Source organism: Anopheles coustani, chromosome 2 (genome assembly GCF_943734705.1).
Source record: "Anopheles coustani chromosome 2, idAnoCousDA_361_x.2, whole genome shotgun sequence".
Taxonomy (NCBI): domain Eukaryota; kingdom Metazoa; phylum Arthropoda; class Insecta; order Diptera; family Culicidae; genus Anopheles; species Anopheles coustani.
The window spans coordinates 10,499,023-10,556,867 of NC_071289.1; the positions used below are offsets into that span (position 1 = coordinate 10,499,023).

General features: G+C 47.9%; 1 protein-coding gene across 2 annotated transcripts; it reads right to left on the minus strand.

Annotated features, from left to right (window-relative positions):
• Positions 1–5,517: 5,517 nt before the first annotated feature.
• On the minus strand, positions 5,518–38,596 carry LOC131266376 (epidermal growth factor receptor). 2 transcript variants are annotated; one of them, XM_058268871.1, is made up of 8 exons: positions 38,362–38,596; positions 9,485–10,205; positions 8,905–9,412; positions 8,658–8,829; positions 8,450–8,582; positions 8,069–8,376; positions 6,067–7,988; positions 5,518–5,658 (listed from the first exon to the last, which is right to left on the minus strand). In XM_058268871.1, the coding sequence occupies exons 1-8, from the start codon at positions 38,588–38,590 to the stop codon at positions 5,518–5,520; spliced, it is 4,134 nt and encodes a 1,377-aa protein (XP_058124854.1). In that variant the 5' UTR covers positions 38,591–38,596. The 2 variants fall into 2 exon arrangements, with proteins under 2 accessions (XP_058124854.1, XP_058124853.1); XM_058268870.1 differs by having other exon boundaries at positions 5,518–7,988.
• Positions 38,597–57,845: the final 19,249 nt, after the last annotated feature.

A 57,845-nucleotide genomic window follows, 5' to 3' on the forward strand; every position in this document is an offset into this window, starting at 1 on the left:
ACAGATTTTTTTGAAAAATTATACCAGAGTTGTGTGCTATGTTGCACGCGAGTGAAATATCGCATACAATTTACTGACGTCCTGCATGCAACAAGCTATAATTTTATTAAACTTTCTACAAACTTACGTGTGTTTTAAAAATACGAAATATTTACTTGTCTCAAGAAAATCATTTATTTAATTAGTTCCTTATCAAAAACGTGCCAAAAAGTTATTCATAAAATTTATTTATTTATAGACCACATATTTCTTAACAAGTATAGATGTTTAAAGTGTGATGAGTAATTTTACATAGAAAGTTTTTAATATATGCTACTGTAATGATTTTACATTGAAATACTTTAACCTTTGACGTAGATGTTCTAAAACAAGGTGTTCCATTACTAGCTCACCATGCCCTGCTTCTATTGAAACTGTTCACTGACCTATAAATGATTTCGTAGTACTGACCCAAAATCAATCAACATGTGACACACATGACAACATGATACGAAATAAAATGTTGTACCCTGAGGGCAACAAACTGGAACTTCTTAAGGTTGGCCGACGCTAGACTAGACACTGCTCACTGGAAGCTGTCATATAAAATCGGTGATGATACCTTCTTAGGTTTAGAATCTAGACGATCTTCATGCTGCACAATCGTTCTCTTGGATACTTCCAAAGTGTGCGACATTGAGTTTTAAAATGACGTTGCTTGTGTTAAGTTGTTCGTTGTTAGTGCTGATTGCCGTCACCAATGGTGTCTCAGGAGTTGAAAGGGCAACATCGTTAGATGTTCCATCGCAAGACGCGCAGATTGTACGGTTGACCGATTTAAACGTTCTGCATAATCTGAGAAACGATGCAAGAGCTGGACGAGAAAAACGACACGCATTTCACGGAGGGTAAGTGGGTTGTTGGGAGTGGAAATCGTTCACCTAAAGCAGTTGTAATATTTATTTTCGGTTGCAGTTTTCATCGAAGACGCGGAGGTCGCCGAGGATTGAACAGACTGCCTAGATTTCAACGATTGAGAAAATTCATAGGAAGACTGCGTCGACGCCAATTATGGAGATAATTTTGTTTAGAAGTCGAATATGAAATGGTCGCACGTCTAACAACCGCGTCTGGCAATTCACTCCAAACATGCCCAACCCCTCTTACGCAACGAAAACCATGCGAGTATTTGGGGATTGATATCTGAACGACGAGCATAATTGTCCTTCACAGTTTAATAAAAAGAAGAAAGATAAACTTGTAGTGTAACCTCGAAGAATCCAATCTTTCTCACTTTTGCGTTGGATATCGCGATAACGATAGCACTTTCACTAACACAAGTCACACGTATGCTTCCTGTACTTTCTCGCCTTTTAAAAGCGGACGTACTTTAACAAGCCTCAGTCGTCTTCGATCTTTCGTGTAGATTGTTTCTCCCAAGTGTCGAAAAGTTCTTCCAAGTCATGCATTGCTTGTGGTTCGTGCTGTTATGTTCTACAGTGATTTGGACAGATCGGCCCACATTGGCCATGAATGGATTCGAAATGGAACTGCTTATGACTAAACTCGACTACCTACAGGATAAACTTCAAGAGGTGGAGCAGACGTTCACAGCTCACATGGAAAATAAAATCGAACGTTCAATGAAGGTGAGATGATGCAGTTTCTTGCAAAGCGTGAATTCGAAAACAGTATTACGAAAAGTGTTGTCCTTTTGCAGCGCCTAGAGAGCAAGATAAACAATGTAGAGCAGAACCTGATCGATCAAAAAACGTCTTGCCAAGATATGATGCGAAACGAGTTAAAAAATTTAACGAAGGTCATGCTCTACTCCTTTCCTATGAGTTCCTGTCGGCAAGCTCCCGCGAAACTGTCAGGAAAATATGTAATAAAAGCGGGGGAAAACAGATTCTATGTTCTGTGCGAGCAAACCAGTTTTGGCGGAGGTTGGACTGTTTTCCAGCACCGGATGGACGGTTCTATCGACTTCTATCGCAACTGGACTGAATATCGGAATGGGTTCGGCAATTTAGATCGCGAATTTTGGTTAGGATTAGAGTATTTGTATCAAATAACTAAAAATCGACCGCATGAGCTGATAGTGGAACTGAAAGATTTCGAAGGAAACTACAGGTATGCAAGGTACGGAGAGTTTGAAATTGGCGGTGACTCCGAGGCATATGCCTTGAAAAAATTGGGAAAATATTCAGGTACTGCGGGGAATTCATTTAATAAGAGTCTAGGTAGGAAGTTTTCCACGTACGACCGTGTCCATTCCTCACAAAGATGTGCTGTGAAGCAGCCCAGCGGTTGGTGGCATGCCACTTGCAGTAACACCAATTTAAACGGTCGTTATGAGAAAAAAGATGGGGATATGGGTTCGATGATTTGGTTTGAATTCAAAGGTGGCAACCATGGTTTAGCCTTTTCGAGAATGATGATTCGCGAATACTTTTTGTAAGCAGAGAAAATAAAACACATATTGTTGACAGCATAAAAAATAACTGTTTTTCATGTGTCTTACATTTTAAAGGAGTACGACATTTTTAAGGCTACACATAGATAATGACAGATAAGTATGTTTGAACAATGTTTCCCACAGAGATAGAAAAGCGTGTAAATTATATTAACACGAATTACATGTACTACACAATAATTTAGCAAAGCCAAAGAGAAACCTAATCAGTGTTCCATACAGGTGCTAGAATGCAGTTTATGTGTTTGAAGTGATGTAATTCTTCCAATCGTGTTCATTTAATTAGCAGAACAGCAAAACTAGCATAATTTTTTGACTTTATGATAATGAGTCGTAATTATGATTATGAGTCCGCGACAGCCGAGCGGTAGCGCCGGTTAGAAAATCGGCCCATGAGCGCCGGGGCTCACCACCTCGACGGCGTGGGTTCGCATCCCAACCGAGACCGGAGCCTCCCCTGTACGAGAGGACTGACTATCCACGTACAACAGGGAAACAAGTCTTGTAAGCCCTTAATGGGCAGGCATGACCAATAGGTCGTTACGCCAAGAATAAGAAGATAAGAGTTGCCAAATGTGGAATATTTCGCAACAGAATCTAATATTTGCAAGATGATAACGCTTGTAAAAAAGTAAACATATTTACCCCTGGCCAATCGGTTTGAAAAAAGAATCCTATGTTTGGGGATATCAGAAAGACGTGCGTAACAGTGAGGGGATGTTATAAAAAACAATATACTCATCGATTGCATTCACTAATACATGTTTAAGCAACATTTCGTGTACATTTTTGCTTTCGAATGAGGGCGAACTTTAATTAGCCTCATTCTTCTTCGAACATTCGTTAGGATTATGTATGTCTTCTAGTTTGGAAAATATTTCCTAAAGTCATGCGTTTTGGTATCTTTTACGCGTTGCAAGAGCAAAGATTGCTATAAAAATATGGTTAAAACAGAATACAAGCTTTCCAACGAAAGGTTCCGTCGGAGTTTCAGTTTCTTTCATCGACGTACAAGAAAACAATATACACAGTTTCTATTATTTTAAAATACATATAATTTAAAATTTCAACAAGTAAGGTTCCCTTTCTGCTACAGTTTCGCCTTAAAAGAAAACACTATCTATTGCGCATGCAAGAAACTACTCTCGCCGTGCTATAGTAGGGGGGTGGATTTTTCCATGCCATGTTGCATCGCTGCATCGAGCAGTCGGTTAAGTCGGTTCCATGTGTTTCCTTCGCCTGCCGCTATTACCTCCTAACCCTTTAGCGAACGCACGTGTTCGACGCAAACTTTACAATGGCACGAATTCGTTATAGTATGTGGTTATCGTTGGAACGTTTCGTTGAGTTTATATGCTGTTTTCATTGACCAAAGTTGATTTTGAAATACTTTCAGATGCCTTTTGCATTTATATAGTTGGGGATATTTTACTTTTACTATTGCCTTAGGGAGGTGATGAGGTCGCCGTTCGTTCGACCCTTACACGGCATATTGAACACCTCCTACACCGAACTTAGCTATCTAGGTTTCCGACAATATTGACTGCTATTCACTAAAACCCTCCACTTAACTTTATTGGCGTGAAGCTCTGCCCGAGCTCCCTCCTTAAAATGGAGCTCTTCTATAAACTACCAGCGATACGCCTAGCCCTCTACAGATTATTCATTAGCTTGCTACAGAGTGTTTGCTTGATGGCTATTCCCATCGATGATATATATACAATGTCTGTTATCTTCGTATAACCATCTCCTCATCACCTATTATCGAAAACTACTAATAGTACGCAGCCGGATGTTGTATCATTTTTTCAATTTTTGTTCCAACTATTGCTATCGAGGAGTACACAGGAATCGTTCTTTTAGTGATTAAAGAAAAAAACAGTAAAGTACGTTACGAAAAAGTACACGACCCGACCGGTGTCCCGGAAAAGCTGGTGAACCGAACTTCTTCAGCCTTCACGCGGTTCCGATCCGGGTCTATTTGTTAAGTAGTCTTATGCAGGCAAGTTTCGGGTGGGTTTCTTTTTCTGGTGCAAGAACAATTTGCTGCTCAGATAAGTGCCTATATGCGTTTGTTCACTAAATCTGAAAAGTGCTATTCCTATTTATTAAAAGTGGTTTCTTCTCTTCTACTCACAGAATGCTTCGCGCATCGTGCGGGAAGTGCCTCGAGAAATCTGATTGTTTGTGGTTAGATCAAGTGTCCTTCACCCTGGGCGTCTGTTGTTTCCAGTCAGCCCCTCTAGGGTGGACCTTCCGTTACTAAAAACATTCTCGTAAAACATACAAATTTAAAAGTAGTATCACAGGTATTCCAATGAAATATTTATCTTTCTGTACGCACTCGCTCCCTCTATCGTCCTATGTCGGTTTTCCCAAGCACGTGCCTCATCCATTACTTATAAACATTGCCGTTTGTATGACTGGCAGCAAGCGGAATACGGTGTATAGGTTGAAATGTAGTCACTGCCTACTATTCCTATCATTCTACCAGTACTTCCAAGCGTCCGTGCAATGAAGACGTCGGGAAAGGATTCCAAGTCAAAGGCAAGGCGTTGCATCCCTAGTGACCTTCTTCTACAAGACGTTAAGTTTTGCACAAGAAAGCCACCGCTTCAATCTGATTGTACTGAGTTCATACTAATGAATGTATACACGGTTGATATCACCGATGGATATCTCAGCCATTTTAAGTACCATACTTGATGACCCTTCCATAGACTCCGTAGCTATAAACTAATATGCTGTTTTGTTTGTTCGTTTTTTTATGTACAATATGATGATCCTCTCGAAGGACCTCCTCGCTGGGAACTCTAAATGCTAAATCATTCTCATTCACACGCATTACTTGCTGCTAAAGGCACATTCTGTCGCTAGGTTCTACAACTTAAAATCAAATAACTTTGCATATAAAACCGACCATTCGAGCTACCCGGCTGGTGCGGGAAGCCTTCCTCTTCGCTCGAGGGCCTTCCGTTTGCCTGATAGTCGATGTTTCTCCAGTGTATCAGTACTTTGTGGCAAGCGTTAGATTTTCGTTTCTTGGTCTCCACTCGCGGAGCTCAGACAGTCGTTTCGTTGCGATGCAGCGGAATCAACTCCCGCTGCAGATCGTTGTAGTACTCGTGCTCGGAGGAGGTGGCCTCGGTTTCCGTCGGGGAGAGTGGGATGCCGATCGTTTGCGTGGGAGGTCCTTGTTGTTGCTGTTGCTGCTGCTGTTGTTGTTGTTGCTGCTGCAACTGCATGATCGCCTCCGGATTCTTCAGCCCGATGCTGCTTGCGTTACTCAGCGAAGGCGTGTGACTGATGGATGATCCATTGCTTCCGTTCGGGAGATGGCCACCGGGGATGATGTTGCTGGAGGAGGACGAATGGTGTGACGATTGGGAAGGTTGGTGTTGGTGGTGATGGTGGTGGTTGTGGTGCTGCTGCTGTTGATGCTGTTGGTGTTGGAGTTGCTGTTGATATTGATGGTGCTGCTGTTGGAGGACTTGCAGCGGCTGCTGGATGGGTTGCGTTTGGATTTGCTGTGTCTGCTGGTTGGCGGAAGGAGAATTAGGTGGGGGTGTGTGCGGTGGGCCCATCCCGGGCACACCATGGATCGCCTGAGCCGACCCCATCAGGTACTCGGGATTGTCGACACTGGCAGGCACACCGATCAGGTCCATGTAGCCCGGTGTGGACTGGGCCTGGCTTTGGCAAGTGGGCATCAGGTAGTCGTCCTCGTCCAGCGGTAAATTCAGTCGGATGCCCCCTACCCCAACCTCCTTCCCGTTGCCGTCCGTCTCGTCGTCCGTCTTCAGAGGGTCCTTGCAGTAGCGAAGCGACTTTGGCATCTCATCCGACGGTTCGACAACGGCCGACGGTCCGGGCAGCATGATGGAAGGACGTGTCTTTGGCTGCAGGTATTCATCCGCCTCGGCGATCGTGCTCGGTACGTCGACGCTGGAAGCCCCAGCTGCCGCCGCCGCTGCCGCGGTGGCCATCGCGACCGGCGCCAGCGTACGAATGAGATCCTTCTCGTCCTGGTTGGTGTACGAAGGTAAGCGCATAAATTTGTCGCCCGGGATCATCAGGTAGCGACCCGGATCGCGAGCTTTCTCAGCGAATGTTTCCGCCAGCTGCTTGAAGGTGGGTCGGGCGTCTGCGTCCAGCACCCAACAGGAAAGAAGGATGCAGTACACATCGAGCGAACAGATGTCCGGCTGCGGAAGCTTGTGACCGATTTCGATCAACTCCGGTACGTCCTTTGCTGGCACATTTTCGTAAGGGCGCGCTCCGTACGTCAGCAACTCCCAAATAGTAATACCGAAGGCCCAGACATCACTCTTGCTCGTAAACACCCGATGTCTGATGCACTCCAGCGCGAGCCATTTGATAGGCATCTTGCCACCGGCCGCACGATATTCGTCCGAGTCATAATCCAACAGCTTAGCCAGACCAAAGTCCGTGATCTTCACGCACGAAGGAGTTTGAACCAGCACGTTTCGCGCGGCCAAATCTCGATGTACCAACCGACGTTCCTCTAAATACGCCATACCACGAGCAATCTGTGTCGACCAGTTGAGTAGCGCCTTCGAGCCAATCTTGTCCCGGTTGTTACGTACGTAGTCCAGCAGACATCCGAGAGGCATCAGTTGCGTGATCAGCATCATCTGCGAGGTCATGCACACGGCCAGAAGCTTCAATAAGTTCGGATGTTCCACCGAAGCCATGATGTACGCCTCCTCGAGGAACTCCTTGCTCGACTCCGATCCAGACATCTCCATCAGTACCTTGATCGCGACTGGGATCTTCACGCTCTCGCCTTCCGGCATCCAGACGCCCTTGAACACACGTCCGAAAGCACCCATTCCCAGCACACCACCACGACGAATCTCTGCCTCCTTGATGATACGCAGCTTCGTTAGATTCGGACCGACATTAGACGGTCGCAACGGTTCCGAGTCCTCACAGCCAGCCAGCGCCATCGTCATCTTAACCGCTTCCTTCTTGTTCTTCTGTCGACTGAACAGCACATAAAGGATCACCAGCACGATCACGACCACAGTCACGAACCCTCCGTAGATCAGCACACGGATCTGCGTTTGTGCCTCCAGTCGTTGTCCAGTTTGCGGTGGCTCCGCTGAGCAGAATGGATTGCCAGCCTCCTGTGGGTATCGCTTGTACGGATGCGACGGTGGACAAACCGAGGTGCAGTTGAACGCCGTCGAGTTATCGTACGGATCACCATCGAAGAGTTTCAGATTGCGGCAGTCATCGCACTGATCTGGACCGATGCCGTGGCATCCACGACACTCCTTGTGACACGGGTGGCACACGCGTGTTTCTTCGTTTGCGTAGTGCTCGAAGGGACACTCGTCGGCGCACTGTTCACCACTCTTGTAGCCGGCACATTCCTGGCAGAACTGCTCGTGGAACCCGTAGCCGGTGCACTTTCTGCACCGAGGGTGACACTTGCGGCATACGGCCTTCCCGGTCAGTTGCTTCAAAGGACCCTCCTCCGTTTGGACGTAATCACTGTAGTAACCATCTGAGAAAGGATGAGAAATTAAGTGTCATAATTCACACAATTTCATTTCTATTTCGCCGTATGGGAAGACATCCCCTTACCTGGACAAGGTTCATCCTTCATCAGACACCGTTCAATGGTCGCATCGCTGCCAATGATTGCCCTCTCACACGATATACAACCATCGGGAGCGATAGTATCCCTCGGACCACGGCATCCAACGCAAGTCTTGTGGCAGTTGACACACGTTCCGTTCAGCGCGTACTTCATGATCGGACACTCCGACACACAGAACCGTCCATCCTTTACGTTTACGCACGAGCCACAATTGTCCGGAGCTGGACCGAAGCAGAAGTCTTTGCACTCTGGATGGCAGTCTTCGCAGGTTTTAGAGTTCACTTGGTATATCCTAACAGGAGTTAAAGGAAAATAGTTTGGTTAGAAAATCATTGTCGAATGGTGAAACTCGCTTTGAAACTAACCTTGGTAAACTCTTGCAGCTATCCAAACACTTGCCCTCGTAGATAAAGTTCTTACACTCCAAACATTGCTCCAGGCCTTTGCCCCAACATCCGGCGCTGGTGCACTGCTCGGAACATTGCATTCCCGCAGCATCTGTAGAAGGAAACGTAGTTGTTAGCGAACCGACTCCTCACCCTGGTTTAGTCTTTACAAAACAACAACACTTACGACACTCGGTAGAGTTCCGATTCTTGTGGATCATCGTTTCATGGTCAGTGCTTTTCTTGACTTTACTCCAATCGATCTCATCCGCAAAGCATAGGTTGCTGTTCTCCAATATCACGATCGACCCCGAGTTCACCCGTTTCAGTGACTTCAACTCCAACGATCTCAGGGATGTCTGTAGAAAGAAATATCAAATGATTACGATGAAAAATAGATCAAAGCAACCTTAATGTGGTTTCCTGAAACATACCTTTACGATGTACACCGAGGCAAAAAAGTTCTCCTTCAGCTGACGGCCACCGACCACCTCTAGGTTGCGGAAGTACGAAAGGTTGGTAAATTCTGGATGATCACCCTGGATGTTGATGTATCCGGTAATCTCCTTGACGGTGGAGAACACTTCCAACCGGTCCGGGTGGATCTTGATGTATCGCGGTCCGAACGAGAAGTTCGCAAACACCTGCTGATAGCCGGCGAACGTCTGATCGAGGATCTCCAGCGAACCCTCGATGATGGTGCAGTCTTTGTACTTGCCGATGTTGTCCGAATGCACCACGCCCTCGCCGGGACATGTTTTCGGACAGGCTCCATTGCATGGTACACATTCTCCGTTCTGTGGCATCTTGTTCGGTGGACAGGTTCGAACGCAGGCTCCGTTATCACGCAGTAGATGTTCCGGACAGTTTCGAACACAAGTCGCACCGTACGCATACTTGCCATCGGGATTCGGTTCCCAGAGGTAGTTTGTTGGGTTATAGCTGGAGGAGAGAAAAATGACGTTGGGGTTAGTATTTCCTGATCGACGTTTGATTAATCCTCAGTCTACTTACATCTGCATCGGAGGACACTCCTGCTTACACACACCGTCATCGTAGAAGTTCTTGCACGCCAGACAATCCTGTTGGGTCGGACCGGTACAACCACCGGCGCAGAACAGATGGCAACACTCGCGCGGCTTCGACCCAAAGCAGCGACCCTGCGAGCACTGAGGCGAACAGTTGAGCTTGCTGAACTTCTGACAGTTGTGGGCACCTTCGCCCCAGCAACCCGCCTCACACGAGTGATGGCACGGCGGACACTCCCGCTCCGGTGATGTGAAGTTAAACGTGTATCGTATGTTACCCTGCGGATCCGACAGTATCTCATCCCAGTTGATCGTCTTCACGTGGCACAGGTTGTAGTTGTTGAAGATCCCCGCCGAGCCGCTAAGGATGTCACGCAACGCCGGCAGCTCGAGCGTGTTCATCTGCGAGAAGGACACGAACAGTCCGAACTCGTCGTCCCATTTGTTCAGCTTGAACATCGTTCGCCCGCGGATAATCTGAAGCCGCGGCAGGATCACCTGCGGGATGTCGACGTGGCTGATCAGCACGTACCCGGTCACCTCGCGAATGTGCTGCAGAAAGCTGATGTCGTTGCTCCCATTCTGGATCCAGGTGATCTCCAGGTTGCCATCCACGTACGTACAGTTGGTGTAGCGATCGCGCAGATTCTTGTAGTGGTACTCGCGGTTCGACGGCACCGACATGCGTCCGTTCGTACCGATGCATACTGCGGGAGAAAGGGAAACAAGGTGATTGTTAGTGATTGCGCAAAAACACAAACAGTGAATGGCGGTGCGTCTATGCTCCGTCTTTCTAATCAATATTTATGACACCTTTCCAACCGGTCTGCACGTGCCCAGGAGATGTACTGGGATTCAATTTTATTGATTCTTATCATAAACTCGCGACGCTTGACAGATCGAGATCGTACGCCCTGCGAAACTTTAATTAGTTAGCCACCGAGCAGTCTAACATATCTAATCTCAAACTGCACAAAAGTTGCCATTTGGCACGCGCAAACACGACCCTGGCGATGACTTAGACGGGTTAGATTCCTCGGGCCATATTTTATCTCCCTCCGTTGTGATGTTTTATTTATCATTTCTGACGCTCTGCAAACAGAGAGCCAAAGTTTGCCAATCAATCGCTACGGCGCAAACTCGGCCGACTTCCTGCCAGCTGCCTCCGGTCAAGCGATATCATAAACCACCGCCCCGATCTTCCCCGGTTCTACCTTCATGTCTTCGTCTACCCTTTCCGCGCGTGAAATACGACGCTTTTTTCTCTTGCGATAACTTCCACCAAGTCGCAATTCTCGCAAGCGGTTTGCAACGGACACGCGACGACGACAACGACGTTCGGATGACATTGCTGAACCCCGAGTGGCCTCTCCGGGTCGACCACCGGTGTATATACCTTTGGACACAAACCATACCACCGTGCGAACGCCTCCGACGCTCTGGTACGTCGCGCACGTTCGCTCTATGAATAAGTAATGAACCGTGGTGTGGCCACGCGGTTTTAGACACGCCGTTTTATTGACCCTTTTTTTAACTCCGTTCTGTCTTCTCCGCTTCTTTCTCGACCCCAAAAACGTTCTTGCGCCACGTACCAACCCCAGATTCCTGACCGTTGTTCGCTCGTTTATGGACGGACGGTGTACCTTTTTGCTTTCTGCTTCGGTTTTCTTCGTGCTCCACCCGTGTTCGCTGCGTTGAAATGTTCAAACCGTTGCCGAGCCTTCACCGTTAACATATCTGGACCACGACCGGGACAACATTCAGCTAATCCCTGGACAAACCTGGACACCGCGAGAAGGAGGAAGACCTTCGTGACACGGCACGGTGTTTGCGCACCGTCCCGTTGGAAACGAAAAAGGGATTCGTGGAGCTAGTTTCGGTTTCCCGCCTGAAGCGATTGAAAACTAAACTAAAGCAGGCGGCCACACTTAAGTGTTTGCCATGTACGCGTGGCCAGCCTGAAGCGGGTTCCAGTGGAGTGGAGATCATGTTTGCGTTAGATTTACTTTTTAATTCCTTCAAGGGGACACATACACACACACAAACCGGGTGAGTGAAAAATTTCATCACAGTTTATAGCCTTTCAAACATTGTCCACACGTGAGCCGATTTTCCCCGATTCCGGAGCAAAGGGCTTCATCAAGGGGGAGCCCGCGGGCCGCATGACCAAGTGGCATGTTTTTCTAGCACATGTGTGTGTGTGTATGTGTATGTTTACTGCCACCATCGAAGTGCCTTGGGTCAGGGCACATAAGGGAGAGGCTTTGTTGGACTCTGGGTTGTTTGACCAACTGCGTGAAAAGTCGAGCTTCGCTTCGGGGAGACTTAAGCCCATCATTCATTCCCACCCCAAAGGGACATCGAGGGGTGTGTGTGTGTGTTTTTACATACGACATGAAACTTTGCCTAAGTCGCGGTCAAAGGCGTCCACAAGAAGTTCGTCTTTCGCTAGGTCGTCGGAGGAGTAGAAAGAAGAACAAATCTTATACCGCCTCCAGATCGAACCGAATCGATGGACAATGGGTTCCGAGTGTCCCGAAGAGTGCCTTCTCTCCAATATTTTCGTATGCGCGAACCAACTCTATGCTACTATGGGTGGGCGACCCCAACAAGATGTTGCTTTTCAAATTAAAATTAATCCACACTCTCGCTTTTCGGTTCGGCCCCCGAAGCGGGTTTCCATCCTCCAAATATATACAACCGTGTCTATATAATATGAGTGTTTCCAGTTTACTTCCTTCTCGCTCCCATTCCCCCGTGTATCGCTCTCTGTGTTCCTTTTCTGCCCGTTGGCCATTTTTAGGAGTTTTTAAAAGCTTTTCAATATCAATCTATCTTGCAACGGACCGATCGATCTCGAGCGCGTTCGTTGAGGACACGTTGGTGGTGGGTCGACGTCTTCTCAGCCGAAGCAATCGATACGCGAACCGAGGATACCCACAACAATGGTCTCCGATTACCCGTTAATCGGATTAGTAGTTTATTTATTGTTGGTTAATTTAAAGTGCTTCACCGGAGTACGACGTAGAGGACGGAGAAAGAGCACGCCGTTAGGGGAAGGCATAACAAGCAGGATCGTTAAGGTGAGCTCGCAATCGGGGACTCCAAAATGGACATTCGTTTCTCTAAAGGCGATAAAATTGATTTAATGCAATTGTGCAGCCGTTTAGTCCGCGGAAAAAAAGGTTGACACTTGGTTCGGGGGTGCGTTGGCACGTTGTTGTTTTGCGTTGTTGTGGCCGGCCGTCGGTCATAAACAATCACGTTTCGGTCGTAATGTTCCCGCGCTCGGTTCCCACCGCCAGGGAGTTGGGAAGTTGGGAGAATTTAGTTGCCTCGGGAAGAAGGAAGTTTTATGGTAATGTAATCGCTTTCCGAAACCGAATCTTCTCGGGCTGCAAAGCTGTTGATAAGACGTACGAGCAGAGGACCCGGGTTGGTGTTTATGGAATGACTGAAAGAAATGGCCAATAAGGTGAAGAGCCACAGTTTTGGGGAATGGGCCCCTCTCCACGACCACCCAAGGAATGCCACTAGAAGATCGTGTTTGTTTCGGTATGCGAATGAAGTATTTGTTTAATTTCTCTAGTTCGGATGAAATGTTCACGATCCCACGATTTGAGCAGAGGTAACACGAAATGAAAAACGTCTCACCACATCCGAAAATCGCCTCTCCACGGTCAAAGCGTGTTGGTGAGACATTTCACATCGTTTGCAAAAACACACACTTTCACTTTACATAACGCCATTTTCGTTGCGATCGCGCTGTCGTTTTGCAACGTTCCCTGGAGAGGTTTTCCTTCAACTCCAACGATGTGCGCAAATTTTTCGTCGAAATAGAAGAAATAAAATAGTTAATCGGCCCGCGAAACGACACGACTGGACAAGATCACGATCTTCTTCCTTCGAAAGTTCGATCCGAGTGGAAAGCCATTCGATGTTATTCGATTCCAAAGCGACCGATTCGATCGTGACGCCAAACGGGACGGCCCTTTTTCGGGCCCGAGAGAAAGAAGACGTTTCCCTCCCAGCGGGGGAACGCCGCCCGGCTTTGCTTCGATGGTGGTCCAAACGCTCGTAAAACTGTTACATTGACGATGTAAAAATCGGGGTCCCGCCGAGAGTGATTGGTGATTATTCATCCCAGAGTGCTGCGGCCACGACCACGGGCGAGATGTTTTCCGATTGAACAAGAAATTCAAGGGACGGCATGAGTATGTTTCTTTTTATTGCAGCCCTTAACATCTGGATTTAAGGTTTTTTTTTTTTTGGTAAGCCGTAGCCGGATTTATTGTTGAATAGCGAATGATTGAAACTTTTATGTCCCCAACCCTGGCTGGCCCCCAAAAGTTCCGATTTTAATTGTGGCCCCATTCAAATGCTTCCGATTCCGTTCCGATTTATTACGATTGGCAGGGGGGGGAAAAGGGTGCTTTAAACCCAACCCTCCCGGGATCTAAGTGATAAATTTACGATCGCCATTATGGCGGAAAGGACCAGAAAGACGTGCGTAATGCGAACGAATAATTGTCGATTGACGGTGGAGGAAAAACACTTTGCGATTATAAATTAACGGCGGGAATGTAGCCCATTTTCCCCCAGCAACCAACCCGACAAGGAAGCAGGAGGCAACAAATAAGCCGGGATAAGAAAAACGCCGCACACATGTCAACCGCCGTCGGCTGTCAGCTTCTCGGAAGATCAATAATTAACGATACGAGTCGAATGTCGTCCATTGATTGGCCGTGCGTGCGTGCCCGGGAAAGCCAACGGCAAGGGCGCCCCAGGAAAATGCACATTCCGCACACACACACACACACAGTGGTCCGTGCCGTTCGTGCCGCACTTGCAATTATCTTTCGCCGTTCGCTGACAAAATCGCTTGACGGCGCGTGCCCGATTTCGACGATTCGCTTCGCTGGCCATCGGATGCCGGGATGTCATCGGTGCAGGTGATTTTTCTTCCCTTCCTTCTCTCCCTCTCTCTTCGTCTCTCTCTTACTCGATCGAAGGGACCCCGCGTTCGTAAGGTACGCAATCCGCGTCCTCGTTGTTGCAGCGGCGAGTGATTTAATTTTTATAAATTTCTGATAAATTGGATTTTCTACGCAACGCGTGCGAGCCCCCGGGACCCACCTCGCCTCTTCGCCCCCTGGCCACCGATGCATTATGATAATGGCGATCGGGAAGGGTGCCGAAAGGAGGGGGGGAACTCCCGGTCGCCATTCCAATCCGACACAACCGACTGACAGACCGAGATCTCGGTGAGTTTTTCTGCTGCCGTTCGCTTCATTTGAAATATCTCGCTCGGTGATTACATAAATTAATATTAATCACACGTCAAACAAACCGGAGCCCCGGCCACCAACCTGTTCACTACTGGGGAGACATTTTTTTCCACCCCACCCAGCTCCTTTCCTTCTCCCTAGAGTTAGCTTCCCTTTCTATTCCTTTTATTTTTCCTTAAAGGCGCTGCCAAACTCTGATCTAGGTTTGTGGTGCAATGAAACGGTAAAATTGTCCGTGCGGGTTATCTTCAGTTGATCGTTATCGGTTCCTGGTTTTCCTCCTGCCCGTGCAACAAAAATGTCACCCGGATGAGGACAAGTGAATCAAAGCTAAACGAGCGAAACGTCAAATAAACGTAGTTTAAAGTTGTTCATCCTCCGGCGACGATCGGTCGATCGGATTCCATTAGATCGAAACAAAGATGAAGCCGGGAAGGAGCAAAACAAAAACAACGAAAAAAAAGAATACACGTGAATACTAATAAGTTGCGGTAAAAGGTGGTAAAAGCGCCCGAAATTCAAGCATCAAAATCGATAGAGAGAGGGAGAGGGAGAGGAAAAAATGGCCCACGCAAACTCACAAACGGTCGTGTGTCGGATCCGGTGGGTGGGATGGAAAGTGGGATTTTGGTGCTTTTTGGCTGCCCCCGCATAACATCGTCGCGCCCACACACCGGCCCACCGTGGCCTAGCATGCACTCACGCACGCACGCATCGTCATCGGTGCCACGCGACCTGGCCTGCTCGTTTGGTGAAGTGAGAAAAGCTCCATCCCACCATCCAGGGGAAAAAAATAAATAAAATGATCATCAACAAGTCAACTGGCACTGGGGAAACCTTCGAAAAATGGGACTCCCTTCTTGACTACGGTGCGACATCGTCCGGACGCAAGGTTGTGCAAGCCGAAAAGCATCTTCGTCACGCTGGCGTCAACAGCAATTGCGGTCCGATGGTCAATATTTGGAGCCACTTCCTGTGGGTGGACGGATCGTCGTCAACATCGGCGGGTCCGAGGGGTTTTGGGCCACTCCTCGCGAGGTTTGAGAAGGAGAAGTACCAAACCCCTTTGGCAATTGCCCAGTGGTCAAAGTTGCGCCCGTTTGAAGCGTTGGACGTCACGTTTTAATTAGCGAAGCCCACGGGAAGTTTCTTTTTCTAATTTAGTTTTTTTTTCTACAGGCGTGCCCTTACGTCAAGTCTTTAGGGACACAATGTAAAACTGTTTTGAAGGATATCACCCACTCCAGCGAACCCACTACCAATACGCTCCAACGTTCCTTTAACTACTCCGGTGATCGTGGGTTTTAATGAACCAAAAACCTCGAACGGCTTACTTTTAATCGCCAACCGCTTTGTACGTTCGATGGGAAGTGTTTTTTTTTTCTTCAAACCTCCCCAAAAACCCGAGGAAGTTCCACTAGTTTGTAGCGTTTCACACTTTCCTCGAAACTATTTCTCACCCGGACGGACCAAGGAAAAAAAAACATGGTGTGCGCTATTTTTATGACTTGTTCAAAGCTTAACAAGCTACGGTTAAATGGTGAGGTGGAAGGTACACAACCGGAGGGAAAAAAACAACAACAACAACAGCAAGACGAATAAACACAGTTAGATCATTCAACCGAAAAGTTGCCTTGTGACTACGGGAAGACGTACCAACACGATGCGAGATCGAGATGCGAGAAAAATGCGTTGGTAACGTTCCCGGATCGGCTCGAGGTTAGTTCTTGCGCCCTTCTTTTCGAACCAGCAGGCCTAATCGCACACACACACACACACACGCGCGTGACCAAAAAGAACACCCCAAAATGGTGCTTTTTGGTGGTAGCAGCAGCCAAAACCGTTCATCAACGATCGCGGATGGGGGGAGGAAGGATGGTAAACCATCGCTAAACGTTTTCACGTCATTTGTGGTCAAGGAGCTAAGGGTTCCGACGCGGGAGGAACGGGTTGAAAGAAGAGCGAACGAGGAAGGTGGAAAGAAAAACTTAGAAAAGAAGGCTTCAGGTCCGCGTCTGACGAGGGAAGAAATCATCGTTAATGTTTCTTTGCTGCGGCGTCCGAACGAAATGGATGGGAGAAGCCAGCGTTCCCCGAAGATGGATGGAGCAAATATCTTCTTCTCTTCTGGGGCCGCGCGCCAAATGATGGATGGCATATGGTTGGTGGTTTTTTTTGGGGTGGTGGAAGCTTCGCTGGAATATGCTGCGGCGGAATTCCTCACCCGCGTCCGTGTCGAACGCGGATGACGGACTCAACCAGAAACCTCGTCAGCATCCTTTTTGCGTCTTCCAAACGCCGTGGAATTTGTGTGCGTGCGTGTGTGTGTGTGCGTGGATATGATAAAATAAAAGACGGAACGAGGCAAAACTCATAACCATCGCCAACCGTCACTCGATTCGCTGCCGACGCCAAAGTGCGGGCGATCCAAGACCCGGAGCCGCAGCGTTTACAAATTAATGACCTCCGAAAGACCGGATCGTGATTTCGGGTTTTATTGCCCGTTCTGCGAGCAACCTGCGCGAGCGAGTGTGCGGACGCTTCTGTGCGGACGAGGTTCGCCTTGATGCTGCGCCCGGTTGGTTATGCGCGCCATTCCGCGGTGACCCAAAAGAACCCCCCCTCCCCTTTGGGTATGTGTTTGCTTTTTTACGAAAACAATCTCCAAATTTCGAACGTTTTGGTGACTAATTATTCACGCACGCTGTGTGACATCGTGTTTCACCCGGATCGGGTGGCCATCTTTTGGGCAGCGAGTTGCACAAGTTTCCGTTCCGTTTCGAGCGAGAAAGGTGCGCGGTTTCCCACAAAAGCCATCGGTTTCTTGTTGCAGCACTGAAAAATCAATATTCGCTTAGAATAAAGTTCACTTTTGTTTTTCTTGCACGCGACGTCCACGTCCGACCAATTTCACAACGGACGGCACCGATTTTCGAGACCTATTGCGACAAGACGGCAGAGACGTTTCATCTTCTTGCCCTGAGAACTGTTTATGACCATGTTTGCCAGCGCACGTCGGTTGGCGAAGCGCACTGTCCTCCGAATAACGCGGTGTTAAATTGTAACTAGTGATGAGAAGAAGGAATAGCTTCTTACGATCCGATCTGCTCTCTAGTTTATTTGATCCGATCCGATCCAAAAATATGAGAGCAAATGCTCCATTATGATCCTAGTGACGCCATTATCCATTGCGGTATGGCATTGGAGTATGATTATGCTCTTCTGATCTGATCCGTTCATTGGCTGAGAGCAAATGATCTGATCTGCGTTCTGATGGTTGAAATCTGTTTGAATCCGGTACGAATCAGGTTGAATCCAGTTGAATCCTGTTGAATCCAGACGCCTCAGGTCGATTTCCGATTGCTCCTATCCATTATGGTACCAATGAATGCTTCCGTGCAACACTTTTGAATACAGAACACGAGCGATGCATCAAGCAAAGCTGGAGGATAATGAATCAAAAGGGAACTTGTCGATCCATTCGATTTTAGCCTGCGCACTCGCGTCGAATCCAGTATTCTTTCAGCATCGGATGCGGTTTTAGGGAGTTGGAGTCCGATTCGCGAATCCATCCGAAGTTCTCATCACTAATTTCGACACGAACGTGCCGATGGCCGGACCATTTGGTCGTTAAAAATATTGTCTTCCTCAGGGAAAAAAACAGCGTTGAATACCGCCTGGAAGAACATAAAATAACCCGTTCTCCAGTTGCCATATATCCATATCAAATTTGGACAAGCGAGCTGCGGTTCTTAAGATTTTTAGTTTCCATCCGTGTGTTCCCGTGGACGAAAAATTCTTCCCTGGATGCGGGGAAAGGGAGGCCCGTGGAGGCTGGAAAAGAGTTAACTAATTAAAAGCGTTTATTTTATGGACCTTCCCGAGGCCTCAGCGTTTGATGACTATTTTCCAGCATCGCCTTGCCCCTGCCATGCGTCACACGGTGTTTCTAATGGTGATGGGATGGGATAGCGATAGAGATGAAATTTAACCACCCCGCGATGCTAAGACGATCAACGAAACCTGTGGCTTGATGATCGTTCCGCAAATGAGGAACCAACCGAAACGAATAGAGCGAGAAAAAGAACTAAACACATTCCACACTAGAACCGAAATCAAAAGATGTCGCCATAAATACCATCAAGGACCTGCGACGCGATGATTACGCTCATTTGTATAAAGATTATATGCCATAGGGCTTCTTCTTGGGGCTCCCCGAAGGGGGGTTTAACTATAATTAATTCTCTTCTGGTGTTGATTTTTAGCTGCACCATTTTGCCTTTCAACAAACGGACTGGTTATGATTTGTCGCGTTTATTTTTTGTTTGATTATTCCTGGGTTGTGTCGAACCGGTTTCGTTTCACTCGAATGCCCGATAACACCCGGAATCAACGCTTCGTCCTTCAAGGGCAAACTCTAACACGTGTAACTTACCGACGTTCACTCGATTGAACTGCGTCAATTATATACCAAGGCACGCAGGTTGATCGATGCCGATCGTGAAGGAATGTTCTGTTCTACAAAATGTTTAAGAAACGAAAATAAAACAACCACCCGCACACAAATTCGGGAGGCCTTCGCAAATTCCACTCCGAAATCTGTTCCCATTCTGTGGCGATGCGCGTTATTTAAATGCAAACGATTAATCACGCTCCTGGCGTTCCGCGATTATGTGACGATTGGGACAAATTATCGCTCGTGAGACGCGTGAGCGTGAGGCGCACACACTTATTCGTCTTTTTTTTTTTTGGGCTGCTGCTTCTTGCACCTGCCTGCGGTTGAGTTGCGTGGTGGAATAAGAAAGATTGGAAACTCGCACCAGAAGAAAAGGACTCGAACAAGGTACCAAATGAAGCAATTCATTTATTCAAATGTACTCCCCGCCCCCTGCAAACCACGAAAGTTAAGTGTGATGGTGGAGAATGTGTTTTTTAATCAAAGCCCGAAAAACGAAAAACGAACCAAGAACCGTTAAGAATATGGAAGGAATGGCGTAGACGGGTAGGAATGCCAAACATGGTCAAACCACGGACTAAACACACCCGGCCAGACGCTAATGTCTTCGGCGATCGTAGCCCCGGAGGTGGAGCCGCGGAGGAGGTTCCATTTTGCATCCGGCTGGCTGGTTTGGATGTCGCGCCACGTCACATTTTTTTTTGTTTTTCGTTCCCTCACGCTCTCGATTTTTCTAGGCCGATTTGCTTCGGTTCGTCATCGCTTTGGCGGTCGGAAGGTGGAAACAAAATAAAGCCGTACGAGGACGCTTTTAACCACGAGGGTGGTGTTTTCGCATAAAAATAAAAGCAAATCCCAAACTGGGCAGCCAATCTGTCAACCGATTGTCAGCGGAACCCGCTGCCTCTGGGGTGCATAAAAGCTGTCAAAAGTATTATTTGCGTACCCGCTTTGCACGCGGGGTGGCATAAAACATCTCATCTTTGCGTGCGTCCTGCAAGAAGCGTTATTTTCGCCGTTTTTTGATGGGTTTTGTTTGTTTTCTCCTCAACGCAACCACCGAAACGAGCAAGCGCCATCGGAAAGGAACGCCCGGAATGGGTTCGCCGAAAATGGTGGAAAAATATTGTTTGCGTCACGTTGATTTACGAGCTTGGCTGGAAGGGCGGGCGAGCAAGATGACGACGGCATAAAAGGTTTAAAGCGAAATGTATAAATAACGCGGCTATCGGCCCAGCAGCTCCAAGTCGCCGAACCGGGTGAGTAAACGCGTGTAAATGTGCGGTCGACACTCACCCGATCCCCGAAACCAAAACGGCCAGCGGCATTTGTTTGGCACGACAGGCGTGAATTTTAGCGAGAAGGTTTGTTTTTCGTTTTTCTTTTGGGCTGCCCGTTAGCAAGAGTAACACTCGAAAGACATCAACGCAACGCATTCAGCGACGAACCCGGTTGGAGTATTTCTCGGAGCGAGCGGTGCGGGAGGGAAAAATTAATGATGAAGGTTTTTTTTCTCCTGGCTTCTTCATTATCCCCGATATCGGTATGCGATTATTGACATTCGGCGGGGAAGGGAGGACCCAAGCAAGGGGAGGTTGCATAATGGCACGCACACAATGTAAAAATTGAATACTTTCCACCCCTTTTGTGGACTGGACTTTGCTTTAATGGATGCCGCACGCCATCGTTCTTCCGCCGCCCCTGGGGCAAACCGCAGGGCAGCAACCTTTTCGATGGGATTTTCTCCCTGTATGCCCAACGCCAAAGATCGATCATCGATCGGCATCGATGGCTGCCGATCGTAAGCGGGGCGCGCTCCCGAAAGCTTTGGAAAGCCTATCGATCCGCGGGTGAGGTGTCCGGGAAGATTAATGAATACGAGCGGCCGTAAAAGGGATCTGGCGAGAGAGATTCAGTGAACTGTGGAAAATTCGCAATTCTTCCCGCGATCTTACGGAGTCTTTCAGCAGTCGATCTGGGAAGAACATATTTGCTCGTTTGACCCGCAAGAATCGTTCCATTTTGACCTTTACCTTCCGCTACGAACATTGTTGCTGCGAGCTTGAAAGAGTCTGCGAAGGTATGCGTGACGTTTTGCATAATTATTTGACCATTGTGGTGAATGTAAGCCAATCATGGCGTAAACAAAACTTCTTTTAAAACATGCCACACATGAGGAAGCGTAGAGAAAAAGAGCAAAGCAAACTTGTTGCCTCCGGCCAATTCCAACAGTCCAACCGCCATTTCTGAAGCAACCAAAATCGCTCGCAGCAATTTTCATTTGTGCGCGGTTGCAGCAATTACAGCGAAGCATTACCTCCGCAGGTCCTAAACTTCCAAACTTGCCAAAAACTAAACCGCTTGGTCCGGGCGAAACGAAAACAACAACGTTGAAAATAATAATTTCACCTCAGTTCGAGCGCAAAATCCATGCACCGTCTGCAATTAGCATGGGAGTACGATTTGGCCAGCGGCCAACGGGCTAAACCCGAAGCAAGGGGAATGGCAAAACTCCGGGGTTGAATTTCGGTGGATTCAAACTGACGCTGGGCCGGCTTCAATCTGCGCTTCGCTTTTGGTGATACTTCCAAAATCTCGATCGATCGAACGAACGTTAAAATCAATCTTGGACATTCGAGCCTCTAAAGAAGGTCAAATTATAGAGCTAACGCATCACTCACTCGCCTCGCCGGACGCTAAAAGGAATCCAAGGTGAACCGTGTTCCCTGTTTCCGAAGGAAAAAGTAAACCGAACTCGTCCTCCCCAAAGTGATCCTCGCGGTAGCCAGCATTATACACGGCTGTGTGTGTGTGTGTGAGTGTGTGATAAAAGCCGGCACAATAATCTTAGAAATAGGATCGAAAGCGAAAAGTGGCCACCGTTAGATAGGTCAAAGCCGTTCCAACGCCGGTTCGAGGTGAAATGCCAGCGAACCCTATCATTATCGGCTAGCGCTCGGGTTTAGGATCGTGTTCGGAAAACGTGTAATTAAATTAAACATATTTTGGGCCCCGTTCTTAGGTCGTGGAGTGGATCAGCAGATTTCTTCCCGAGAAGTCGAGAAGCGGTGCGGTAGCGACGATCTCTTTGAACGACTTTCGATTACCCAAACGATCTTCGGGGATGGATGTTTTGATACGTCTAAAACGCTGGGAAGATTTACGATGTGAAACGTCTTTTTGTTTGTCTTTCTGAGGGAGCGAAGAGTTCTCTGAAGTTTATAAAATCTTTTTGACTCATTCTCCAACGTTGATCCCGAGAAACTCTCGGTGACGCCATATGTCTAAAGTGCATCGTGGGTTTTTACAACGCGTAAACCGTTGTGAGTAGCACAATATGAATTACAGTTGACCATAACGGACGAAGGTAAGCTCACCCACGCTCAGAGATTGCTCAGAGCAATCAAAAGCATTTTTATTACTCTGGAAAGAAGTACCCAAACAAGAATGTTGTTCCAAGGAAAGCAAGGTTAATGTTTGCGATAACCTTCAACTTTGGTATTCCAACATTCTTACCTTCCTCAATGGAATGGTTTCTTATGGTTTTTTATCTGGAGTAAGTGACACCGGAAGTCAGACTGCGCGACCAAAGACCGGGAGTCGATCAAAAATTCGTCTCGACGTCCCATAAAACATGCGCCACTTTCTTCGTCAACACCGTCGCCCCCTTGTCGCTATCGGGCAGGGGACGTCGGGTCCCCGTCAGGAATTCGACGATCGATGGACGATAAAATCAATTGTCAAACCATCTTCGCCCTTCGCCGAGGTTAAAACCGGTCATTCCGGGACCCGGGCCAAAAGCATAACAAAGCTGCTCGAGCAGAAACCAGAAGAAGGTTGGGTAGAAAAAAACAACAACCGGAGACGACCGGACCCTATAATAAAACAACCGATGGCGATGGCGGAAGCGGAAAACGGAACACATCCTTTCGGTGCTGCCCTGCTGCTGCTGTGGGCAACTGATAGGGCACATTAAAGGTGAAGGAGGGCAAAAAACAACCACCGTCTCGGATGTGCTTTGGTGGTGGTGGACACACTCTCTCTCCATGAGGAAAAGAAAGGTACAGGAAAAAGTGTGGACATTCCGCAGGGTCGGCTCCACGACACAGGCGACACCGGTGCAGGAACAGCCGCATCCGGTCGTGGGTACTAATGAGTGCGTATGAAAGAAAATGAAGATAAAACAGGGGGGAAAAACACAACACAGTGGAAACCGGGCAACATAAGTGCATGCTGCACCGCACCCTTACCAGTCCCGGGTGAGTGCGCGTGTGCGGAAGCCAGCTAGCGCCAGCGGTATCACTACACTGATTGCAGGTATCAGCAATCAGGCCACAATTGCACGTGCCTTGTGCTCCATCTGGCATGTGGTGTTTTTTTTGGACCTCTTCAGTGGATTATTAATCTGGAAATGACGCGCTTCACTGCCGTTTTACCAAAGTACAAGGGTACAACTACCAATTGATCGAAATCAAGCAGATGCAGTTGCGTTTTTAAATCATGTGCTTGTTTTTTCTCATATAAGACAGGTGCAAAAGCTTTCTGAACTGTTAATAGTAACCATTTCCGGGCAATTTTAATTCCCATTTCCCTCCAAAATTGATTTCAATCTTTTTGGGGATAACTTCAAGGTGATTTTATCTAAACTTGTACACAAGCGAAGGAATGCGAGTTGAGGGCTTGAACAAATTCCAACAGATTACATTATTTTCTCAATTATCGATGCATATTTTTGCCACTGAATCATTGCCGGTGCCCCGGTTGCTCGTTTTAATGCATGCCAACTTCCATGCACTAACGATCGATTGCATCAACCGTCATCGTCTCAGAGCTGACATGGAGAGGAACAGAAAATAAAATCCAGTGACAGTGGCGGTGACTAGAAAAACAGGGTTAATTATTTGCCTCCACAGCGTCGTACGATTGACTTATTATTTTAATACATGCCACCACCACCACAAATTGGCGCGCGCTCGTGTGGAATGTGTGGAAAAAGGCACTGCAACGCCGAGGGTGCAATTTCGGGTAGCACAAAACGCAACCTCATTGCAACGCTGCACTTCGCTTGGGACGTCTTTGCAATGAATATCGGTTAGTTTTCCTTTTTGCTACCTAAACCTACGACGACCACCTTATCGTTATGATTGAACGTTTTCTGCCTTCCCGGAACGTTTTTCCTTCGGTGTGTTGGATCACTTCTCTTATTACCAGCTACCTGTTGGCCCCTTCCATGCACCGTACAATTATCATCTCGCAATAGTCATTTCCTCTCGCGCGCGGCAGTTACGTTACTCGATCCGTCGGGTCAATATGGCACTTGTTGGCATGCAGGCGATGCGATTCCGGACGACCTTCGCCTGTATGTTTCTTTTTTTTATCAAAGCCGATTGCAAACGGAATATATCCACTATCAATCAGGTGAACGGGAAATTCCTGGCCGATGTGACGACGTGCGCCGAGGAATGCAGCAGATCGTCACAAACAAGGCGAATGTGTGTCTCGAGATTATTGTTTTGCACTTATCTCATTTACATAGCTCGCAAGGCTTCAAGGTCTTCGAAGGCGCATCGACAATCGACCAGACATCGCTTGCAACGATGCTCGTCGAAGAGGTTTTATTCCTTCATCTTAAGCCATTTGGAAACCAATGTTTTTGTCTGTCTTCAACCACTGATCGTAAAACCTTCTCGTTGTGGCTTTCAAAACAGACGTCCGTTAGTCTCGAGAAGTCCTCTCGAGAAAACGGCATTAAGCCACACGGTGATTCTCTCACCACTCGAGAGGGATGAAAAAAAGGCCATTTGAAGTACCATCTTTAAATTAGAACGAATCACTCGATTTTTTTCCCACTCCGAAGAACAGCGTGAACATCGCTTTCTCTTTGTCGCTGTAAGAGTACTGCACGCGATAAATGAGGAAAAAATAATAAATAAAGTAAAACAACTTGAGTTTAAACCCTCCCTGCCCCCCGTCAACATTAAGCTGCGCTTTTAACACACGTGTCTCTCCACTTTATCGCTTCTTGCGACACTTCTGTAAAACTGCCCCGGCCCGGAGTGGGCGACATTGTCGTGCATTGTTGTGCGCTTCGCGCTTGTCAATTACCCACTCGTTTTACTTACGCCCCTTCTATTCATCTGTGTGCGTGTGTGTGTGTTTGGGTGACTCTTTGTCTGAGGCTCGCTGTTTCTCCGAACGACAATTAGGTACTTACACTGAGGCTTACAGTTTCTCGGAAGGTAAAAGTGGAAACAGTGCACTTTCCAACTTGGGGTGGTTAGATGCCACGAGATGTAGTTCAGTTTGTGTCGATCTTGTAAGATGTCGTGGTGGAAAAAAGTTCAAGTAACTGTAGGATTTTATTTTTTAGATAGTAAAACAAAATCACAAACACCCAAGGCAAGCCCTTCCCGAGAGGAAAACATGCTGTTTCGACACGAGTTTCCCTTTCGCAGCTCTCTGCAGAGCTGCATTGTTTCTGACAAGGCATCACAGCGTGATCGTCGGTTGGAAGAGATGGAAATAAATAATAAAAAAAAAGCACAAAGTCTACAACAATCACAAGTCACGGCTGGAGCCCGCGAACAACGCCCCAACCAACCCGCCTGGGAAGGGCGTGAAAAGCGAAATTATACGACCACCTACGACCACCGATCGATGCACGGCCGTGCGTACCATATGCCGAACCGATCGGGGTTCCCATGGCCAACGCCGTGGCTTAAGAGCCGATTGTTGTGTTCGACACGATCTCACGAAAAAAGCATGCACGCCAAAGTTGCAACGAGAGTTGTGGAGCATTGAAATCTTTCTACAAACGTTTCTAAACTCGTGGCGGTTTGTCGGAGATGTTTGAATAAGTTTGATAAACGACTTCGCGCGAGAATCGATGCAGAACCCCGCGGTTTTCGGGGTTGAACCGCACTGAAATCGCTAAATGCACCCCACGATGCGCGCCATGTAAAAAAAAAAACACGCACCGAAGACGGGGGAGGGTAAATGGTAATTGGAAGCACACCCGGTGAGGATGATTCAACACACACAAAATCATAATCATCGGGCAAACCATAACAAAACGAACCGGTTCGCGGGAATCGACGTGAAAAGTGTTGGATGTAGTTTTTTTCTCCCTCGTTTGTAAATTTCTTCTTCTTTCCCGTTCTACCGCACGCTTCGGAGAGAAGCTCCTGCACGACGAGTACGAGATTTCTAATTTCCATAACACACGCTCCCTCGATTTGCATCCACCCTCCGGCTGAACCGTTTGGGGGCGGTTGGCGGTACTCGTAGACGTTTTTCCCGCTTGGTGCGGCGTTCAAGTCGCCTCTTCGAGCTCTCGCCACCATCAACCCCGTGTCGATCGCCTTCGAAGCGTGGGAGTTTCCCATGGGCGCGGGATCGTGTTGTGTTGTGCTGCTTCCCCCTCCTCTCCGAAAGCAGCTTTTCGAGTGATAGTGGAAGAAGTTGTGGCCAATATAGTAGTTAAGAAGGTGATGGAGCTGATGGCAGTAGTAGTACCCGCCGTAGTGGCTTATATATTATGGTAATCAGCAACCCCTTACAAGGCTCGGTAATCGGCGTTTCATTTTCATTTCAGCTTTTGTGTGTTTTGACTTGATGTAGATGTTTTTTTCGTGGATTGGAAGCGCATCGATCGTTTTGATGGCAGGTTTGCGATGGCCTGGGGGTGACACATGGCGACGACGACTCCAGAGGATCGATCGATCCTCGCCAGCTCGACTCAGCGCCCCGCGTGGCGTTATAAATCGTTCCCGGTGGCATATGGCGGTAGTTCTTTGTTTCGAGTTCGCGAAGGCGATAAATTTGCTCAATTATCGGTGGATTATAATAATGTGCGGCGGATGGTTATTAGCTGGTGGCTACTTTGGCCGCGGGTCGGACGATTCGACACGCGCCCACCTTCCGAAATGGAGCCGCGGGAACGGCTCTGAAGGCTGGTGGAGGTGTGTGGGCAATTTATTTCCCTCCCGGTAGTGCTTTGCCCATCGATCAGTACGCGCGCCCGATGACAAATCGAAAGCGAGACACTATAATTGAACAATGCATCATGCAAGCACTCCCTTAAATCATTCAAGTTGCATGATATACGATACAGTTTACTGTAAACAAAAGGACCTGAGCAGTGCTTCTTGAAACGAAGAGGAAAACAAAAGCACATACAAACCAATTTCAACTCCTAAGGCTCTTAACTGGACACGCTTTATCGGGAGGACAGTTTAAAAGCCCAAAAAACATGCCACAAAGACGCTAATAAGCTCGACCCATGTCGTACAAATTCCCGAACCCATCGAACCCAAAGGATCAGCAAACTGCCAAAAGGCAAAAATACCAAACCGTACCCAAAAGCCAACAGGAAAAAGGGCCTAATTAGCGAGCAACGGTGCAACGACAGGGTATTACGCTCGAAAAATACCCAAAAACATCGATCGGTAATATTCCAATAATTTCCTCCAAATTCACAACCGATGGAACGGAAAATGTCACCGGCGTGAATGTGTGCATCCGTTCGGGTGTGTTTCTTCGTTTCCTTTCGTTCGTCTCTTCGATCGATATGTGTTTTTGGGTTTTATTTTCTCCTTATGTCCCTTCAAAGTAGACCCCTTCCCACCCTGGCCCTTCCTTGCGGCCGGTGTAATCGGAGAACGCAACATACTTTTGGGCCGGTGGATTCCAGATTCCTTCCCTTTTATGGACGACTGGATGGGTGGGGTGGGGAGGGGGACGCTTGTTCACTTTTCCTTCCGATCCGTTCCGGCAGGCGGTTTTCCGATCCTTTCGACCTTTCCGCGGGGCGGGGACTTTTGATTTTCTGTTCGTTTTTTTTTACTTCGTTGCTGAGGTTGCATCCACTTTTGGGCCTCTCGCTTGAGAAGTGGAGAGCGAGTCGACGCGTTCCGGAATTGTTGTCGTGGAGTCGTTCGAACAAAAATGATATTAATTGGAAAACCGATACCAATCGCGGCACCGGGGAGTGGACTCCGGCGAAGAAGGTGACATTGCTTGCGGCAACGGCGAAGACGGAGACTTCACCACACACCGAACCGAAAGCTCGAATTTCTCGAACGCTGGAACGGTTCAACATATTTCCCTCTTAAGCTCCCCCATCGCCACGATCGAATACAGCGATCGTGGCGTACGTGTTTGTCCTCCACCCTCAACCCACCCACTCTTGATTCCACCAGTGTATCCAGGGAAGGAAATTTAAAACCTTTCCTAAGCTACCTGGACATCGAGTGGTCAGCAGAAAAATGCCTCTCACAACATGCAAAAAAACAACACACAAGCACTTCAATCCCATCTTATGCACAAAAAAGAGAAGAAATGCGGGATCCAAACGAACGCGGGAATTCAATCGATTCGAAAATATCCCGCCCCGGGCCGCGAGCGAGAGTGAGATTCGCCCAAATGGCAATGGGATTCGAACGGAACGGAACAGAATCCGAAACCGATTAACATCATTTAAACATTGCTGAGATAAGTGGCCGCGGCCGCCTTCGGTCGGCAATGTTAGCCTCTTTTTTTTCTACTTTTCTTTCTGCGGACAGCATTTTGCGACCAACCAACCAGCACCCCTGTGTTCCCGTCGACGAGAGGAACCCAGAAGAACGGAGAGACAACGAACAGCGTGATCCAAAAGGGATGCCGCAGCGGGAGGAAGTCAATGGACCGCATTTTGCAGACACCGATCGATGAGTTTGCAAACGCATGCCGTGGCTCCGTGGTGCGTCACTGAACAAGTCGGAACCAATCGGTCGAAATCGGAATCCGGAATGTGTGTGTGTGTGTGTGTCCAGCTTCGAGCGTCACCGAAAGTAATGACCGTAATGGCCGAAAAAATTCGAGTACGACTCGCAAAACAAAAAAATAAAATGGCATCAAACGAAAACGTCGCACGCCTTGGAATGCTGTACGCCGGGTTGATGCCTTTCACTACCTGCCGTTTTTGCTGCAGCCAACTTTTCGTCCATCTTTATGCAGTGCACGAAGAGTGAACCCTTCTTCGCAGGACGCAGTTTCTAGAACGGTCCCTTCAGAACCACTTCTGGATCGCTGCACTTCTTTCTTTGTGACTTCTTTTCCCGCGTTTGTTTGTTTCTAGCTCCAATCCACGAAAGACGAACAATAATTTTCACAGACGAGCTCGAAAACTCAAACTGTATCGCTAAAACGTGCCGGTGACTTGTGCCAGGGAGACGACGAACCCCCGTCCAATACCGAAACGCCATAACCAAACATCACGCTTCGGAGGTCATTCTCGTGACGGTGCAACTCGGCTCCAACCGTCGTGTCTAGCTGCTGGGGCAACATCATGCCCCCAAACGGCACCACCGACGGCCGGAGCCAACTCCCAGAGGCTCGGAGCTATCGTGATTTATCGATCACCCAGTCGGATCATGGCGGCGAAGAGCTAGAAGTGCTGCCTTTATATTTCTGCTTTCATTCTTTCCTGCTCTCTATTTAATACTTCTTTCTAACCGTGCACTCATTTTACAACTCCTCCGGCCGGGATGACCCCATCGGGGGGGGGGAAGATTACAACTTTTTGCTTCATTCTCCCCCTTCTCGCGCTAAATCGCTTTTCCAATGAACAAGTAAACAACGATCATCTTTTGCCCGCCCGTCGTGCTGTTTGTACTTATTTTTTCTTCCCTTCGGTGTTCTTCTTCCATTTTTCCAACCCCCTTCCAATGTATCTAGGATTGAGCGGTACTAGTTCTCGGTTTGGTTTTTCTTTTTCCCTTCAGCCACGGAACCGGGTACCAGAATAAAAACCGAACGTCACGTTCCTTGGGGAGCAGTTGGAGTACTTTGGAACGTGCCCGGCCCTCGGCCCTGATCTTTGTCCGTGCTCCGAAAGCCGTCTTTGGCGAGTTGCCGTCTTGGCGCCGACTGGCAAGAGTGATAATAAAAGTGTATCACGTCCGATAACCGCGGTCGATGGTGTGTGTGTGAGTGTATGTGTGCTTTTTTTTTCAATACCCTGGCTTTCCGCTCACCGTCACGAAAGGCACATGAAGCAATTGGCAGCGGACGGTGGGGCGTTCATACTCGGACCGAGTGACTGCAACGGGACAGCAAGCGCCAAACCCGTTCCTGGCGCCTGGATCCGCACAATTAAACGCTGAATTGATTAAACCTTTTTTTTCGAGCGGCGGATCGTACGATGGTCGCTTGGGTTTGTCTTTGGCTTTTTACCTCATCGTTTTCCTTTCTCGTTTTGCTAAGACTTTCTCGATTTTAAACCCCTGGTGGTTGCAGATTTTCACCCTTTTTGCGACACCCAGAATGTTGGATGCGGGATTCAGCAGGAACAGGTCAATTAAGGTTCGGGGAAAAAAGGAACCGTTCGGTAATTAGCACCGAGTAGCGTCCGATAAACATACGGACACGAAAAGTGTCATGCCCCGAAACCCGAATCGTCCCGATTTTTCGGAACCCGGCCCCGGTACGCCGAAGTTTTTCTTACACGGATTAAGTATCGTGACACCACGGAGCCTTCATTTTCGGGCTCGTAATGCAAAGAGCCGTAAATCTTGAAGCCTCTCCTCCGATCCTCGCTGGGATCGCGAGCGAAGGTAAACCAGAAGAGGTCCGGTTTGTGTTTTGCTTCGTGCCTGTGCCACGGAACCCTTTTTGCTCCTTGCGTCTCAAGCCCGTGTCGCTGGAAGGGACCTCGAGCGTGCGCAGGGTTGCACCTTTGGGCCTCCTTCGCTTCTTCGTCACCGACCAGGGTCCAACGCTATCGTTCGCTGTTATCTGGAATCTCTCCACGAACCGCAGCTCCGTTTGGCCGGGGTTCGTCGTGCGCTCACGAACTTTTATCGTGATCCCGAGGCGGGCGACTACGCCAGGCTCGAACCCTCTCGCACTGGCCGCGGCTCGAGAAGTGCATTCGGTGCGATGGAAATTTGACCCACGGCCAGAGATTTATAGTGCTACTCTAATTTACGACCTTCGGACAGCACACCACACGCGAGCAATCGCGACGCTCCGAGGTTGAAGCGATCCAAATTGGATAGACTCCTCTGAGGGGGCACATTTCATTCCGTGACTTTCTTCGCCCCGCAGCCTCCCCCTCGAAGGGATCGTACCGTTTGATTGAGCTTCGAGCATCGTTTTCTCGGGTTGTGGTTTTTTTTTCAAGCCAGCTGGAACTTACCTGCGAGAGAGAAAAGAAAACGAAGGAAAACATATTTTGATTAGTCACACAGGCGAGCCGTTTTATTCTGATCGTTTTGAGACGGAGATCGTAAACGTTGATGATCTGATGAAAAAAGATATCATATCCAGCAATGAGCGTTGGGATGGAAACAAAAGCCTCCTTGGGACTCGAAGCCATTGAGTGGCCCTTTCGGAGGTGTTTCAACATCATAAATAACATAAATTGGAACTTTACTTTTATTGCCCAGCATAGTGTTGACGATATCTAAACGACTTGTCAAGGGAACATTTAAAAAAATGAGTTCATAACTTTATACAAAAGGTGGTTCAAAGCTAGTATCGGATGTTCGCAGCGAGTGACATTCTTACCGTCATAAATGTACCCCCTGGAAGCTGATACAACCCTTCAATCAACATCGCTTAGACCGAACTCTAGCAAACCCCCAAGTCATTGCACTCTAGCGTTCGTTCATTTCGTGGCATCCTCAGCTCACCCTAAACTATCGGGAAGCATCTTCCAGAAACCTAGTCCCTCCTCGGGGGACCTCTTGCCAACCACAAAAATTCAAATCAAATCATTTTTCCCGCCTTCTATTCCTTGCCAGCTCCGCGTGCTCTTTGCGCGCTCGCGTTGGTCGCTTAATCAAGTCGAAAGTCTCTTACCTCAACCGCTTTTGCGGTGCACCAAGGGAAGGTGGGTGCCCCTTCGTTAAAGGAGAACGGGCAACAACCGGTGCTAGGCGAATAGAAATGTACAATCACGGCTGCCCCAAACCGCACAAATGAACGTGCCCGTACCACAAGCCAGAAGATGATGGGATCCCCACGAGCGCGTTCGATTAATCGAAGTCCAGAATATGAGTGGTCCGTTGCGCAGCCGAGGATCGCCCCCAAACGACTTCGGACAGGTCTCTCAAGTGTATTCGAAGGTTCTTCTACTCATTTTCCTCCCCTTCCCTGGCACTCTGGTCAGCCCGTCCCCGCCCCTCGCAACCGATTCTAAACGCTCTCAAAAGGCATAACTATAATGTTGAAAATATTAAAATCATTTCTGATGATCATTTTTATCCGATTTCTGCACCATCATTCACTCCGTTCTGTGCGCGTCCGAGGGAAGATCGATCGTGGAGGATGCTGGATGCTGCCACGGGGGAGGGGTTGGGAGAGAGGGCTCATCGTAGCATCGGATGATCGCGTTGGATCATCGCGTCGGATCAGGGCCCCTACGTCAAATGCCACACCGTGCGCCGTCGATCAAGCCATCCATCCGAAAGCCTTCCTCCCAAGAACCAGCAGACAAAGGTGACCCGGTCCCGTACCAACACAGCCGTACAAAAAGTGCTTTCATCATAGGCAAGTCAACCACATCCACACGCACACACACACGTACGCAAATATTCATAAGAAAACCGCGAGAAGCGTCTCAGGTACCTCACCGCAGGTAGAAGGAAGCAAGAAGAAATCTCTTCAGCTGATCTTCCAGCAACTAGAGAAGCGCAACGGTGTGTTGGCGTGCGTGTGTCTGTGTGATTCTTCAGGGTGGATTCTAGCCAGCAGCCGCCATTGGCTTTCGGGAAAGCAGATTGGGTTGCCGTCTTGAGGCTGGCACTTTTATTATTATCATTTTTTTCTCCCCCTGTTGTTCGCTTCGTTCCTTCTTCTCACTTTTCTCCTAAGCGTTTCTCGTTGGCAGCATAAAAGATCCTCTACCTTTTATCTGTTCGCTTCACCCATTCATTCCGCTCGCCCTCCCAATCCCAATCTGCTGTCCTTCGGTACGTTCGGTCTTTAGTGTGCCTCAGGTGAACCGAGCTAGAGCTGCTGCGGAATGGAATGCACGATTCCCGTAGGTCATTCTCTCCTCACTTCCAAGAACTGAGATTCGTCGTCGATCGTCGGTGTAGCCGTTGTCGAGCGTCTTGGTCGTCTTCTTACTTGACCCAAGCCTAGGAGAGGTCCTAGAATAGAGGCCCATCTCGTCGATCTTTTCCTTTCTTCCTCGTTCGTTTGCTTTCGTGTGCGAAGCGATAAAAAAAGGAGATTGTATATTTCTCGAAAAATGATTTCTCCGGAATCGTCCGTCTCTCGATCCTTCGTCCACCAAGCCTAGGCCGGACAGACCATTTGAAAGTCATTGCTTGTAACCGACGGCGATGTTACGATACCTTGCGAGTGTTGTTACCATGGCAGCTCGGAAGGTTTCATCCCAACGGTGAAGGACGTACGCTCTCAGCTCATCGTCGGACTTGACCGCGGCCGAAGCGCGCGAAGAGGATGACGACGAACAAGAAGACGTGCGAACACACTCCATATGAATATGTTTAATTACCGATGCCAGCGAGATCTAGCACCCGGCTGTGAAATCGACGTCGTGGCAACGTCGTGTTCTCGACTTCCATTCCAAGCGACAGCAAATCCAAGGTTCAGATTTTCGTCCGAAAGCGACTCGAGGCGCTAACTCTTGGTGAGAGGCGAATAAAACAACAAGCTACAAGCAGGATCACTTGCACTTCCAGCATATCCAGTAAAGCTCTCCCTTCCTCTGGGGAGGGCCTTCCTAGCACCTAGCAACCGTGTCTGTGCACATTCACCACCACCGTGAACGAGATACACACGTCGACATCAGCCAACGGCAGCGCGAGTCAAGTTGCACAAGCCAGGAGTTGTAAAACCGGTTCCAGCCAAGGCATTCTAATCGTTTCGCGTTCGCGACCATTGCCAATCGAATCGGGTGTCTTGTTTGGTGTGCGGCACTACCACACACATACACGCACGAAACCACGGCTCCACCGGACTTAAGTGAACAACTTTCCTTCGGGAAGCCTACCTTAGCTGGCGGGTGTTTGCGCGGTGCGGTACTGATTGCCTCCCCGCCCGAGTTGGTACGTTCCATTTTCAGACAATCGATAGCGCCACTACGCGAAAGTCCACCGTCGAGGAGTGGACCCTTTAAACGCGGACTTTGCGAGACAAGGGCAGATGACAACGCGGAACTTTAATTAGAGGCGACAGCGCACGCAACATGGCCGTGATTGACTGACCGTGGAAGATGATGGTTGCGCCCGAGGTGGACCGGAGGCATGAATAAATTGGAACAAATAGTACAGCGGGTCCTCCAGACCAGTTCTAACGATAGATCGGTAGGTTCGGATAAGGCGCAGTTCCGAACCGGCCTTTCATTAGGGCGCGTAGATGTAATCGCGATGCAAATAGCACTGAATGTAACCGTAGGATTATTCAAAGGATACGTTTATTACCGTAGTTATTGATTTTTTATCTCCGGATTGACCGTGCAATACTGTTCTCCTGAGCAAAATGTTATTTTTAAACTTCAACTTAAGACGTTCATCAGTAAATCGATGGTGGACTTTAACGGAATTCATAAAACAGTAACGGTAAAAACTCATCTTCCCTTCTCCGGTATTTATCATTACTTGAATAAGTGCTGTCTACCAGCTCTTTTGTTTAAGCCTTGTGCAGCAACGCCGTTAGCGCAAAAAGCGCCATAAAATGGAACCTCTTACACGGAGGTCATCACCTTCGTGATCTTCGCTGATGCGCATGCATTCTCGAGGTTCTCCGTCGTTCGAAGAGGTGCAGTATGGACTTACCTCTTCCTCCAAAGACTAAGAAGAGAAGAGGAAGCCAGGTTGTTTACTGGAGAACGCGGAATAAACAAGATAAAGCGCGCGCTCTTCCAGTGATCTTTAAGATCGTCGGTATTGGAAAAATTCTTGACCGTGTAGAGAACAGCTCGGAGTTGAGCTGCACTTGAAGGTAGTGCGTAAAACACCAGCATGAAGAAGTGGACTTCGATCGCGAAAAGTAATCGAGAAGCAAACCACAGAACGCCCTGTAACCCCGGGCCTGACTTTTCATGCCGGGTTTCGGGCGTTGTTTGGCGGGGAAAAGATGGCCGTCCGTTTGTCCACCGCCGGAGTGTTTCTGTGCAGGAAATTAAGTTCCCACTTGGACCTTCCACTCCCCGTCTGGGAAGGAAGTGTGTCCAAACATTTGTCCCATTTCCGCCACACAGGTCCGCTGTTTAAAGACGCCGCGTGAACACGCCCGTGCCGTGTCTTGTGTTTGCTCCAGATTCTCACTCTTCCCTCTTCTTTTCGGCGGTCGCACAAATGTCGTGTCACTGTCGAACCCTGGAACCTCCTTTTGCCAAGGGCTCCGTCGTCGCGTCGGAAGAGAAAGTATGTAGTCTCCCTTTGACGCAAAGCAGACGTGTGTTCGCTAGCGATACGTCATGGAATGGGAGCCCGGAGATGATTGATTTCATTGCGGCCCGGTTCCGGGCGTTTGGAACATACTCATTAGCTCCTTGTTGTTGGCCGTTGTCGTTGTCATCGTCTGCGAACCGACGAGGTTCCGGTGAGGCAACAATCGGAAGTGGGTAGTCGCCATCCGATATCCGACTTGTTGGCACGACACGAATCCAACTGGGGGGTTTGTCATAATCCGCCATTCGTTAAGCAGAAGTCGTTAACAGAATCGATGAAAGTCAGAAAAATCGATTTAGCCACAACGACTGGAGGTGATGTAGGCCTCCGTCTGCTGAGTGGTTACGATAAATTGGGTGATCTTGTAGGTCAACCTTTTTTCATGCGGCAGAATATCTTCTCCAGCATGAAGTCTGCTTAAAGGAGGAAAAGGTTTCGAATGAACGAATTCATGGTAGTTAAGAAATGTGAGGTTATTCCAACCCTTTGCTTGATTTTTGCAGAATAATAATAACCTTAACCTTCCTGTAAGCTCTTTACAATATTTTTAAAATATTGTTTTAATATTGACAAACGGCATAACTTTAAAATTCGATAAAAGAAAAGTTATTTGCGCAAAAGGAATATTTCTTAAGCCGTACGAAGAAATGCCAAACTGAAACTGAATCACGAACACTCGAAAACGACGATGTGGCGTTTCCCAGCATGTGCCCAGTTTTACCGTATCGGTAGATTAATCAGCATTATGTTGGCTGGCTGCTTCGATGGGATTATGCGCGTCCTTTCCCGGGCCCGATCGAGCACCCTTGTCTCCTTCCCCTCCCCCCCGAACTCGGTAAAAGCATCCAGCAAAGATAAAGATTAATAATAATGCGCCTCTCGGGCCAACTTCTGCACGGGACACGAACGAAACCATGAGGCGCTTGTATAGGGCTTGTTCTTCTGATCTTCGGTGATGGATCTTTTGCTTCTCCTCCTTTCGCTCCCTCCCCCCGCCCGAAGATCGATCGTGGAAAAGCGTTGCTCCCGCGGGCGAACGGGAGGAGTTCGCTGGTGCGGGGTTCGCTCACGACGTGATGGCTCGCCATCGAACAAAAGAGCGCCATTGTTCGACCGGGGGGGACGACCGTCGCCTCGATATCGCCCAGAGAGGTCCCGAACTTTTCCTCCCAGTTTTGCCGCTGTGCTTGCCGTAGTCGTGGCGTTTCTGGCAACACAACTCCTCGGAGTAGAAGTTGGCCACAAGAATCGATCTTACCGGCGTGATCTCTCACGTCTGCCCGGCAGCCATTTTTATTGTTCTTTTTTCGAGCGTCTCTTTTCCGTCGCGCTTCGCTCCGTACCGATCACGAACAGGGACGAGTTTCCTGCCCCACCGTCTTCTCTCCCCCTCTCAGGTAAGAGGAGAGATTTTCACCTTTCACACTTCTCCCCCTCATCTTCCCTCCAATCGCTCTATGCCTGTGTGCAAATCATGTTTAATCATAAAGATTATGTTTATTCTAACACAAAGGTAGCCTCTTCGGCGTTCTGATGTGGCCAGCTTCCCCGCGGGGAGTTGTTTTTTTTCTTCTCATTCCATATTTTGCAAGCCAGCCGAGACCAAGAGAAAATTATAGGGTTCCGGGCGAGACCGGGTTTCGGCGGGAAGTCGGGAAGAATCGCTCCGGGGTTGGAAAGGGTGTGGACAGACGATGGCGCTATTCCTCGCGAGAGCGAAGAACATCTTCCCGAGCTTTGTTCCTTTGTTCGCTCGAGATTCACCTTAACCTCAGCCTCTCTAATGCTATATCATCATCCGTATGGAAAGCTGGCCCCCAAGCATTCCTGGTCAATACTGTATTCAAATCCCTTTTTTTAATTCACTTCTCCAACCATTTTCCCAGAAGTCGTCGCCGGTGGCGTCCGAAAAGATAACCCCAACCACCCATTCGCTCAATAATGCAACGTTTAGTTGCTGTTGACTCTGTTCGGGGCCCGAATTTGTGGGCCAAGCAAACAACGACGGAGCAACTAGAGCAGCTGCCTGATCGACACAACTACGATTTGGGGTCGATTTTCCAAAGCGCGGTGTTCTTATCAATCATCGTCGCTTCCGAGCACCTTCTTATAAATCAATCGCATTGAGGGAATGGAAAGGTTGTGGAAGGAGTTGAAAAAAAAGGAAAAGAAACCGATCTGACAATCTTTCGTTGTTGCGAAGAAGAGCGATGGATCTTCGTGCGTTGTAAAGCCGAAGAAAGTATGGCGCGTTGATCGATATTGCAGGTAAAATCAAAGGCCACGATTGTAATCGTCCCGTAAAAAAAGGGCGTGTGTGTGTGGGAAAGGGTTGAAGGTTTTCATTTCACCTTTTTTTCCCTTCAAACAACTGCACAAACCGTTCGCCCGGTTGATGTTTGTTGCTGGAAGCGCATACAATTCCCTTCCCGGCTTATGTTTACCTCCCCTCCTATGCTTCTGATAACGTAAGCGAGTGCGTGTCTTGCCCTTTCGCGCTATCAAGCGAACGTTCCTGGTCCGAATTTCGTTTGACGAATGGCCATTTTCGGTCCGCCAATGGGGTAGTAGGTTGTTTTGGGTGTGTGTTTTTTTGTGAGTAGCGTCTCGGAAGCGCTCCGATAATCGATAGCGTGGCCCGATATGCTCGGCAAACATAATTTCCACCTTTTTTTCTTCTTTTCTTCTAATATGTTGGTTTGCCACTTACTTTTTCCCTTCACGAACTCGGAGTTCTTTTCTTCGCGCTGCTGGCGCAACTGCATCTGCTGGCGTTCCTGCTGCTGGCGCTGGTGGCGCTGCTTGTACACCTCGTAGCCGCCCTTCGCCTCGCGCCCCTCGACCGGGGTGGCCGTCAGCAGTAGTAGCAGCGCACAGAGCGCCCCCGCCAGGACCACCCACAGCCACCCACCGGCTAAACTCGCGTTGTATCCCTTCATCGTTCCGGCATTCGACTCGACTCGTTGCCCCACCCCGGTGGTATCACCGCCGCTGGCTCATGGCGTCACGTTCCCAAGCACGTACGGTCAAACCTTATTTGCACTCGAAAACTCTCTCTCTCCCTGCCTGTTGCCTTCCTTCCTTCGCGAGCAACCGTCTCCGATTACAAGATGTGACGCAATCGTACCCCCCGCGTGCCCAAACAAGAGCGATCGCCTCGAAACCGAGCGAAGATCACGAACTATTGACACTTAATTTTATGTCGCTGCCTTCGTTTTCCTTTTTTTGGCGTACACAGACTCCCGTTTTTCGTTTTCGTTGACTTCACCGACTCTTGCCTTCAACAACAACAACACATTCGATATCACATTCGGGAGCGGAACATAAACAACAATTGGTCACACCGGCCCGTTACGTAGACACACACACACACACACCTTCCGCACGGTTTCTCACATCTCACATGACAACAAGATCGCCAGGCAAACCACCCGATCGCTCGGTCGCCCTCCTTTTCTCGCCTCACCCAGCGTTGAAGTCACCACGCAGTTAAACTAAAAACCCCACTGAAAACTATTCAACTATTTCTCCGCTCGAACGCCGCAGTACGTGGGCCCTCGACTCTCGGGGTGTATGTCCGCATCATCAAGAACACACGATTGACTCGATTCAAAGGGCTTCCCTTTCAAGACTTCCCCTCTTTCCTCTTTGTTTTTCTCTTAAAAAGAGATTAAGTGCGTTCAAACGGTCGATCGACGGATCTTGGAGCGAGCAGCTCGTGCCAGACGATTTTCTTACGCCCCGGAAAACCACAGAAACCACACACAAATACACGCACACGTGAAGTTGAAAACAAGAACCCGGTCGAAATGTTGTTAGGCCAAACCACCCTTGATATCCTTTCTCCTTGGGGCAGGTGGCCGCAAATCTGGCACTTGGCTTTTTTCTTGAAGGGATTCCTCGCGTACTTCGAGACGGAAACGCTCCTTGCGTGCAGGTGGTTTACAGAAACGATTTTTTCGACACACAGTAAAAGTAGAATCACAGTTTGCACAAGTAAACAGAATTTATCTTTTTTTTTTTTTAAATATAAAAACAAAACAGAACAAACAGAATGCAAAACAATTGGAGGTTGTGGGTTGGGAAGCAAAAAAAAACTATAGCGAAACCCGCGCAACCACGATTCGACGACCGGAGGAAAAAAAAGACCGGCGAGCACCAACGACGACCGACAACGTACGGCTCTGCCCTGCACACTGTCTCGCATTCGAACTCGTACTGAGAAGGGGAACGCACGAAACCACTCAAGACGTCGCGACGCGATCTCAGCGTCCGCTGCGTCTCTCTCGCGACCGTTCCGTTCGCCGTTGTGGTGGTGTTTCGAAAGCTTTCGTGTGCGCCTGTGTGCGCAAGGGGGAGTTGGAACAGGCGAGCTTAACAGCTAAAAGAAAATGCGACAAGTTCCACCACCGTCGGCGCGGTGCGGTAAGTTTCGGTAAGAAATCGATCGCGATGGGAGCAAGACATCGGCGGGAGATAAGGGATGTTTTGGGCTTCGGTCGCCCATGTTGTTTGTCTGAGAGGTTTTTACCACGAGACGTAAAGACGGGTGGGAAAATGGTGTAGAGCATAGGCCGTTGGATGTTGATGCGAGCGCGCGCGCACGAGCCCTTGAGGCATAAGTACGCACACTCCATAGCGATCTTATGCGCATTTGTGGTGGTGTTCGCACCAAGCGATCATAAAACAGCGTATGTGTGCCTTTTCGCTGGTAGTGGTTGGGTGTTCGACGAGCTGTAGACTTTAAATCTGTCGATCGCACGGCGAACGGGAACAACTGGAATGTGCCGACGATCGGACGTCGACGCGACAAGCGTGTAACCAGATACTTGCGCGCGGAAAATGTCGACAGCGAAGCGGACACCACGCCACACCAGCACGAGAAATACCTGTGTGTTTGATCTCCCTCGCCGTGTAGACGCGAGACCTTTCCTTCGATCGGCGAAAGGTAAAGCATTTGCCAAAGAAAAACGGGCAACGTCGTGTTGTTGGCATCCAACAACCGCGTCTCCTGGAACCTCGACGACAGAGAGAGAAGGAGCACACCATCACAACAGGGTGGTTCGTTTGTGGCGAGGTTCCGCAAAAACAGACATAAACCCCAGGTACCGCCGGACAGCCCGTTGTCGTTGTAAATGTGTGTAGTCGAAAAATAATAATAAATATTTTTACTGCTGAGTCAGGTGGCTCGGAAAAACACGGATTCTTACGGAAGCAAAACTTTAGCGAACCTGCTTGTACCCACGAAAAATGCGAAAACATCGTGCGCCGCTGTGTTGAACAAGTGTCACAACGGACTCGAAAGCATAACAGCGAAAGGAGGGTGGCTTTGGGTTATTGTTTTAATGTTTTTTGCTCGTAGACACTATTCTGGGTCGAGGGTGAGAACGGGCTGGACGGTTTTCTACTCAACTTGGGAAACGATGTTGTAGCATACTTATTTTCTTGCAAACATACTTTCCTACCTTCATTTTTCCCTGTTGTTTAATCTTGATTTTGACGATCCCTAACATTCAATAATTTATCAAAATTGCTAATATCGTGTTCTGATAAATTTATTTTTCTCTAAGGACCTTGAATATGTATGACGATTTGTGTAAAAAAAAAAATCACAAAAATAAATTAGATATGAAATCGAATTTTTTAAATACCCTGTGCTTTAAACTGATTCGATGGAAGAAAGAAGAAAAGCAACGCCAGATAAGCAAACGGTTTGATCAACTCATAACAACAACAACAAAAAACACTAGTCTGCGATGTCTGCGCCGCCATCGTCTTGGCCAAAAGATAAAACGTAAAGTGATCGCAAACTGGATGGGAAAGGGAACAACTAAACGAGCCATACAAAATCCGACGATCATCCCGCATAGGAGAGAGCAAGTAGGGTCGATCCAAAGCATAAAATGCCATCAAGCTTTTCATGCTGCCATACATTATGTGGGACCTGCGTCCCGATCTCTTAGTCTCATTCTCTCTCGTAGATCGAAGAAGGTCTGAGAGCATGGAGATCTTGTGATCTTTCTTCCAGCATGCTTGCATAAATGTTGCTTTCCCTTAGTGTTTGTGATTGTTGTTTGTTGCGATTTCGTGTGTGCATGTGCGTGCGGTGGTGGAGGATTCTGGAAGCTTTTCAAGATGCGAGCTTTCGGTCTTAAATCACAGTACAACACGCGCATGAAACTCACAAACACTCACGCGCACTGAAGCATAGCTCAACATTGGTGCGAGAAGGTGATCGATGCGGTTTATGCGAAGCAAATGGGAAAACAAAAGGTACAAAAACATAAAGTCAACACCAATACAGAGCCGCCGGGCAGAGGTGGATGGGTCACATTACAGTTCGGTAGGACCGGTCTGGCCGGGAGAGAAGATCCCAAAGTGTTTCGAGCAACAAGAAAAACGGAGCTAAAGAAGGAACGTCAAAATCGAAGCGAGAGGCGAACGAGATGAAAGCAGGTAAATCCGTCCCACCCGTACCCCTCGAACCCCCCGGGGGCCAGCTCGGTGGGTTTATATCTCTTAAAATCCGTTCCGTTTAAGCCACCATTCGTCTCCTCCTCCTCCTCCTCCGTTCTCCCGCAAGCGTCTATGTCTAGCGTCTTTGGAGGAGTTTAGAGTTGTTTCTTTCTTTTCCTTCGAGCCGTCGTTCGTCGAGCCCGGGCTCGGCCGCTTGCAGCATCTCCGCGGTCCACGGCGAAGGTCCGCGACTTACAATGCGCTAGTTAAAGGTGAAAGAGACCTCAAGGGTCTGGCTGCACGTCACGACCCCGTGCTGCAGCTCGCGGTCCGTTTCGATTGGAATGTCGCCCAGTTGTGGCCATCCAGGAGAGGAAGGGTGCGGGGAGTGGGACGACGAAAAACGAAACACACACGCAAACAACAACGGTTCCGTTTCTTCTGCGTCAGAGGCGAGTTCGAAGGCTGTAGCTGTCGGTCAGCGATGAACCCGACCTCTCGGGCACTCCGGGTTCGAAGTCCCTTTCCCAGCCCTGATAGCGTTCCGTGGAACCAACTTTTTCTGCGTGCAAATAGAAAAACCCCCCATAATCCCCGGGGCAGATGATTTTTAAGCCTTTTGAGCCTGCTCGTGACGCAGTTACACCGCGGAATTGCTAATACCTTATCAAACAGTGCAGCTCCGGTGATGTTTACCTTTTCGTTCCGATCGAATGTTATTAAGGTGGGAAGAAAATGCAAAAAAAAGGAAACAAGAGTTCAGAACAGAACGCGCTGGCAAATATTAAAAGTCGCAAAGCCAGGTCCAAGTAGGCAGCGAAGTCTTTATCGAACCGCTAAATCAACAACAAAACTCTTTTGCGTTCCGAAGAAAAAAACACCCAGAACCAATTGTGTGTATCGGGAAAAATGGAACCAACTGTGCGTGCGACGAAACCCAGAACACCTTTTTCCACAGTTTTATCGCAACGGAAAGGTAAATATTTAGCAGCGGTCGTGGTGGTAGCCGAACGCAATTCGCGCGCAGTGCCTGCTCCGTCGTTTGCTCGAATTTTATCTCGACCTGCGCAGTTTGCACGCGTTCGGTAGAATTACGCCCGGTACGCCGGCGTATGGGAAAGTTTTACTTTGCATAAGAACCAGCCAGCAGATAAACGAACCGACAACCGGGGTCGGTTTGTGTGACGTGCAAAGATTACGTTCGGGCCATCGCTTCGATAAGGTTAGTAACGGAAAAATTGAACCGGAATGACGCGAAATCGAAAAACAAACAAGATGGCCGAGAAATGTAGCCGTTTTAAAAGCAAACAGTAAGGTAAATTTTATTGGACACATTCTGGTTGCATCAGGAGCAATAAATTCTATAAACAAGCATAACAAGAACTTCCAGTCACAAATATGTTCGGAATTCCAACAAAATATTGTGCGAATATTGTTATTAAATACGAGTGAGCACCAAAAAACAAAACGGAAAGAAATCTCAAACTGCAAAATCCTTCTTTAAGAAAGAAGTGATCAATAATAACCCAACCGGTTAGCTTATTCCAATACCGTCAAACTGTAAACTTGTCAGCACGAATCGGTAACCACTTTACATCAACCGCTTCAATCGGTTAATCTCACCCCCCGCAAACCGGCCCCCTCAACAACCCCATCATCCCGGCGTTGGCATGCACCTTCTTATCCACAACCAGAAAATGCATTAATCGATTGCACGAGGCGCGATAGCGTGTTGTTTTTCAACTTCACCAACGTGCCCGATGAAAAGTTAACGCTTTTCGATGTTGTTTTCAAGAGTTGTGTTTCTTTTCTTCTTAAAAGAGAAGAGGCTTTTCTTCTTCGCTTTTGGAGACTTCTTTGTCGCTTCGGCAAACGTTCCGAGCAACGGCTTGAGAGTTTATTTGATAATTAAAATTCCTCGGAATGCTTCGGCCACAAACAAAACCCGTGGCGCTGGCCATTTTACCATTTTTTATGCAAAGTGCACGGACATCAGCGATCCGTCCACCGCTTCTGCGGGCCTCCACCAACCTCTTCGGCTGCCAAAGTGAAGGGCACGCGAGATGAGATGACAGCCTTAAGAAAAAGAAGCGGCACATGCGAGATTAAGCGGGGCCGTCCAATAAACGAAACATCTCGGCAACAGCGATTAAGAAGCTAGAAATAAAGGCGCACAACGACGACCGAATGGTCGGAAGGCGAAGCCCGTAGCGTAAAAGTGCCGAAATCGTACACCGCACGGTCCGCGACGAATTTCGGAACGCGCGTCGTCCTGGCGTTGAAACCCTACACCAATTTATTAATTTGACGACGGCCATAAAGTATCGAAATTAATATTTTAACTCTTTGCTGAGGACTAGTTTCCTCTCTCTCTATCTCTCTTTGGGATGACCACACACTTTTCCAGCTACCACCTGCACACACCGGGCTACTAATCTGGCCAAAGCACCCCCGCCCGCTCATTTCGGGGTTTCCCTCGCGTTAGCAATTAGTTAAAGGTTCTGGTGACTTTTTTGCTGTCCTTCCCGGACTCGGTGGGGTTTTTTTTGCTTGCTTGCTTTCCTTCCCATCCGATTAAAGGCCTTACACCGCCGGTCACGCAGAGGGGACGACGAATAATTCAACACCGGCCTAACCGGGGCACGCAAAAACGCTCCGGAGATCAAGATAGAATGCATATAATTTGCACAAAACCGATACGCTTGTTTGAGAAAAAAATAGGCCCCGTTCGCCGTATCGCGCCTTTATCACCGTGTAGAACGTGTTATTTAATCACCTGTCCGCGCTGGTTGGAGACTGTTTTCTCCCCCGGTGGTTTCAGCTAACCTGCTGCATGCGGTGGCCGGCACCAGGCCAAATGGGTCGGGTTTGTAAAATATGCAAAGCGCAGGAACCAGACCGGCGCACCGGCAGTTTTGTCGTGCAAAATGATATTGCCAATATCATACATTTAGGCAACGCGGGTTGGCCTTTGGTGAGCCCCATACCTCAAGAGGTAGCTCGTGCTCCGAAGCGCCTAACGAATGCGCCCAAGGCACACAAATCAAGAGCCTTCATCTTCCGAAGGTGGTGCGCACAGTGGAACATCTCGGGACATTTAACATTTTCGAAACAAATTTAAAATATAGTTGGTTTTCAACTGCTTTTAATGATTTTCTGTAAATTGGTAATATTGTAAACCAGAATGGTATAACGATATCCTTGAGCTTAAGAATTTGTTTTTGTTCGTTTTGGTTTTCTACCGAACGCCTAGCCGATTGTCCACTCATGGAACCACTGTGCACCTGGGAGAAAAATAAATCCTCCAGCGAAAGGAAACTAATTCCTCGCTAAAACACCCTCCGGGATCGCCTCGTTTCGGGTTTGAATTTTAGTGTGGCACCAAAAATGGAATTAATTAGTCGAGGCTCATCTCCGCTCCGGACAACGGGCGATCCTCGAAAAAAAAACCATAGGAGCCCTTGCTGGAAGCGAGAAAGCACAACACAATCCGGGTTGGTCGTAAAAATTGGAACCCGCAAATGTGTGTCAGGTGATTGCGGAGCGCTTTATCAGCTTTTGAGTGATTAGTTTAGCTAATGCTAATTTATGGAAAGTAGAAAAAAGGGAAGCTTTCGATGGGGGGGAGAGCATAAACCATAAACTCAATATAAGGAGAGAACCATAAATAGGCGCATTAATGACGACTAACGGAAGGAATTTTTCTGTTTTACCGGGAAACTATCCTCTCTTTTTAGCCTTTTTCTTCGATTTAAACCCTTCAAGTACAACTTTATCAACCTTCAGAGCGATTAACGGCACGCCTTTCACGATGGATTGCATCATGACAAGTCTCCGGGAGTTGTGGCGCGTTGCCGTTACGGTGAATTTCTTAACCTCCACTACCTTCCAGCGAAGTCCGACGTTGACCGCACCATTTCCCAGATTGCTTACAGCGCGACAATTCCCTGCCTCGGAGCGAATGCATTCCCTGGCCACCCTGTAATTCCCAACCCGCGAAACGTGAACCCTTTCCATGGCGAGTAGGAGAGAAAGAGAGACATAATAAGGGGATAGTTGTAAGTGACGAGTTGCATTAACGTCTCCATCGCGCAGAATGTGCCGACACCGCAGTCCACCTACAATGGAGCATGGCTTTGGGTGAGGGCCTTGGCCAGAGAAGCCACCCTTCCAAAAGGTCCCACGTCCCGCTCGATGTTCACGCTGTCGGAACAAATTAGTCAACAGGTAAAACTCACCAAAATGGAAGAAAAGGAAAAAGAGTGAACAACCTCTGTGGTCTCATGGAACCACCAAAAGGGAGGGGGGGAGGCGATTGTGCATATGTGAACAGTGGTTTTAGGATGTGGTTTTTCGAGCTTGGAGCTGCCTCCATCGAGCGTCCGAGTTTGAATCTCGCCCGCACCGAAAACGGCGTAGGATCAATAAATAAATTTAAACAAAACAAAAACGCTATCGAATCCGAAGGAACCTGTCCCCCGGTCTCGCCTTGGATAGAATCTATGGCCCGATATGGCGGCTAATTCGTTGGAGCCTTTCAAATTGGCTCGAAGAAAATTTAAAAAAAACGGCTCATATTACACGCCTGTCAGAGGAATCATTTTCGGTACGAATGTAAACGATTAACGCTCCGGCGCGCGGCGGAACGCTATGGATTTCTCGCTCCAGAAGAGAAGAAGCGGAGACTCGAAAAGGACTAACATTTTAATTTCCCAACCCACGTCTGGGTGGTAGGACGGGGACGCGGTTTGTCGCGATTAGAAAAACGCTCACCTGCCAAGAAGCAACCCGAACAGAAGAAACAAAAATGTTAAAAAATGGACGGATCGTTTATGTTTCGCTGGTGCCGCTAACGGAACGCGCCGCTTGACCAGTTCGGGAAGGTGAACTAAAGCCTCGGGAGCCTCGCCGTAGCTTATGATAATGAAAAACGCAGCATCGCGATTCGATCTCACGTTCCTTTTCGGCGAACGAAAAGCTCCCAACATCGAACGTGAGCTATGTTTTAGTTTTTTTTGCTTCCTACTCCAAAACAACTCCCCGCGTCGACAGGTTGTGCGTGTGTGTATCTATTTTATCAAACGCTTCTTTCTTTCTTGTTTTTTTATTTTGTATGTTTTGCTTTCCAAAGGCTCATTTTTCATTCCGTGTCGAATTCGCTGGGAATGAATGCCGGCGTGTATGTGTGCTAATTTTTGGTGAGGCTGATTTCCATCCGTATCTATGCTAAATTATGCGCGAATCCTTCGGGATGGAAGTGTTTATCGCATTTTTCAAAACATCAAAAGCATCTGTTTTTTTCTCGGGGAGGGGAAATCCATATTCCAAATTCTTACCGCAAAACAACAAACAAACCGTTTCCCAGGGGATTTGGTTGCCAATCGTTTGCAACAGGTGGATTCCAAAGATGTAGCTTACCTGTTTGAAAAGAGTGGGAGAGATGGGAAAAGATAAGAAAAACTAGTTTAAAATCATTAACCTCAATGTGTGTAAATAGCAAATCAACGAAAGTTAAAGATAAACCGACAAGTGTTAAAAGTTAGCGCCATCTTCTTCATCTAAACACGAACCCCAAAAACAAACAACCCGCGGAAACTGTAAGTACCTCTTCTTTGTGGCGCAACTTTGGCAAAGATTAACTGTAGCTGAACGGATTCGCGACGCGTGATTATTGTCTTCACTCCCAGCCACACAAAACCAAACCGAACGAATTGAAATGGCTTAATCGTCATCGCTCGAGCGTTTGAGTTGTTGGCTCGAGTGCCATATTTTCAATTGAACCATTGTAGAGCGGAGGATTGAAGTCAGCTGCCATGAACAGCAAACAATTTATACAATTCGCAGATGGCATCGATCATGTTTTTCCCAAAAAGCACCTTATGTTTCCCAAGAAACCGGGTAGCAAGCGGAGATTATTCCATCAACCTGTTATCCTGCCGCCATTTGACTCGAAAGAAAAACAGGTGAATCTTATGGAAAGAAAAGATAAATGTATCTATATGTGTGTGTCATAAAAGATGTAAATTTTCAAACCCTCCGCTTATTGAACTGTTGCCCCGTAAAACGCGTAAGGGTAGCAATTTTGACGAGCGAAACCTGGCACGATTGGCAACGGCCCAAGAAGCGGTAGAAACAATAAAGTTTTATTGTTTTACGGCGAGTGGAGCCGAGTTGGGTGAAATTTTCTGAAACGGCCGTTTTCTTTGCATTTATTTAATTTATTTTTCGACTGCAATTCTCTGCCGTTTTCGGTTGCTTTCCACCCGAACATGGAAGAACTTTATTTCACCATCGCCGTAGATGAGATTTCAATTATCCGCATCGCTTTTCGACAGGTTGTAGCCGGATCGGGTCGATTGCCAAACGGGTTCTCGTTCTTTGGACGATGCTTTACAATCGTTAAAATTGTTGTGTTCTGTATGGCAAAAGGATGATTTTTTTCAAACGGGATAAACGGTGATTTTTGTGTTGTTTTGTTGCTCGTCCAGCTACCAAACAATGAGGAATCTCAAAGAAAATAAGAGAAAAACACATGCTTCCACGCATCGCATCGCACCACCCGGCGTTACATAAGGGTGGTAATTTAATCGAGATATAAAACAAAACTGTTAGCTCTACCCACAAAGGGGTTGGAGAGAGAAAGGAGAGTGGCTAATGCCGGTAGCCATCGGAAGGGGCACTGAGAATACAAAGAAATTTGTGGCGCGAGACGGCGTCCCCGACACTTGCGCAGCCAAGACCCGGTTGTCGCCACCATGCCGCCAGCGTCGCCGGATATTATGAAACGTGTCATATCAGCAGCCCGCGGCCAACAACGCCATTTTGTGTGTGTGTGTGCATTTCTGCAGCGCAGCACATTTTCTTACGCCAGCGAAAAACCGAACCGAACCGATGGCGAACCCGGGGTGGCGGATCGGGATTTACAACACGTTTAATCGGAATCCGATTTATGTTTCGCGATGATGTTTCTGTTGTTTCGACGTAGCGAAATTCACGACAAAAAAAAACGCTCCCGACAGCAGCCTGCGCGGTAAGAAGAAACTTCAACGCCGCGCGAAGCGACAAACCTAACGGAAACATATTAAGCGCACCGGCGCACGCGAATTAAGGTCGCGTCGCGGGCGATGTTGTGACATGCTGGCAATTTGCCGCCCAGCACTCGGCTCAACCCTTCTGCCCTTGCCCTCCTGTTGCCGGTAAACGCCGTGGTCGGTTGGTTTCGTTGCAAATTGTTGTAAGGCGCGTCAATTATGGTGTGCAGAAGGTACGTGCGGATGTTCGTCGTTCGTGGTTGTTGTCCGAGTGCGGGCGAGCAATGGTACGCTGGGAATTTTGTTCGCGTCCATTTAAATCGATTATACCCTTGCCTTGGTAGAGGTGGTATCGTTCCAAAAATGGATAAAACTATTTAAATTTGAAGGAAGTTGTAAAGCAAATATTTCAAATTGAATGCTATTTAACCGTTAATTGTGGCGAAAAGGATTCCATTCCAATGTTAATTTACTATTCAAATTATTAAATTTACAATGGAAAGATCTTTCATGTTTTAACAACAAAAAGAAACACAGCTCATCTAAAGTTTATCCAAAGGAAAACAGGTTGAAACTTATCATCTTTCACATTATACTAAATTATTATGAGCACCTCTTTTGCCTATAGAATATCTACAAAAATGCAGCTACTAATCATGTTCAACACATTTTAATTAGAATTTATTTCCCCCAGACCTTCACCCTAAGCCCTTACGACATTACAAAACCTGCCCTGGCCTGTATCCCTCATCATTCTAAACGCCCTTTTTCTTTAATCCCCAATCGAACAAATATGCATCAAATGCTGCTTTGTGCTAGAGATCCCCACTTCATTAGACACTTCGCCGAGAGGCTGGAGGACGCATCATAAAAATCAAGGCCACAGAATATTCCTCCCAATGTCATTACGTTGATTGCTTTTAATATCGTAGAATCAATCTCCACCGGTTTTCTTTTTCCCTCGAACGCGGAGATTTCTGATTAAAATGTTGTTGCCTACACTAACCGGCGTACGGTGGAGATTGGAGGAGAAAATGGTCGCCTATAAAGAGCCCGATTCGACCGATCCGACCCGAGCGGGATGGAAATCTCATCACGCGCCACTCATATACATATTCTACGGGGGTTTTTTTTGATCGGCCAGACGGGGCCACTACTCGGTGCGCTGGCGTGTCAAACCAGTTTTTACTCCGAGTCTTACACATTTCACCCGAACGACCACGACGAGAGGAATTAGGACTTCGGCTGTGGTCCCAAGATTCGGGTGGATCTATCTATCGGAAAATAAATTAAAAGCATTTAATTATGAAACGAAAACAAAACGATACGCTCCGCCGTACCGAGATGCGGGGTGTGATTGAAGACAAGCTTGGACAAAAAGGTGGATGAGAAGGAAGATCAAAAGAATGGACAGAGAGTCATCCGCGGGGGTTCCTTGGGGAGGTCCCTTAAGGCCGCGCGAAGCTGCTTGCCGTTGAACCAGTTAATTTATAGTTCATGATTTCTCTATTTTCGAATCTCCGTTCCGTTCCTTTGGCAGTCGGAGGTCCCAACCCTTTCCGCTCCCATCCCATTGGTGCCGGCTTTTCTTCGACTCCTCGAGCCGATTGTATCGGACAGCATCCATTAGGGGGCAAAGAGTGCGCGCGCGCACATTCCGAGGTCGAGAGGTGGGTCCGCGTGCCAACGTTCTTCTGCGTGGAACGGGCAAACACACGGACCCGGACCTCGGAAAGCCGCCACCACCGGCACACCGTGTACTCCGAAAATGGGTACAAATATTGAACCTCGCTCAATATTTACTCTGCCCGATTAATGGCGACACGCACCTCGAGGGGATACATTCGGGACGTTTTTTTCCCCCCCATTTCTTTTCGAAAGTTAAAATAAAGGAAAATCGTGACGAAGGAATTTTTTCCTCCTCTAAGTTGGGGATTATGCAGGTGCGATCTGGTGGTAATGCTGTGTTTTACTTCAACTACAAACACACAGAAACATGAAATGAGCTTTCCATATTATTTTGCATCGTACAAAATGAAAAAATCCTCCATCCTACAAGGAAGGAAAAAGAACATCCCTTGTTCGGTTGAATTGAAGCTACGATCTTATCTTACGTGGCGCATTACAAATGGCCCGCTCGAGCCGCGAACTTCATCAAACTCCACTTTTTTTTTATTTTGTCTCTTCCTCTTGCTCTTGCCGCCGTTTGTTGTAGGATTGCCTTTCAAAAGGCACAAAAATATGGCCTCCACAAACTGCGCATCGGCATTTTCCTTCGATGATTAATGAGCGAATTTGTTTGCCTTGCGATCATACGCGAAAGACAATAAACGATTTGTAGGCAGGAGTAAAAAAAAAGTGAGGGAAAAAAAACAACGACGCTTGAGATGGATGGATTTCGAATACTCATAATAGATCGATGATCGATTTCAGCTCGGAAAAGTCGGCAAAGATGAAGGATGGCGATGATGGCGGACAAGGCATCGAAATAAAACAAACCAAATGACCTTTTTTTGTTTTGTTTGCTGTTTGTTTGTTGTGATGGTCAAAAGTTTGGTTTACCCACCCAGTCACACCCAACCCTTGAGCTCGATTTACCCCCTTTAAACAAATGGGAGAGAAAATCGAAGACGAAACGACGTTCAATGGCTACATTGAACCCCCGCTTGGGTGGGGCTTACCGGGAAGAAATATGAACATGAAGTTAACAGTCGGTTAGGTTAATAAACAGCCATAAATATCAGCCCGTTTTTTTCTACGATTAGAAAACCATCGAACCCTTTGAATAAAAATAGGCTTTCCCTGTGAGAAACGCAACGTTGGAGGTGATGTGGAAAAGCATTCCAAATCAACCCGCAAAGGGGGCGCGAGGCATAACACATTTCCCACACACGCAACATTCTTGGGGGCAACATCATTGCCCAAAAAATATAACCAAACCGAGCGAAATGGGCCTCGGAAAAAAGTACCCAGCGCTCCAATGAACCAAAACCACGCCGTTTAACCTCGCGCCGTGATTTGGGATCGAGCGTTTTCACGCTTTTCATAAATTTAAACGATCTATTTCACCTTTCCCAAACACCAAGAAGGGAGTCCGTCTTGCGATCGATTCCGATCAATCCTTTTTTTCTTCTATATCCACCATTCCCTTTTGTTGCCCGGAAAAGTTCTTCATCACTCGGTGCGTAGCGTTTGCTGGATCTGGAAACCCTTCCCGATCGCGACAGCTGCTGTTTCTCTTCCTCTCTCTCGAGCCACCCATCGTTAGGGGTGCTCTGAGCGTCGGACGACCTTCTGGCCGGACACCCTCGCTGGTCAGCCCGATGAAGAACCTTGAGATCGAGAAAATCGATTAATCACCCGATCAAGCCGAGGGAAAGAGGGCGCAGATCCAAAAAACGACCCGTGGAAGCTGGAATTGTGGAAGGTGTTTCGTTTTCCTTTTTTTACCTCCTGAACTCTTCCTAACTGCATCGAATGGTGTGTGACGTGAAGCCAACCCTAATGGGTTTCGGTGGAGGGAAAAGGAAAACACATCCTTCCAGGGTCAGTCCCAGTGCCACTGGTGATGGTGATTGACGGGTGTGAGAGAATTTTCTCCGGCCCTTTCCGACTGCTCGCTTCGGGAGGCCAGAGTTCAGCGGGAGGGAAAAATCTCGAGCCTGTTTCGCATTGAGTCTAAGAAGAAGAAAAGTTCACCCAAGGAAAGCATAAAACCCAGGTCGTTCCAGGTACGAAACGAGTCCGTTCGGTCGAAGGAAGATTTACGAGATCCGAGGTTGGCGCTTACGCGCTGAAGTGCGCAAACCTTCGAACATGTTCGAGTGTCCCGGGCCAGGAGAGGCGTCATCGAGACGCGATCGAGCCTCCATTTGTTTGGCCAGTGTTCGGCTTTTTTTTAGAGCCGGTCTCGGACAACCAAACAAAACACAGCGCATAAAAGGACCATCGGGAACCTTCCGAAAATCTTCCACACTATCTTTCCATCATCATCATCATCGTCATCAGGTGTGCGAAGGGGCAACATTTTAACACGCCAACCACAACCTGGACCTGGCGGTGGACCGTTTGCAATCTGGCGCATCTGGGAGGGCAGGGTAGGAAGAAAACAACCCCAAACCCCGCTCGAACACGTCCAACACACGACGCTCATCGCGCGTATTGGCGGTTGGAGTGTTTCTCGTTTCAAAAGGCATTTATTATTAAGTGGAAACTAAAAGCACACAATACACGTGCTTATCAACGCCACATCTCGCCGGTGTCAGGTCCTTGTGCCGCCAAATAGGACGCCCCCAACCCCCCCTTCAGGAGCGTTTCGAAGGTTCGTCGTCTATCGGCGCTCCAATCTGGTGAGTCGTCAGAATTGTCCGAACGTGTTGGAGTCGCCTGCCGAACTCTTTTCAGTCACTTTCGTACGTACGTACGGGGCGGCATCGTAATGAGGCGGGCCGTCTCACATTCCCCATTGATTCTATCTCGTCGAAGCAATAGCAATAGGAGCTAAAGAGCCTATTCGTTTCGCATATGCACGCGAAGCGGTCTTGACAGGTTGGCGAAGTGGCGCGTTGGCCCGTCAGCGTGGATCGATAATAAAATTACCGTAGTTTTTTGTTCCACGCGCGGAGATGGGTGGAAAAAAGGCCTCCCTGATAATGATGCCCAAAATGAGTGGCCCCCGGGTTGATGATGACGATGACGATAAGGTGTATTCAAATGGGAAGCTTTCATCGTACGTTGGAGAGGCTCAAAAGAAAATGATGGCCTTAATTTCACCCATGTCTATTTTATTGTTCACTTAGTGCTTGCCATTGTAGAAGATATTTTTTACTTTAACACTATTGCGATCTCTTTCTCTTTCTACTATAACTGTTTTAATAATCGTGCACATTTCACTACTTTTTTATTAGTCAACTTCCTTTTTCTTAATCTCCTAATCAACACCGATGGTCCTTCAAGATGAAAACGAGTCAAACCTCAATCATGGATTAAAAATTCTTTACAAAATCCTCCACAAAATAATTTGCAGGAAATTTCACTCATTTTTTTGATTCGAAAACGAAGCAAAATAAAACCTCACAGTGGAGGAAAAAAAACCTGAAAAGGATCAACAAATGAAATGGATCGTTCTCCCGCATTTCGACACCTTTGTTCCCCTGCTTTGTGTCCTTTTGTCGTCCCTGGCACCTGATGTCGATCCTGGGACCATTCGTTTGTCTAGTTTTGTCCCAGGAGGGCATGGTTTTTTTCACCACCAGACAACCATTTTGTTTCCCATTTTTAATCGTTTCAAGCTCTTGTTACGAGTGACTTTTTGTTCTGGATCTTCCCTTCTCGTGATGAGAACGGGATCATCCTGGGAGTAATTTCCTGCGCTCTCAGTAATCTCGGGAAATACGAAACCCCTCGTCAAAAGAATCAAACGGTGTGTGTGTGTGTTTTTTGCTCGCTATCAAAGTGTTCGATGGCACGAATCTGTTTGTAATAATATAAATATTTATGCAAAATCATCATCTTCATCGCTGGGCCCTCGGTTCGAAATACGGCACGCACAAAATCTCACGCCCGATCAAAACCGTAATGGCGTCAGCAGCGAACCACCGAACCACAAACCATTAGAAAGGTGTGATAAATTTCATGCACATCGGAACGGACAGCGTGTATGATCGGTGGTTTTTTATTTTCTTCGGCTGTGATGTTCTTACCTCCACCGGGAGAAACGTCTCGAATGTATCACTTCACGGGGAAACATTGACCTTCAGCACCCTTCGAAAACAGCGCCGACTGGAGGTCAGCATCACCTTCGCGGAGCATCAGCTCGATTGGATCCTCACGATTCCAATCCGACCGAACGCCCGAAACGAAAAATCGTGGAAGAATATTTTCTAATCATTCAGATTTGGCGCTCTCGAGTCCTTTCCCGACGGATGGTCGCAAGCACCGAGCGCCGGTATCTAAATCGATCGCGTGGTATCGGGTGCTTGCTCAACATATCACACGGATCGGTAAGCGGATAATGGGACGCGAGAAATGAAGTGCAAAAGCCATTAGCGGGAGATAATTATGAAAAATCATTTATTATACAAAACGCTCCATCGCGCGGTGGAGGGAATGCAGCTGGGGTGGGGATGGCCGACAGGGGAAACCAGAAAACGCTACAAACTAATGCCGCGGTGTCCTACAACACACGCTCGGCTACACATCTTCGGCGTGGCGTTCTCGTCTTCTTCTAAAGTTGACTTTGATGAAGTGCTGAAGAGAGTTGAGATATACTAAGCCGCCGCCTCACAACCGCGACCTGATACTGCTGATGGAGGCGCTGTTGTGTCTTCTGGACGGGTCCATGAACGGGTTCCGGGTTGGAGGCAGCACCAACCAGCCGTCTTTTATGTCCACCTTTTCGGTCAGCTTGGTGCTCATTTTGTTCGCCGTTTTGTTTGTTTCTGTTTTTGTTTCGATAAATATTAACTGTCCGCCAAGAAACGACGTGGCATGGCATTTGGCTTAAGTCAATACACGGAAGAGGTCCTCCGTTCTAAAGCAGACGACTCTGGAAGGGCCTTGAACTTCAACTTCAAATAATGGAGTTTTCTAATCAAAGTAAAAACTTCTCTTTGGGATTCACTTTTGCTTGCCTTTCCCATTCCTTCTTTAGTTCGATCGGCATGCTTTGGTGTCTGCAACCCGACCACGACCTTTCACCCGCTTGATTATCTATGCTAGATGTAGAAGATTTCCGTGAAGGCAATCTTGCTTAGCCGCTAGGTTGCTAACGATCGCCACTCGTCAAAAGACAACGTCGGTGGGTTGGGTGGTTTGCGGAATGGGTGAAGCTTATTAGAAATTTTTCCAGGAATGTGCACCACCACACCCCACCCGACCGGGCGGAGGCAACGATCACGAACGATCTTCGATCCTGCGCTTCGTTTCGGTAAGGTCATTCGGTGTGCGCAATATCGCCAGCATGCTCATAATGCGCCGGCTTTAGTTGGCTTTCCGCTTTCCTTTAGCAGGCGATCCAGAGATCGTGACGGTCTTCTTCATGTCGGCATCGCGTTCCTTTGAACGGTTCGGTACATTCAAATCAGCGAGAGCGGCGTTGGCCAGTTTGTTGTGCCGATTGATTGTGCGGCACAAGGGAAGGTCCGATTTGAGGCACGGAAACATAAATCACCAACGGGATGAGACTTTCCTGCTGCTAAATCAATATTCTTATTACAAATCGGCTTGTAAAATATCCTCTTCAAAAAACGTTCCTCAAACTCCACGCACAGATGATCGTCTTCAGAGTGCTTTCCACGAAGGTTCACCACATGCTCTTTTAGGTAGCACAGTATGGTGCTACAGCCCAGTGCCGGGCAGCGCTTTCGTCCTCGCAAAAACTCAGAAATACTTTACAACTTTTAGTAATACGATTCGCATTAGAAACGGTTGTCAAAAAATGTTAACGCCAGCCCAACGACGCTTGCCGGCTGCAGACCTTTCGGCAGCAGCATCCTTGCGTGCCCTTTTGGGCTCGTCCTTCCCGGCCAGGGAAGGTGTCAAGTAGGCAGGGCTGCATAACGCATGCCTTTGCTTTGTTTTTGTACAAACGTTTCAAGATCTTTTCTTTTCAAGCCGCACCGTCCTCCTCTTGTCCGTTTTCTCAAGTACCACAAACATTACGAATCATGGTGCATTGTCGGTAGGGAAGGGCAGCACAAGAGGGGGTTTTTTTTTATTTCAAATAACCTTCCTATACCAACCTTGTGTATCCGGGAGGGTCGAATAAGTTGAGCAAATTGACTCTCGAAGCATAATATGTTTGAGGGTTCGTGTTTTGCATCGCATCGAAGTCACCCGGTGTCGCTTCTTAGCAACAGCATCAGGTTGCCTCATGGCTTTGTTTTTCTTGTTGTCACCGTTCGCCAGTGTACAAGGGATCCAAAACATCATCGCTGCATAATTCTGAGAGTCGTATTTTCGTAATCGATTTGATGAGATGCTGAAGTCTGATTTATGGCTCACTTCGCCACACAAACGCGTGTTGAAAGTTCACGCGCTGTTTGAACGACCAACAAGTAGAAAAAAGGCTGTCCGCGAAGGGATGGTAGCTTTTTTGACTTGTTTTTCAGTCCACCGGAATGGGTAAAGTTTTTAAAAATCATGACTAATCAATATTTATGACAACTGACAGGTGAAGAAGTCAATGCCGAACCACGATCCCCTCCACGGTCACTATTAGTCCCCCGCGAATTTGTGACGAGGGCCTGCTTGTCCATCTTCCAGTCCACTTGTGGCCGTAAAAGGACTTCGCCGGATGATGAACATCCCGTGAAGCGGTGCGATCCACTGGCTCCGATAACGGTTGGGATATTTTTTCTCCGCCGAAGAACGATAAAAGCACGGAACACGGGAGGATAAGATTTATCCTTCGCCAAAGTGTACGCCTTTTGGGAGATCAACTTTCACAAACCTTTTTTCCCACCTTTTTCGGCTTCCCTCCCTCTCACTCTCTCTTTCTGTGTTGTTTACTCCTTCCGTAGATTAATTTTTTGTGCGATGTGAAAAATAATGGGCTGACCGCTTCTCGAGAGATAAGTCGAGGTGAGCTCGGGCCCACAAAAAAAAGGACATCGATTTTGTACGGCCAAACATTCCTGGAAGATTATGTTTGACCACAAGGTGAAAGGATAACTTCGTCACAAAAAATGTATCTTCAGATTTAAAA

What these genes read in the sequence shown, in the direction of transcription:
- LOC131266376 (XM_058268870.1), bottom strand. Translation starts at nt 38,590, where the DNA reads ATGAAGGGATACAACGCGAGTTTAGCCGGTGGGTGGCTGTGGGTGGTC. An exon ending in GAGTGTCCTCCGATGCAGAT is followed by an intron (nt 9,413 to 9,484) that starts GTAAGTAGACTG and finishes TCTCTCCTCCAG; the next exon opens with CTATAACCCAACAAACTACC. An exon ending in AGCTGCAAGAGTTTACCAAG is followed by an intron (nt 8,377 to 8,449) that starts GTTAGTTTCAAA and finishes AACTCCTGTTAG; the next exon opens with GATATACCAAGTGAACTCTA.